At 44.2% G+C, this 71,903-nt stretch overlaps 2 protein-coding genes and 2 long non-coding RNA genes across 7 annotated transcripts; 1 reads left to right on the forward strand and 3 right to left on the reverse strand.

Annotated features, from left to right (window-relative positions):
- Positions 1-15,962: 15,962 nt before the first annotated feature.
- LOC139055808 (RNA/RNP complex-1-interacting phosphatase-like) lies at positions 15,963-16,703 on the reverse strand. The gene is made up of 2 exons (XM_070533357.1): positions 16,505-16,703; positions 15,963-16,460 (listed from the first exon to the last, which is right to left on the reverse strand). The coding sequence occupies exons 1-2, from the start codon at positions 16,636-16,638 to the stop codon at positions 16,070-16,072; spliced, it is 525 nt and encodes a 174-aa protein (XP_070389458.1). The 5' UTR covers positions 16,639-16,703; the 3' UTR covers positions 15,963-16,069.
- A 1,758-nt stretch (positions 16,704-18,461) lies between these two features.
- On the reverse strand, positions 18,462-21,946 carry LOC139055633 (uncharacterized). The gene is made up of 3 exons (XR_011511897.1): positions 21,397-21,946; positions 20,700-20,762; positions 18,462-18,676 (listed from the first exon to the last, which is right to left on the reverse strand). It is a non-coding gene; the product is annotated as an uncharacterized lncRNA (long non-coding RNA).
- A 2,147-nt stretch (positions 21,947-24,093) lies between these two features.
- Positions 24,094-41,379, reverse strand: LOC139055634 (protein Hook homolog 1-like). Of its 2 annotated transcripts, XR_011511898.1 has the most exons (10): positions 40,984-41,379; positions 40,738-40,906; positions 36,204-36,336; positions 35,761-35,880; positions 35,559-35,670; positions 35,360-35,419; positions 30,354-30,422; positions 28,843-28,938; positions 27,513-27,610; positions 24,094-24,362 (listed from the first exon to the last, which is right to left on the reverse strand). XR_011511898.1 is itself a non-coding variant. In XM_070533163.1 (9 exons), the coding sequence occupies exons 1-9, from the start codon at positions 41,038-41,040 to the stop codon at positions 24,357-24,359; spliced, it is 822 nt and encodes a 273-aa protein (XP_070389264.1). In that variant the 5' UTR covers positions 41,041-41,372; the 3' UTR covers positions 24,094-24,356. The 2 variants fall into 2 exon arrangements, 1 of the variants encoding a protein (XP_070389264.1); XM_070533163.1 differs by lacking the exon at positions 27,513-27,610 and having other exon boundaries at positions 40,984-41,372.
- A 4,737-nt stretch (positions 41,380-46,116) lies between these two features.
- Positions 46,117-51,105, forward strand: LOC139056333 (uncharacterized). Of its 3 annotated transcripts, none has more exons than XR_011512291.1 (4): positions 46,117-46,453; positions 46,515-46,683; positions 48,853-49,069; positions 50,859-51,105. It is a non-coding gene; the product is annotated as an uncharacterized lncRNA (long non-coding RNA). The 3 variants fall into 3 exon arrangements; XR_011512290.1 differs by having other exon boundaries at positions 46,147-46,453; positions 48,962-49,069; positions 50,859-51,095; XR_011512292.1 differs by lacking the exon at positions 48,853-49,069 and having other exon boundaries at positions 46,160-46,453; positions 50,859-51,047.
- The last annotated feature ends 20,798 nt before the right edge of the window (positions 51,106-71,903 follow it).

A 71,903-nucleotide genomic window follows, 5' to 3' on the forward strand; every position in this document is an offset into this window, starting at 1 on the left:
AAAGCAGTGTCTCGATTTTCACGACTTGCAGAAATTATTGGAAGAGCTACAAGCCATACACAAACGTACTTTGGCTCCACTACCTTTCCTGCAAGCTCCTCGAAAAGAGTTGTTACTCTACAAGGAATCGACAACAGAGCTCCGCAACAGCCGAACTCAAAAAGTGGAGTGACACGCTCATCCTTCAATGTTCATCATCCAAGGACATTTTTCTTAAGTGCATCAGCACACAGTTTAAAAAAAAAAGAGCATGCTCTTGCATTGGCCACTGATGAGTGGCCTATATTCCAAAAATGTCACTGCATTGTCGCTTCTCATCCCATCTGTTCTGTATTTAGCATTTCACAGATTCACTCTATGGCATCATGGTTATGATAGAACACCACTGTGTGGTGGAACTGCTCTTTGTAAACATAGGTTCACTATGATGGCTTTACACAAGTGTCACAACATTTTTTGTTTCCATGCTTCACATGTAAATACTCATTTCCAGTCTCATCTTTGTTCACGACCAAGTGTGTCTGCATTTTATCAGTTTTAGAAATAAATATCACTGTAGTACTATAGTAAACTCCATTGTTGTTCTGTAAATATATATACAGATAGACAAACGGACAGACAAACAAATATGCATGCATACAAAGAAAAAGTGGGGAAGAGTAAAAGATTACGAAAGCTTTTACAGTTCAGTACACTTATAACAATGATCACAATATCTACATTATATAGTCCGATTTTACAAACTCAGTATACACCCCGCATATACAGCGAACTTTCACTTGAGTGAGCTTCAAGGGACCCAAGGAAATAGTTCACTTAACTGAAAGTCCACTAAACTGAATATTCACTAGCACATGGAACAGCATAGGACACAGCAGACATCGGGTCAAAGTGTGAAATGCAATTTATGGAGTTATGTACATCAATATATACAAAATGCGTGATAAATATATATATATATAATTTTTGTTTGCGCTAGTGCTCCCAAAGTGCAAGAAGTAACAAGGCTATCCAGAGAGCCTATGTTAAGCATTTCCTCTGGCACAGCTTGTTGTTGAGACACGAAGCTTCACAACTTTCCTAGGCATCCTACAGCCTCGGCTAGTATTGCAGGATTTAAATCTGCCTATGACGTTGCATCTTCCTCGTTGCACTTTTCTTCTTCGGGACAAACTTTGGAAAGAATTTCCAGATCTGATCGTTCAGCACAGGTACCGTATTTACACGATTGTAAGTCGACCCCCCCATATCGCTTGACCGGAAAAAAAAAAATAAGAGCATACCCGAGGGCGCACTCGATAACGAAAATTTATTAGTAGCTGACATGGTCACTCGACTACTCGTCTTCACTAATGCTGCCATCGTCATCGTTGCTGCGGTCCCACAGCACGTCGTGGTCCAGCGAAATTTCAAATTTGGCAAACGACCGCACCAGGGCATCTTGCAGAACAGCAGCCCACGCCAAATGCACCCAACCACACGCAGCCATCACGGAGGCTCTTCTGAGAGGTCCGGTTGGCGTAATTTCGCAGTCTTCTGCCGCCAGCCACTCGTTGTACTCACGGCGGAGCAGAACCTTAAAATTAAGGCGAAGGTCCGGGCTTGTTTCATGACCACGTCGCACTTCAATGGCAGGGACCGATCACGCATTTCAGCGACGTACGCCGCAAGCTTAGCCTACAGCTCCGAAAAGCGTCCAGACTTCGGCACGTGGGAAATTTGTCGCTTGCCGTCACAGGGTGAAAATTTCGCTTCGCTGCAGTCGCCACTCTCGCACCACCCGTTTAGAAACATCGAAATTGCGGCCCGCTGCGCAGTGATTTGTTTCTTCGGCGTAAAGGATGGCAGCCGCCTTGAACGCTGCTGTGAACGAGTGCCGAACGATTAGTGGGCCTGCAGCACTCACGACGACTGGGGAAGCATAGAAGTAGCACGCAGCCGGCAGTCAAGTGGAACGCGTCAAAAAGTTGGTTAATCCAATTCCAATGCCTTTAAACAGAGAAAGAGAAACCCGCGAGCGGCGTCTGCTCTTCCATGAACTACCGATACCCCCCGCAAGCGCCGCCGTTCTGAGGGTGCCGCCGCAAATGGGAACAGCGGCGCTTCCATCAACTATCGACACCCCCCCATGAGTGTCGCATGCACTGTAATAAGCATCGTTCTTAGACATACTACAGTGCCTAGAATATACTGGCTAGTGTGCCGTCCGCGGCCTTTCGGGTGGCACCAAATGCAATGAATGCCGGCGGCTGCCACTAGGGGCGCTGCAGTGCAGGTGGGTGCCGCGGCACCATCCGGTCTTCGTAGCCCGCCGTGTTTCCACAGCATCGGCAAGCGGGCTGCTGCGCTTTTTGTTTTTATTAAGCTGTAGCAGCAGCACAGTTCAAATGTGGGCAGCTGATTTATAAATCAGGGTTTGTTTCGATTACAACAGGCTTCTCTAGCGCTTGTCGCTTGCGTGAAAAGCGTGTGCAGCTGGGCTTCGAGCGGGGAACCTGCTGATGTGTTTCTATGCTGGCGAAGAGAAAACGTAATTTCTAAGGCAAATGCCATGATCTCCATGTTCCAAGGCCGTGTTGCGAGGTACAGAACATATCACACGATCCAAGGAAGGCCAGAAACGAACCAAAGCATGTCCAGCCGTGTAAGGAGATGCTAAATGATTAGCAAATTTAATTATTCATTATAGTGATTGGATTAAGGGGATAAGGCTGAATTAGAGGGATTAAGGTGTATTAATTAAGGAGGATTAGAGTGAATTAGAGTAGGCTTTACAAGGCTTTCGCCTTCGTACGTGTATATCTTCGGCGATAGCTAAGGGCACTTGTTTTTTTATTCTAGCGATGATGGCAGCGTAATTTTTAAAGGGTAAGTTTCAGGTTACATTTTTCATTCTAATAAAGTAAAGGAAGTATATATATAAGGTTACGTTACTGTTCTATTGATGTTATATTAATGCATAACCATTCAAAACCGCTGTAACCGATCATCTTTTGAAATGACTTGAATTTCTGTGTTCTTTCTTTTTATTTTATTTGCTGCTATTTCTGCCTACTATCTTATTGTTGTCCTCATAGGTTTGAATGATTTTGATGGTTTGTAAACCATGTACCCATCTCCTCATAATTCCCTTTGGGCCTCGGGGATAGGATAATAAGCAAAAAAAAAATTGCCTGTAAAATGGACTGCACGTGGTGTTCCCTGGTAAATACGTGCAAATTTCTTTTTATGTCTGATATGCGTGAACAAAAATAGGAAACAGATATTTCATTTAAGCGTAACAAAGATTTTATTCATGCGTAAAAACAGTCAATCGCAGGCATATAAGACAGCCCTAGATGAGATAATGCACACATACATGAATAGATCGCGCAGTGACGCAGTTTCAGGAGCTTCTGCCGTTGCCTTTGCGCTTCCCTCTCTTTGTTGATGCCTTTTACAAAAAAAAAAACGAAACCTCTAGAAAACAAAGAACTTTGCAACTGCTGTCAAAAGCTGGTTTTTCATGCATGCTCTGGGCACCCTGGTTGGAGAAAGGCCAGCTGTCTGCAGCTGACCTGAAAAATCAGCTATACTCGCTACATGTAACTTGTTTTTGCTGAAGAACACAGTAAAAGCATCTTCCCCGGCCTTCACAGCGGTTGACGTCTGGCTAAGATAGACAAGCAAGGCCTCCATTGTCAAAATGGGAAGTGAATGAAGCAGCGTCTGTACTAGCTTCAGCTTTACTTACGCAAAGGAAGCCTGCACAATGTGGTCAAGAATTTTGGGCAGTAATCTATCGTTCAACATAACCTGCAGTATAGCAGATCAAAGCACTACTGCTCGTTTTTTCTTCTTTTTTTTCCCCTGGTAGGAAAAGTAAGCTGAATGCTTAGCAAACTCAGGAAATATCGTGGGTATAGCTTAGGGTTTCAGGCGTGGTCACGATGGAAGAATACTTCCACCGTGGGCGTGTTTTATCGCGGGGAATCTCGTGGACAACGTCATTCACGGTGATAGAGAACGCGCGCTCGACTAAGCTGTTTTCGAACTGTTTTTCACAAACCGCAGCAGTTGGTGCCGGCCTTCTGTTCCTTCTCCTGATCATTCTTGCCCATTCTGCTGCCGCTTCGTATCAGATGGTAGAGTGAACAAGGATACACGCCCTTTGTTCGAGTGGTAACCGCTTCCACACAACGGCACAAAGCAGGTCCTCTCCTTGCACTGTCTCAGCTTCGGCATTTTTTCACCGCCGCCGCATAGTTCTCGCAATGACAGGCACACGAACATAACAGCCACGCACTCACTCTTTGACAACACCAATCACAAACACGCAACGCTGCAATAACACTGAAAACGCAAACACAGAAACCGACGCAACAACTGCGAAACTGATATGCGAAGCAGACGACACGCGCAGTCTGCACCCACCCGTGTGGCAGCGGCCTCTGCCGGCCATCGTGGGCATTCATTGCAAGCGGCGCCACGCTCGTCCATTGAAAAGAGCTGGTGCACGGCACACTAGCCAGTACATTCTAGGCACTATAGACATACTTCAGTTTCACAGCTCCGCTCGGGAGATGGCCGAAGTGGTGGTCACGCGAACTAGCGGCGCTGCGATCGCGTCTTTCGTCACTTTTTGTTTCGTTTCCGATAGAAATTGCTCCATTTCTGGTAGAATTCCGGTTTCAATTTTGAGACGTTATTTCACAGTTCTTAATTTTGAGCCTCTTTATGAAAATTTGTCATATCTGACTAGGCATTGTAAATGCGTTTCTGGTAATGAACTTGAAACATGACTTCTGCTTTCACTTCTGGTTTCATGTTGGTTGCGCTGCATCGTCTGCCGTTATCCTTCTCCGTTTTGTAGGTGTTGTGTGATGTGTCGTGATTTTCTCTCTTGAAAAGCTTCTTGAAGAAGCGTTTCCGCGTCTCATGACAGCAAGAAGTTCCCTATGCCGTGCTGTTTTGCCCCCGGCTGCACCAGCGGCCTAAGACACGATGCCGCTGGTCACGTTTTTTTCGCACCGCTAGAGACGCTGGAGAGTTTTAAAGTTGGTAACGCATGTTACACGGAAAAGACAAACGCCTCACAAACAAATCAAAAGTGTGTGAACTCCACTTTGAGGACGACGACATATACTGAAACACTACATGCATGTTGTGGGTAACAAAGAAATATTGATTCCTCGCGCGAAATGGATGCTTCTTCCCGGCCCACTTCTTCGGCTCTTTACTGAACTGCCTGAGCACATCTCAAAGCCAAAAAATGTGAAGCGAAAGCGACGTCCACCAAAAAAACGAGCGCAAGTGCCGGCAAGTACATCGGGCGAAGCTATAGTGACAGCGCTCAACTTAATTCAAACCTGCTGTTGGGCTTGGAATAAGGAATTTGAGAAATATGCGCTACACACTTGGTGCTCAACGAGCTCACGAATGTGACACTGCCTTCTGCGCTCTGGAAGTTCGAAATTGTTGAGGACGACGCAACACAGAAGCGATGCGGAATATTTTATATGGGGCAACTGGTAGCCAGGCATCTGCGAGTAATGAAAACTGTTGTGCTTGAAGAGGATGGTACTTGCTGCATAAACGGCTACAGCAAAATTCACAGGAGGCTATTTCGAGCTGCGACTAGCATTGCAAGTGTGGGAAGAATCCCGAGAGAAGCAGACAGCTTGAACATGTGTGCGGGCGTGAAAGCAGGCCAGCGTGACACGGTGACATCAGATAATTTATGCACCACAAGCAGTGCAATGTACTTACAAAGCAACTAGTCTGCGCGCGTTGTCTCAGGAAACTTCGACTGAGCATTAATGCTCCGTGCGCAACGCTCAATTAAGCGATATCAGAAACTACGCCTTGCGAAGAAGAGGCTGCTTAGGCCGGCTGCTGCGCATCAAAAGCAAAAGAATGAAATCTTGGCTCTGAAGAAGGCTTTCTGAAATGACCGATAACAGAATCGAGAAAGCGTTGGCCGAACTTCCTTGCATTTATGACATCGTTTAAACAGTTGAATTAAAGCAAAGTCTCCGTGTGGCGCGCGGTACAATGCGGACTGGCTTCTTAATTGTTTAATGCTGAGGATAGCGAGCCCTCGAGCATATAAGCTTCTATCTGACATGAATATGCTGCCCTTGCCCTCCATGAGCCGTCTCAGACAAATTCTGAAAGGAATACCATGCAAGTATGGTTTCAATCCTCTCTGTATGGAAGCTATTGGAAAACAGCTGGGCAACAGAGCAGATGGGAAGAAATTCGGCACACTGATTTGGGATGAAATTAAGTCACGCCAGGCGTACAATTTCAACAAGTCAACCTTCAAACGGTGGTATTTCAAATGAAGGAACTGACCAACTTGCAGATCATGCGTTCGTGCTGACGTTCGTACCACTTCTGGAGAGCTGAGTGCAACCGATTGCCACCTATATAGCTTTACTACGAAAGGTGCTGCGCCTGGCAGGATTTTAGCAGAGCTGGTGTTGCAAGAAATAATGCAATTGCATAAACATGCATGACGTGCGCTATATGGTGATCGCCGTAGTCAGTGACGGAGCTGCGAACAATCGCTCGATGTGGCAGCAGATCCATGGGTATCAGCGGCAGCGTAACCTCACCTTCTCACAAGATTCCACATACATGCCTGCCTGAGCGAGCGTACCTTTATTTCCTGTGTGATGTGCCACATGCCCTGAAGTGTGTACGCAACCATTTGCTCAAGCACAAATATGGACAGGTGAGCTGTAGGTTATTTCATATATAACCTGTGCTGATTGGCGTCGATAACTCGCTGACATAGCAGGTGCAAGCAGCCAGAAAGAGGGCAAAATTGTTTTGAGCAAAAGTAGCTCAAAATTACTTTTTTGTGCACAAAGTAAATACAAAGTGTCACTGTGTTTGTTAAAGTTAGTTTTGTTCGTCAAAAAGAAAATGAATTAAGGTTTGACATAAATATGTTCATAGTATTTAACTTCGTCCTTGTCACTGCTCACAGATCACTTCCAACTCATTTGCACGTCCCATAATATCCGCGGACAACTATAAAAATACATGTGTCAATTAAATTTATTAGGCGAAGAAGCGTTGACGGGGGTGGATCAATTCACCACAGCGTTGTCTCAAGCGACTGCTGGGCGTGATGCGTTATTGTTTCTACGTCTGCACAGGCGCTCGCCGTCTTTAATGAATACACATATTAAGAATAAGCAGCAAAAAACAAAGCCCCCGCTGAAGGGAGCACCATGGCGCTTTTATAGGGCAAAAGTTGGTTGAAAACCGGAATCGCAGTGCACGACCTCTCATTTGCGGTGTAGTTGCAGCTTCTAAAGACTAGCTAGACATGTCATTCAAAGGTCCTTGACATAAAATACTCTTCGGGCAGCCAAAACGCAGTCGTCAAAGAGCGAACGGCACAGGCCAGTTGGGGAAAACGACCCAACGCAGAGATGACATCGTAGGAGTAGACGATGCGCGCTGCGGGAGAGATATGTCACTGCAGCGCCGATAGTGCACAGACACCGTGAAGCCCCCGTTACTTACACCCGGCAGGTTTGTCACAAAACTCAGACTGCGTATCTAAACTACATTTACCGTCGGATAAGCGCATACAGGCCTGTTGGTGCAAACGACGCGTCGTAGCAGGAGCAGACGACGCGCGGCGCATGACGAAAGACGCGACTGCAGCGCCGGTAGTTTCAGTGACACCCGTTTCGGCCACGTCGGCCAATGGGCTCGCATAGGGAGGTGCGAAACTGAAGTATGTCCAAGAACGTTGGTAATAAGACTCTCAAAAATGTTGAAAAACCCTTCCGAAAAGCGAACAAACACGCGGGATAGCAAAAAGATACGGGTAGGGCCATAGAGCAAACATAAAATTGTAACTACGTTGTAGCTCTTGTATGTATCGCTTTTTTGGGCGGGGCCATGTTTTGGTTTCTATTGTAAGTCGACCCCCCAACTTCAGACTTTCAAATTTAAAAAAAGGGGTCGACTTACAATCGTGTAAATACGGTAACAAGCTCACTGTCACACTGTTCATAGCTGCTGCTGGAAAGGTGATTTTGGGGGCGGCGGGCATTGGCTAAGCCAACGCTGCAGAGTGCAAAACTTTGTTGAACTGATTTCAAAAATGAGCCCAGGTCCATTGATCAAGTTCATTCAACTGAAATATTCGTTATTCAGAAATTCGTTTGACTGAAGGAGTTTTGCATAGAATGCATAGGAAACCCACTAGAAATATTCTAAAAGTTTGTTATTCTGAAATATTTGTTAAACCGATGTTTGTAAAACTGAGAGTTTACTGTATGATGTAGTTGTATAACTGGACAACACAATATAGTAGTAAATTTCATGACCCTTATTTATTAATTAATTCAAATGTTACAAGTGGTTTGTAAGAAAAGCACGCGAAAATGACAAACGGCTCCTACAAAGTTTTGCGAGTCGGCTCTGTTCTGGACGGTACTGTGCTCAGGACATGTGACAATATATATAGTGTGTTTTTTCCAGCCAGTGATAAAAGAAGGAATAACATGAGGGAACCGCTTTTTTACTTACAGCTAGCTCTTTTTCTAAGTTCTTTGCAAAGGCCTTGTGCAACTCTTTATAATTGCTAATCACATACTTAAGCATAATCTTCATGGGGTCCTCATCCTGCACAAAATAAAAGTAAAAGTAAGTTAGCAAGATGACTGCCACTGCTTTCTTTCAAAACCAATGGCTTCATGAGCACAGAAAAACACTGAGCAACAAAATATCCCATAATTCGCTTGTATGCCTGCAGCTGTAGGTTAGTTCATCCTCGTTAAGCAGTTGCAACAATAGAAGAAAATGGGAATTAGTGTGAACCAGAAATTCAGCTTCCGAGAAAGCTATAAATATCACAGGCATCCTCATTGCATGTAGGCTGCAGTCTTTTGACAAGTGTTTCTTCAAGTGGTCAGTTTCGGTTTTGCTTTGGGACAAAGAAACACACAAATCAAATGATTCAAAACAGCAAAGTAGTATTGCATCCTAATCTGTGAAGGAGCCAATTTCAGCACTGGATGCCACAGCCGAACACAACATATTGCAGACCTGTTGTGGCCTAGCTTCCTGGAACAGAAGCAGTAAGTCAAACTATGTTTTGCATGAATACAAGGAACTGCTAATTTAGCATGTCATTTTAAAACATTTTTGTGTGTTCTTTTGCCCTTGCCACTGCAGCATTAGGTGGCAACATTTATACTATACTTTTCACTGCTGCCTCCGATCTGCTTGCACATTAAAATTTTGCTTCAAAATGCTTAGTGCAGGTTGCACTGATGTTCACAGAATACTACTCTCTGTGCAATACAGTTTAACAGTAAGTCATGATCTATTGATCGCTTCTTGGTGCGAAAAATGGCACATGCCTCTTAACCTCACTAAATGCAAGGTAATATCCTTCACGCGCAAACACACCACCGTACACCACACTTATCGCATTAACTCTGTTCCTATTGATCACACGTGTACTTACAAATATCTAGGAGTTCATATGACGCCATCACTTTCATGGGTGAAACATATCCAAACAATTCGCTGCGAAGCTTCACGCACACTAGGGTATTTACGACGTAACCTAAAATCTGCATCGTCTGAAATAAAAAAACTAGCATATTTAACGTATGTGCGACCCAAACTTGAGTACGCATCATCTATCTGGCATCCCTCACAAGCTTATCTCGCCGATGACTTAGAAGCCATACAAAACCGCGCTGCTCGCTTCATTACGTCACAATATTCTAGACATATCAGCGTAACCACCTTAAAACAAACTTTGTCTCTCCCATTGCTTGCTTCACGGCGCGTAACTTCTCGTCTTTGCCTTCTTCACACTTTCTTTTATTTCACCCATTCAGGACACGCCCTCTTAAAACGCCCGTTTAGAACATCATCCCGTTTATCTCATAGTCGCCCCTTGGCGGCGATAAAGTGCCGGACGACGGCGATGAGCAGCTCATTCTTCCCCCATGCCATAACACTTTGGAACGCACTCCCGGATCACATTGTTTCGTGCAGTGATCGCAAAATATTCCGCGAAAAACTACACGATTTTGATAATGCCAACATAACTACATGAATACCACATCTATTTATTTATCGCCTTGTTGTTATTGTATATATGTTCCGCCTTCTTCTTTTTTGAAATTTTCTTTTTATGTACCTATTACAACTAATGTGCACTTTATTATGTAACTTTCTTATGAAGCTGTTTTACTTGATGCACGCCCCCCCTTATGTAATGCCTTCGGGCCCTTAAGGTTGAATAAATGAAATGAAATGAAATGAATGTCTGGCATCAGTAAGCACCCATGGTTTTCAGAGGATAATGGTAGTGCATGTAGATGTGAAAGAAGGCCCATCCCTTCAATGCAGATCAAATTTCATGAAACTTAAAAGTGGCATTTGTCTGAAGGTAAAGCAAAGCGACAAATGGCCGCATGAATACCTCATAACGAAAGTGCAACTTAAGAAATTGCTGTGTTTCCTTGATTCTAATCTACCCTAGATTATAATTAATGTGCATCTGATTTTCGCAGCCAGAGAGAGAAACAGATGTGCTCTTGTTTCTAAAAAAAAGGAAAGTTAAAGTAATAGTGGACTGGGCATCATTCGTCGGGAGATTTGTACCCCACCTATTGTAATTTTGGTTTTGGACCCTATTCTAATATGCATGCCATATTTTAGTGAGTTATTCTGGAAAAGGATATATAGTGCACATTACAATAGAGCAAAAACCATGTGCCACCACCTTTCCAAGAGTGTCACTCTACCAAATAAGCTAATCAAAATGCTAGTGTAGATGGGTTGTTGGGCGATGGTGAATTATTTAAATCTGAAATCTGTGAAACAGTAACGAAATGAAATACTTAGGACTAACCACCAGCAGGTCAAGTGTGGGCAGCATGTTTTCAACTTCCTTTATCAATAGCATGAGTCTGTGTAGTTGCTGCAGAAAAAATCTAAGCAATGCAATGAGAAATATACTTTAGAACCAAGTGTTGGGCTAATTGGTCTTGCATAACTGTTGAGGGGACACCGCTCTTGCTGTGTGTGCATAATAAATTAGCACCAGTTCTTATCAACAGTAATGCAATGAGAATTCAAGGGCAACAAGAAAAGTAGGTACCTGAATGATACTGCAGCTAGAGCTACTGTAACTTGCTGCCTTCTTTTCCGCTCTTCCTTGGCTTCATGCTGATACATGCAGGTTGTCCTCCATATAGCATACAGCCTGCATTCAGGGCTGCTATAATGTAGCGATGCCTTTCGATGCTAATGCCATTTTGCACTTTTGGCATTTGTGCGTGATAAGAATGACGCTCCGCCTTCCGCGTCGACCGCAACCACTCACCATTACAAGAAGCGCAAAAAGGCATTAGCATCGAAAAGGCATTGCTGCATTATAGAAGCCCAGCTTGATGTCTGTCGCAAGTATGTCTGAATGTCATTCAAACCATTTACTGCAATCATTACAAGGCCTCAGCACGGTTTTCCTCCTATTTAGGTATGTTATTTACATTATTTCTTTACTCATGTAACCCGCCGTGGTGGCTCAGGTGCTCTAGTGTTGGGCTGCTGAGCACGAGGTCGTGGGATCGAATCCCGGCCATGGCGGCCGCATTTCAGTGGGGGCGAAATGCGAAAACACCCGTGTGCTTAGATTTAGGTGCACGTCAAAGAACCCAGGTGGTCAAAATTTCCGGAGTCCTCCACTACGGCGTGCCTCATAATCAGAAAGTGGTTTTGGCATGTAAAACCCCATAATTTAATTCTTTTTTTACTCATGTAGTTCTGCAGGGAAACTAAAGGGAAACGTTAAGGCTGGCTAGCCCAGAAATTCGCTGAAGAGTTTTTTTTTTTTTTGTAACTAATGCAGTCAAACCCTCTATTTCAAGAGGCACTAAAGAGGAACACTAAATCAGTTTAGACGTATATTGTTTATTTTGCAGTAACAAGGTTATTGGAGAAGAAAATGAAGGCCAAAGTAAAATTTTTAGAATTTTTGCACTGAAACCCCAGAGCCAGTATATCAATGGAACGTCCCCCCTCCTTTTTTTCTTTTTTTTTTCTTGTTTCAGAGTCGTCGTGGCTTACTTCGATTTCTTGAAACTTGCTAAATGCAGTCTATCTTAGCTGATAAAAAAAAATTGACTAGGCTTTATTAAACCTGTTCAAAATTTGCGATCTCACTGCAGGCTGGCATGGCAGCTTCAATACGCCATCACCACCCGTCTTTCACTGTGGCATCTTTTTGGCTTACCAAGTCTTTTCTCACGGTAAGGATGGCTTCCTTGGCACTGTAGTAGGGTAATAACACAGCTCAAGTCATTTTTCTCTTCAGTGTTGCCCAATTTTATTAAATTTCCAATTAAACAAAACAATTTCAATCCTCTGACATGAATTCATGGAACCCAATGTGTTGAAAACCTTGTAACAACATGGTGGACTCAATGTCTCGTCCAATTTAGTGAAGTTTCGGGGAGAAATACGGGTAAAATATAGGTGTCCCTGGGTTTCAATTCAAATGACAGACGCCCACTGACCCTTTAACATAGTTTGACAAACCCATGAAGAAACACAAGACTCACTCGACATATTCACTGTCCACTATAAGTGCATGCACCGGCAAAAATTGTATCCCCCCCCCCCACCCCGCTTTTTTTCCTTCTAATAAATGTGCTATTCACAATGGTGTTACGAGTTTTCCAATGCAACAACGTTTTTGTTTTAACAAAGTAGTTATCGGGCCCCGCCGGCTTTGTTAAAGCAAAGTCTGACTGGGTAAATTAGCCACACACGCACACAAAAAAAAGTTCACAGCCAATTATGGCATTCCCTAATGCGAAATTTGAGTGCAGCTCTATATGTGTTTTTATTTTGTTGGCTGGTGTGGACACCCGGTCTCGTGCAGCACGTTGCAAATAGCGGCAAAGTGTGCTGCCACTGCCTCGCTAACCTGGAGATCGCGAGAGCCAGCGCGTGGGCGACATGTGGGCGCAATTCACAGAAGCCGCCACTGACAAAGCTCCCAGACGACGCGTGCTACTCTGCCGCCTTCTCGTATAGCCACCATTGCCGCACTATGCTATTCTTCTCGCGCTTTTGGCATACCTTCCTCTGCTTTCCGCCTCATGTTTCCGCTGCACTTTCCTCTTCGCTTTCCTCCTTGCACCTCCTCTCCCCACATTTCTCATCCCCAGCTACATGCTGCATTTGCTCTCATTTTTCCCTGTCCTCGTTCACTCTGTCACGCCTACGCTCATGACAGGAACGGCTGCCTAAAAGCTGTGCTCTAAAAAGGAATTGTTCAAGACAGCAATTCACCCAATTCTCTCTCATTCAAATGCACTGTCTTCTGTTATGAGTAGAGTTTCTGTATGCAGTTACTTAATTTATATTACTTAACATATAATGTAGTTGCTGCATATGAAAGCCAAATAACGAACGCAATCTCGATTCGGACGACGTCCTCTGAAATCGCAGAGCAGGCTGCAATAGCGATGGCCTTATTGGACAACAAGAGGACATCAATCTACAGTGACTCCATATCAGCTGTTAGGGCATTTGCCAAAGGAACCATATCCGAGCTGGCCCTAGGGATATTAGGAAGCAATGAGATCAAGCCACACACATTGATCTGGTTTCCAGCTCACATGGGACAGATCGAGGGTGCCCCGCCCAACCTCAACGAGTCGGCACACGGAGCTGCGCGAGGGATCATCAACTGCGTAGCTACCGGGCAGCGTGACGCCGGGGCCAATGACAATCGGGACTCTCCTTCCTCGTACACCGAAATTACCAAGCACTTTTACTTGGCTCGGAGGATCTACCCCCTCTTACATTGCAAACTCAATAGACCTCAGGCTTTGACACTAAGGCTTCTACAGACGGGGGCATACCCAAACCCCCTACTTCTTCATAAGGTGTACCCCGAAATTCAGACGACAAATGCATGTGCACTATGCAATGACTTAGCGAACTTACCTCACATGCTCTGGCGATGCCCCGCGTTACGCGGCGATGAAAGTAACACTTCTTCACGCTGGGATGCTGTCCTACACAGCCCCAACCTCGAAGAACAGTTACGGGCTGTCCAACGGGCCCGCGACGCAGCGGAGAGGCTCGGCCTCTCTGTCCCGATGTGGGAGCGGCCCGCTGCGCGCTAGGGCGCGCCCTAAAGGACCCTCATAAAGTTTTTCATCCATCCATCCATCCATGTGCTCGAATTGGGGAGCATACACAATAACTATATTCCTAAGGGGGGCAAGTTGATGGCTATGTATCAATTAGAAACAGCATGAAAAGAAAGGACGCTGGATGCATGTTTCTACAGTGCTGGTGCAAATACCATCCAACGTTTGTGTCAGCTTCGTGCTTATAAAAGTTCTGTCCTCAGTAAAAGAGACTCTTCCAGACATGTTAGCCATTAATCTACCACTTCAGCTTCATTTAATGTCTGCTTTTAATGCCCTTTTGAATGTGTGGCCTGCGTTTCAAAGAGCAACTGAAAGCTAGGCCAGATGTACTTGTGTCAAATGAAAACATCAAATGCCAAGGAGCCAACAAAGTTGACAGTCAAACATGAGATGTGTGTACCTTGGAGAAATGTGGGCTACATGTCAAGTAATTCTTCGCTGCCGACTGGATGTTCCTGAAAGAGTCAACAATGCACAAGTCACTGAGAATGTTGAATGGTACAATTTCACATTGCACATGCGACTTGTCCATACAAAGGCAGCTTTGAAGGATGCATAATCAGGACTGGATCACTTTCAATTGCAAGACGTACGTCTTACCTTCAGCTAGGTCATCTTTTTACTTGTACCTCTTTTCTAGTCTTTTCCACTTTCCAAGTTTCCATTCATCACCTGATACTGTCGTATGCTGTCTTTGTTGGCCCCATCCAACCTTTGCAGCATGGATGAATGACAAGAAGTGAAACTTTTATTGATGTTCTAGCCAATGCCTAAATGCAAGCAAGTTCTTAGTGCTTACAAGTGCTGCTTCATTGTATGGGTCAGCTGTTCAAGATTTTCAACAATGGCTTGCACCTCTGCGTTGCTGGGCCTGCAGTTCTTCACATTGCTGGCAAAGCCTTGCGAGCTTTTCTTCAAATCTGTGGTTTAGAAAATGAGGGATTGGCATTTAGACAAGGCATTGCCAGTATAGATAGTGCTGAATACCTTCTCTGTACACGTGATGCTAACTATTAATTAGATGCACTTTACTTTCATGTTGCTTGTATGCCACTTGTACTCCCCAGTTCCCCAGGCGAGTTTTCTCTCTCCCCTTGACCCAAATATTTTGCAACTGATATTTATGGCAGTCAACTACTACGTAGAAAAAGACTAGCTGTTCAGGTTCAACATTCTAAAGCTTCACAGTGGGCTGCAAAGGACACCTAAATGGAGGACTCCAGGTTTATTTTAGCCAACTGCAGTCATTAAAGGGGACAATGGAACATATTTTGAACACAGCATCCCTTATCTGCAGACAATGTTGCTATATCTATATACGGTATATACATATATGTGTGTGGTGTGTGTACGTGCAAGCCAAATATTCAGTGCATGCAGCAGGTAGCTAACAATCTCGCACAACAGACTGCTTGGTCTATATAGTCTATAGAGACTGCTGTAAGTACACCATGGAAATAAGAAATGAGCAGTGGGCAGAGCATTGCTATCATTGCAGAAATTGCAAAAGTTGTTTAACCTTCACTAAAATTCCCAGTATTTGGCTAAAAGATCCAAATCAACAAGCCACACTCGGCTTGCTTAACAGTAAAGGAATTCTCGTAGGAGTCATCTCTTTGAACCACCAGTATAAGAATTACCACAAGAGAGTCAAACAAGAGCTCTGCAACATTTCAGGAACGCATCACAATTAACACAACAAAGGCGAGGTTTAATGCAGCTGGGCGAATTTATGGACATGCTAGAGGAAACATCCCTTTTTTTTCATCTCCAAAGCGTTTAGCAACAGGAAGCAATTTAAACAGCCAGTTTCTGAAAAACATCGCTGACACTGCGATCCGTTGGCACAACTGGTTGTTCGCGCGCTACTTCGGCGATTGCAGACTTCTCGCTCGTAGGTTGCTGACGTACTCTTGCCTGTCGAAATTGTGTCCCCGGGCCTTCTGGAAACCTTCAATGGCCGTTGCGGGTGCTATGCCAAGCTTGTCTACCATGTACCTGCACACCACGTATCCGGTCCTGTTGACGCCGTGCGTGCAATGAACCCCTACGAGCTTGTCATCGTTGTCTGGCTTCGCCACGAATTCGCCGACGGCTGCGAAGAACGACTTCACGACTCGCTCGTTGGGTACACAAGCACGGGGGCACCTGATCTTGATGTGGGCGACGCCACGGGAGACCACGCAGTTGTGATCATAGTAGCGGTCCGTGTTCGTCAGATCGATGCCTAGGCCCTGTATCCATAGAGAAAGAAAGCTTTATCTGCTGAAGCAAGCGTTCCGGCGTGAACCGCCTGTTACTTAATTGGAAGGCTCGAGCATACTGCTTCGCGAAGCGGCACCTTGAACGTTATGAATCGCGTCCCAGGAACGTTGCTGCCATGGTCTGCGTAGTCAAGCCACCTGTTGGGGATGGCGTTCCTGGACGGGGCCATATGTATTTGCCCGGCACACACAAGCTATTTCTGGTAGGTATTTATCTTCACACGGCCTTACAGCCTTCCTTCATCGCAGCTGAAAATTAATGAGCCCACCGTGTGTACAAGACAACGGCGTGCCTCAAGGCGCATGGTGGAACGAGCGGGAAAGCAGAAACAGAAGATGGCGCATGGCTTCGTATTCGGAGGGCTAATGACCGTTCTGGAATAAAAACAGGTATAACGTAAAACTATTCCGATCTGTTTTTATTCCAAATCCGCCATTACCCTCCGTGATAAGTCAGAATGGTTCGAGTCCAGCCAATATATGGGCGAGTGCCACGCCCAAATGGGCAGAGCTCACTGGCCGACCAAGCGGGTCATTGCGCCAGTACGCCAAAGACAGCTAGTCTAGTACACTTTCACTTTTTAGTTTTACAGATTTTTTAAAGATAACGAGCACGAGACAAAGACACAAAGCTGCACACGAGCTGCAGACACGATAGGTTCGGATTGTAATTGGAAGATGCGAGAGAACTTGCTAATTCTGTTACGAGGAAACGCAATGGCAAAGCCAAGTCTTGAAGGACAAATATTCATGTGCATGCCGAAAAAGGACCATGTGGAATAACCTTGGGATATCCGTGGTAGGATATCCCAAGAAGGTCCACATACGATATCCTTGGGACATCTGTGGTAGAATATTGAAAACTGGATGACTAGTGGATGTCCTATGTGTATCCAAAACCGTGCATGGACATTGGGACGAGACTTGGACACCCTACCCACGAAACACGCAAGCAGCTATTTGATGTCTAAAAGATGTCTTCAACGGCTAATTCAAAAGCCTAGTAGCTGTCTTGATCAAGACATTTTGTAGCCATGGACGTCTAGAAGTACTTCAGTTAGCCCTGCTAACGTTACGCTAAAAGTTGGCTAATGGACAGCTTGACAAGAACAACTGAAGACTTTTATTAGACATTCCCTCAAATTTTTGCGGCAGCTCTTACAGTAACACGACGTTTCCCCACAGTTACAATTTATTTTAAACGAGGCATGGACATCAGAAAAAAAAAAGTTTATATTGTCGGATAGAGTGATGCAGAGGTAGTTTTTCCAGATGTGAAACATGGGAATAGTGTAGTACAGCCTCATTGGTCAATTTGTGCTTTTTAATTAGACCAATCAATTGAATGCCACCTGTCAGAATTATTTTGCAAATCAAACAAGATCTGTATTGTATGCTGATATACTTCCAATGTTCACTCATTGACCTAAACAAGAACATCTCTGCGTAAAACACACCATTATTGACAAAACTTCGCCCTGCTGGGTCTCCACCAAATTGAAATAGTTTCTAGCAAAGAAAAATTTTGTCAGTGATGCTGCAGTTCAGGCAAAAATTATATCCTGGTTTCAGCTACAGGGGGCACAATAGCCTTACACCAGTATACGAAACAGAACACTGTGCTGCAATGAGTTAAGAAATAAAGGATAGTACACATCTGGAAAAACACCCTGCGAACCACTCTAACTAGCAATATAAATATATTTTTTCTGATGTCCATGCTTCATTTAAAAGTAAATTGTAACTTACTTTCCGGGTGCCTCTTGTAAGGTAACGCCAAATGCTTGCACAGCATCACGCAGAAATAATGGCCAGTTCTTCGGCATACCATCCATTAGTGAATTCCTTGTATGTTGGCATGTTACAAGATACTGAAAGATAAATCATAATATGCTGTTATTTTTTTTCATAAATTGTATGATGAGCTTTTCATGCATAAAAGGTGATTGCAAGCTAAAATGCAGCAAGGCATCAACTTTACACCATGTCACATACTCATACTTTATTACCTAATAGATTAGAAAAGATGCAGAAAGTGTAATTAAGAAGAGTGACAAATAGCAGCAAAGGTGATCATGGATAAATCTTGAAGATGATTGCCGCCGCTGCCAGAGTAGGCCAGCCTTCGTAGGAGAGCACTTGCTGCCCACAAAAGCTTGCTGTCACAGGCCACCCGTGACGGTTCTTGTAGACATAGGAAAGCAATACCTGCACAGAACAGGAAAAAAAGGGCAAGGGAGGAAATGGGAATGTTGAAATTGGAACTTCAATTAGCAATATGTGCTACGTAAGAAGTTTGGCTCACATTAAAAATAAATTTAAGCATTCCTTTCTCTTAAATTACGGTTATCTTAAGGTATGTATGCGATGATGTTTAAAATGACTAGTATATTTCCTATCATGAGAAGCCAACAAACACTGACACCAAGAACAACATAGGGGAAATTACTTGTCCTTAATAAATTAAATAAACGATAAATTAATGGAAATTAAAGTGGATGAAAAAACACCTTGCCGCAGGTGGGAACTGAACCCACAACCTTCGCATTTCGCGTGCTATGCTCTACCAATTGAGCTACAGCGGCGTCGTTTTCCCATCCACTTTCTTGGGTATTTATGTGTCCTAGTAGAACACTGGGAGTGTTAGCCAGCACCCCAACACAGAGGCCTTGTTCCTGGCATATAGTCATTAAGTTGCATAGCAGAGTCAAGGTCAGCCTTTAAATTATTGTATGGTGTTTTGTGGCTAAAAAGCCACTTATCAACCTGTCAAACAAGTCTGAGAAGCTTCCTGCAAAATATAATCAGTTTAAAACAGTAATTCACTCTGCAGGTAAATGACGCACTAACTTAATTAAAAAGTTAAATAGTGTTTTATATTGTTGAACTAAAAGCAAGTTTGGCATTTTGCGCTGCCTAGCTGTTGCCTTTCTTTCAAACTTAAACATGACACAGTACAGAGTAAGCAGGTAGCATGCAAAGGAGGACTGGTGATAAAGTAGTGTTCCAAAGTAACACTCCTAGCTGGATCAATCACTTTTGTTGATATATTTTCAAGTGACCATAATTGGCTTCGGGCAATACCTCACACAAATGATGTAACACCTTGGATGATGCTTCATACAAAGTTGAAAGTATCTCATGATGTGATCAAACGATAACATTGCCCGCTGACTTGGAAGTGTTAACATGCTGTTTGTGTGAGAAAGTGCGAAGTGGTGGCAAATTATCAGTGTATCTATACTCTCAGGTAATTCTGAGTATCTATGCTGACTTGCAACTGAGAAGCTACTGCACACAAAAAGGTGTATTCAAGTAATGGTCCATGCAGAATAATTGCCCACCTAGTGAAGAGGCAAATGTGGCAGGCTAATGGGCCAGGGCAAATAGATTGATAAATTCTGATAACACATCCAATGATATTATTGAAATAGGTGATAAAAAACAGCACAGGTAAAATTGCAGTCATGACAAAATTTTAAAAGCACCTCTGCAAACTGCTGGAACCCTCAGCATCATGCCTGTTCTACACGCACATATGTTGCAGCGCAATCTATATCTCAGACGCAGGCGCATCCACAGATCACTTTGTGATCTCCTCACAATAAGGTTCAAAAACAGTCTGGCACAAGCTACTTGATGCGATTCATTTTGCAAGCACCAGCCAAGTGCTCATGGTGGTAGAACAAAATTGAAGTTTGTCCTTGTATGGAAGCCTTGGCCCATGTTTTATCAATTCTAGCGGCAAAGCACACCTTTTACAGCACACATAAATCTTAAATAAGACTGCTTGCTGATGCTGTACAGTAAGTTCCTGTAAAGAAACTAAATCACACAGAAAACATTTAGAATACCAAACTAATCAAATACTGGCTTGAATACATTTGTGCATTAGGGAAGCAAGGTGTAATGTACACTGTTGTAGAAAATTTTTAATCATGTATGGAATACTTCTATGACACAGCAGAGTTAATTTGTGAGTTCTTACATAGCAATGGCTACCTACAGGTAAATTTTGTAAGGCTTAGGGGGAAACTAATTATTAGTAGAACTGTGTATGTACACTGGCACTGAGAAATTGGTTATAATAGTGGCAGCTTATAATGGACCAGAGCTAAAAGATGGCCGTTGGTGAGACACCAAATAGCTATTTTACCACGAAGCGCCCCCTGGCCTTAACCCACATAAAAAGCACTGGAAGGACCAGAGCGGGTACAGTACATTGGCTTACACTGATCATGATGAGGTCCCGTCATCCAGCTAGCGCCAAGGTACAAGAAGGATGTCCAGCCGTCTATAGAGTGAAAGGGACAAAATAAGATAGCATCAAGTCAGTTGAAAGGCAGATTTGCAATTACACATAAGGTGACCCAGTCACAGTCATTCATTAATAAATGCCAAGCTGTCGTGATTTCACTCCCAGATGAAGCACCTACTAGGTTAAAGGTTTTGCTGCTTATTTAGAACAAAACAAGTGAAATTTGTACATCAGCAGACGATTTAATTTGGAATTGTATAGATGAAGTAAACATTGCAGTTATATTTTTTGTTTTGCTATAAAGTGGGATAGCTACAAACTGCATAGTCACTGACACACGCGCGCACACGTAAGTACAAAAGGACACAAAATAAGGCGAGTTCAGTCTGGTTCAGCATTACAGCCAGCGCGTCATCTTCGAATGCACTCCTTTCGGTTGGCTCGTGCTACGTTAACCACAGGCTAACAAGCAGGGAAAAGTTCTGACTGTTGTTGCGGAAGTCGTGGGGCGCGGTAGTGCTGAACGGCTGAACACAAGCAGAACCCTCGTATAAAAGTAATGACGAAAACTCGCAGGGCAGAAGAGCCCATATATCAAGAATTGCCGCGGGTAACACCTAAATATATTCACATTGTTGACGAAAAACGAAGCGCAATGTATTTCACTTACCGGAAAAAGTGTTATTCGAACGTGCGACGTACAAAGACGCACCGAGACACGAAGGCGGCGAACGCAGATCCCGCCATTGTGGTAGTAAGCCGTCGGCGAAAACACGCAATACAGCCGATGTCACGAAGCACTGATGCAAAACACACGGCAAACAGCATTATCACAGCTAAATGACTCTAGTTAATATCCAGTATAAATGTACAGAACGGCTTGAACAATTGGCATAACGAACCCACGACCGAGACATTGCGGGCGGGAGTGGCCGTTTTTTCAAACTTCCTGCCTCCCAGTGTATCCAGCACAGAATGAGATGTCTGACAAATTTGGATTGTGCCGCCGAAGTGGTCGCAGCGTGGTGGCTCTGTGACACCGCTGTGCAACACCGGCATTTCGCTCCTGCTGCTGCGCGAGCATAGAATGGTTTCCAGGCGTCGTGTGCGCGCCCTGTATGGAAAACAATAACACGCCCTTGATTGTTGAAGTTCTGGTGTGAAATTATTTAATATTAAAGCCAATTAACTTATGTTGCTTCGAACGAGTTCGATTTGTCTGAGGCGTCTTTTATTGGCTAACGTCGACGGCCAACACGTCGTTTGGCATTTTATGCACTTTTAGACAAAAAGATCTAGAAAAGTTCTTGAGTTAGACATTCTAAATGCGTTTACCAAAACAGACTCTAGTGACACCCGTAGTGGGTTTTGCCGCAGATAGAATATATGCTAGCATATTCCAAGTGCTGAGGTTATGTTTAGAAGAAATTCTATTTTCAGTCTTATCATAGACCAAGACGTCTATAGCCGTTTGTAGCCATTTCAAGAAGTTTTTAAGAGGTTTTGTGTTTCGTGGGTACAGACGAAGTGTTTTCACTGGGCTTTTGCTAGAGTTACTAGAGCTTGCATCTTTTCTGGCTCGCATTAAGAATGGCTTTCTTCAGTATTGTTGAAGCACCATTCACGTTTTACTTTTAATTTTCTTTTTATAGCAGGAGAGTAGGTCCTTGAAACGTTACTCTTACCAAGTACCCTTTTGTATTCTTATGTAAATGCCTGTACTACAATGTCTACAGACCCTTTTAACCCACTCCTGTAAAAATCCCTGATGGGATTGACAGCATCACAAAATAAAAATAAAAAATATCAGCAGTAGGCACTTCCAGAGGCTGATAGGCCTACACCAATGCTGCAATGAAAAAATGTTTCGTCACCTAAATTATGTACACACAAGGCTTCCCAGTGTTGGAACAAATCCGGCTTCAGGATCAGCGGCACAATGCCACGAATACTCGTTTGCCGAGTGATCAGGCCTAAACTCTGCCTTAAATGCCTCTGCGTCATGATGCATTGTATCATGTAGTTTTATTGTCTTGGAGCCAGCGCATGAAGCCTCTTTAACCTGCTCCAACCTGTCTGCTAGCTGCCTGGGCTGCTGATTTCCAGAAAGAGGTATCCAAGCAGCGTTCCGTCACAGCACTGAACGTGTCCAGTATTCCAGTGAACACAGGAGAGCCGGTCGTTTTGACGCATGGGCAGAGGCATAAACTAAAGCCCCTCCATACTACAACCACTGTGGTGAAGGGGCTTTAGCGCAAGTGTGAACTGCCAGCATGATGTAGCCACCTGGTGGCACAGACCTTAAGCAGCCAAACATGGAGCTAACATTACTGTAACCAAGCTGTTATTGTTACATTAGCTCAATGTTTGTCTGGTTGAGCTCTGCGACATCAGGTGGCTGCATACTGCAGGCTGTTCACGTTTGCGCCTCTGCCTATCTGGCAAAATCCCCAGTCTGCCTGCTTTTACCGGGATACCGGACACATTAAAACTCTATTGTGGTAGTAATCCTCCAGCATGAAGCGACAGTGATCAATGCGCAGATCCTGGTGCCGAGTGGGTACCGACAGCCTGACGCAGATCTTGCCTTGCAGAGGGACATTATGTTGCAGCTTGAAATGTTCCCAATCGCTAGATTTGCAGCCGACAACACAGGGGCGATTCACAGTCCTTGTGAAAAGAAACGTTGAGACACATTGACCACACAGCTCGCGTAAACACGGAGCAAGTTGTAACACAAGCAGCGGACAATTGCTGTGTGCCGGAAGTGTTTAAGTGTAGTGATAAATTGACATGTATTCTCTTTCTGTGACTTTTTAATTTGTAAAAACAAGTTTACAAACACTCAAACTACAACAAACAACATTTGTTAACCACAAGGTTAACAAAAATTAGTGATGCAACGTGAGCAGCCAATTTCAAAGCTCATCTGACTTGAGTCATGCATGCCCGCTACGGAGATGGTATCGGGGGGGAGCTGAAAACTCAGGGGAGCAGTTCCGCTGCGATCGGTAGTGATGCACATATTAAAAATTTAATAATAAATTACACGCTTTATGCAGACCGCTTAAACGTGTCGCTTAATGATCAGAAGGATATACCCTAACAACTCCGTATGCTTTTACAATATTGTCAGAATCATTTCACGGTCTTTTTAACTGGTAAGAAAGACGTGTAACTGTTTGGTCACTTTTGTGTTTTTGATCGCGAACGTTAGCGACCAGACCAGGTATGTGAAATGGGATTGTATCAACAAGGTTCTACTGTGCCTGTACACATATATGTACACATATGCTTAACATGCATAATTGATACATACTTGATACATACAAATCTACAAAGAGGAACTGACATGTTTACTATGCAGAAAGATTCTTTAATAGTTTATTTGATGCACGACACGTTACAAGCACTCTTGAGGTGCAATTAAGTAAAAGAACAATTTGAGGGAATATAAGAATTGCTGACAGCGGAGCAAACTGCAAATTTTCAAGTGCTGGCCCTTGCTGCACGTAATAGGTGGTTTTCTTGAACCTGGTGTACTGAGCAGCAGACAAGCTCCAGTTGTGGTCTTGTAGAAGACAGATTCTTGTACTAGTTTGTTGACGACGCTGTCGTCTTTTCTTCTGACTATTTCTGCAGTGGAAAAATGGCAAGAAAGGGCCCAATAATGAGTGACTTCTTCATATAACACCGAACTTAGCATAGAGCTCTGCTTTAGGTAACATCTTTTTTTAACTTTAGACTTGCTGAAATTAAACAGTCGCTGGAAAATTGCAAAACACATATTCTGCAAATAGAATTACAGCCACATCCCTGTGAAAGCTTTTTATTTGTTTATTTACCCACTCTGTGGCCATGGACAAGCTCAGCTTGGCAATGGTACTTTCTGGTTTTCTTGCAGCTTTCATTTTCTCACACAATACTGTCAAGCTCCACCCATGCAGAAATGGTTAAGATCTTGCACACAAACATTTAAAATATTCTCAACATTTTTTTTTAGAGTTCTGTAATAAAAAGAAAATGGAACTACTTTTGGTCTTAAAGTATTAGCAAGATGAAAAAAACAAGTGTGTACATGCAGCACATACACACAAAATATGCTCACGTTACACATGGGAATATTGACTGTCACAATGGCTCAGAAAGGAACTTGAACATCACAATGCAACCAGCACCAGATTCGCAATCATTTTCAGACACATGTTTGGTGCAGAAAAATAAAATTGTTAAAAGGTTTGCCATTGCTTGGGAAATCCTATGAGTGCTTAATAGTAGTTAGAAAGCCACTTCCATTGCTCCAAACAGAAAAGAAAACAAGTTAAAGAAACATTTAATGTCTGTCATTATCTTTAAACCTTGTTATCAAAGTATCAGCCTTCTTGTGTGTGTGTTTGTGTGTGTGCTATTCGTTCACTAAAAAAACTACTACACCACGGTTTCTTAGGAAGCAACATCATGGTAATATTTCAATACTTAAGCAGCTTTTGAAAGATCACTATGATGTTGCTTAAGAAACCGTGGTGTATTCATTACTTATAGGGCACCTCACCAGGCCACACAGCAAACTTCGGTTATACGCTGGCAGTTGTTACATGTCCTCTAGGGAGCATTCTGCAGCAAAAATGTATCAAATCAGCCTATTAATAGCCGATGGAAATATTTCAGTGCCACAAACCCATGATTTCAGGATGCGAGCTTCACTGCAAACATAGACGCTCTCTCCACTTGCCCCGTCTAGCCTCCGCAAGCGAAATTCCTTTCTTGCATTCTCCCATACCGGAGCTCGAGGATCACGTGACGCATATGTCACAGGCCCTGCCTTCATTTTTTTTTTCTCCTCATTTTATTGTGGTGCGGCGCACTTCCACTGAAGCCGTTGTGCAAGAGCTGTTGTGATTGTCTTGTTTCGCACAGCGCACAATTTTGCATGTTGTCCATGAGGACGTCTGACTAGCGGTATAAGTCAGAGCTACACCAATACCGAGGCAGACACAAGCGGATCACAGCATGATCACGCGCTGGAGCACGGTAGAAAATGACAGTTTTGGTGTCTGCACGCGCGACTGCATGACATGGGAACAAGCAGACGAAACGGAAGTACATCTCTTGCTGCGATGTAAAGTAAAACAAATACACTCTGACATTTAGTTTGTGTATTTCATTATTTCTTTAAGCTTTAATTCGTCTATTCAAGCAACATATTACACAAATAACATATTGCCTTGAATAATTCTCAAAGTTATGTGTCACCACAAGCGATGTCACAGCACAAACACGTGTACGTAGGCACACTAGCACCTGTATGTCACCCTACGGCTTGGAGCGCGGCGGCAGCAAAGAGAATGGCAAACAGCCTACGGTTTGAAGTTTCATATATTTCCGCAGCGCGTAGTGATGCAATACTTTGCACACACAATAGGTATCACACACTGTATGCTCTGCGCTTGTCAGCTCAATATGGCCAGACCTGGTGAGGGGCCGTGTAAGCAGCTTTTAACCACCATGGTTGCTTAGTGAATATGGTGTTGGGCTGTTAAGCACGAGGTTGTGGGATCGAATGCCGGCCTCGGCGGCCACATTTTGACGGGGGCACAATGCAAAAACACCTGTATACTTACATTTAGGTGCACGTTAAAGAACCCTAGGTGGTTCAAATTTCCGGAGTCCCCCACTACGGCATGCCTCATAATCAGGTCGTGATTTTGGCACGTAAAACCCCATAATTTAATTTTTTTCTTAATTAAACAGCTTTTTTTTTTTGTCTGCTTGTTCTGCAAGATATTTCATGCTGTTCTCTTGGCAAGGCTCCCATGTTCTCAAACTTTTCATTCCTCTATATGAAGGTGGAGCAGTCATATATACTGATGTGTCCCCTGAGGATGAGCTTTGAAGGTGTTGGCGGCTACCAGCTTGACATCTACAGGTGCATGAAGGAGCACTATCAGTGAATCCATCACTTTGTCTAGCTAGTGATCATGTAAGACATTACCACGGGCTGCACAAATTATAGAAGTGACCAATTAATTATTTACATCACACAACAGGGGTGGACGCACTATAAAGTCTCAGAAATTACAAAACACTGCAAACTCAAATCCTGTTTGCACAGTAAAATCTTACCGATACTTATGTATCATACCTTTGTTTTCTTGCAACTACTTGGTGAGCGATGTTCTGCTTGTAAACCACTGTGTATTCTGCTATAACAGTCGAGCCAATTAAACAGGCCTGCCCCATTTAATGAGCTAACATGTTTGCACACCACTCGGTATGCGCTCATGGTCTCAGGCAGTACTGTTGTCACAATAACAATACTACCTATATGCATTGCCTACTTTCCAAAGCTATTGGCGTTATTGCACTTCGGGTGTGGAAAATTATGTGGAAAGGTGCGTTTTATTTTTCAAATACGTTTGCTTCACACCTTGGTTGTAGTATGCATCTCTAGAGGCTCATATCTCTGCTAAATCAAATATACTTTACATACTATTTGCCATGCATATGTACCGACTTGATGTGTTTTGCCAAAATATTGATGCACCAAACGTCAAGTGCATGAGAAAGAATCGCATCCGCCCATGACTACAATCTAAGTGCAATGAAAATCTAAGTGCAATGAAATTTGGACTGCACCAAAAGCCTAGTTTAACATAGTGTAAATGTAGCAAATGTAAATCTGTGCAAAATTTAACATCTGAAATATGAACGTAAGAGTCACAAAAAGCTAGTAAAAATAACTGTTCTTGATGGTGAAACCGATGGAAAGAAAAAAGCCACCATTACCACTTGCCGGAATTGAAGCACAGCCTCTGAGATTAGGCAGCACCCGCAGTGCCCTAAGACTTGCATCACAGACGGTAATCACCAGGTGCATGTATTGCCTGTACATATAGGTGCAGTTTGCAGAAATTGATTCAGTGCTACATAATGGTTATTTATAATCAATTTAGCAAAATATAGATGCAGATTTTTTTTACTTTTGATATTGTGACAACTGTCACTGTTATCAACTTTTAGCTTTCTTTGGTTTCATTGGCACAGATCTGGACAATAAATGTATATAATTGTCGAATAGACAACAGATAAGCAGTGTACACTAGAATATAATCTCTTAGCGAATGGCTTGTTAGTATTAAGACTAGGTTTCAAAGCAGTCCCTCAAGTTTCCAGACCTGGAGAAATGACTGCAAGGGCTTCAAGCCATACGCGAATGCACTTTTGCTTCACTACCTGTTCTGCAAACTCCGTGAAAAAGGTTGTTACTCTGCCAGGAGTTAGCAGCACAGCTCTGTAGCTGCCAAACTCAGAAAAGTAGAGCGGCAAGCTCGTCCTTCAATGCTCATCATCCAAGGACATTTTTCTGAAATGCTCTTGCCTCAGCCAAAAATGAGTGACCTAGTCCCCGAAAAATGCCACTGCATTGTCACTTCTCATCCCATGTGTTGTGTATTTAGCATTTCACAGATTTACTGTTATGGCATTATGGCTGTGCTTCAACACCACAGTGCAGTGGCACTGCTCTTTGTGAGCATAGCTTTACTATGATGGCTCTATGCAAGTGTAAAACCATTTTTTGTTTCCATGCTTTACATGTAAGCACTCATTTCCAGTCTCATCATTGTTCACAACAAAGTGCCTCCGCATTTTATCAGTTTTATAAACAAATATCATTGTAGCATTGCAAGCTATTGTTCTAAGAAAAAAAAAAAGAAAAGAGAGGGCAGAGAGGGAAGAGTAGAATGTTACCAGAGCTTTTACAGTTTATTACACTTATAACAATGCTGACAATTTACATTATAAAGGCCAATTTCACAAGCTCTTAATATATACCCTGCAGTCTTAAGCATATGTGATATATAACCAGAGTACACAATAGTAGTAAACTTCTTGGCCTTTACTCTTGAGTAATTTCATGTTACCATTGGTTTGTAAGAACAGGAACCAGACAATGACAAACAATTCCTACAAACAAAAAAGGTTGGCGCGGTCAGCTCTGTCATGGACCAAACAGTTCTATCAATGCGCTTAGGTCACGTGACAAAAATGTTGGTTTTTCCCAGCCAGCGACACAAGAAGAAATAACATGAGGCAACCACTTTTTTTTTTTACTTACACCTCGCTTTTTTTCTATCTTGTTTCCGAAGGCCTTGTCCAACTCTTCACAACGGTCAGTCACATAATCAAGCGCGATCTTGATCGCGTCCTCATCCTGCACAAAGTAAAACGAAAGGTAAGTTCAGCAAGATGACTGCCACTTCTTTCTTTCAAAGCCAATGGCTTTATGAGCATACAAAAACAAAGCCATCCCACAATTCGTGTCTACGTTTTGCAGCTATAGGTTAGTTTGATTTATGCAAATCTCTGCTAGTACCCTGGCTATGCAGCTGCAACAACAATAACAGAAAGTCAAGATTAGGGTGAAAAAGCTGTAAAAAACTTCATGCCCCCTCGTTGTACGGAGGCTACAGACTTTGGACCAATGCTATTTAAGTGGCCAGTTTCGGTTTAGCTTTGGGACAATAACACAGCTCACACAAACAATTGAAAACTGCGAAGTAGTCTTTCATCCTGATCTGTGAAGAATGCATGATACATATTGCTGATCTGCTATGGCCTAGCTTCCTAGAGCAGAAGCAGCAAGTCAAACGATGGTTTGCATGAATATATGGAAGAATAAACGAAAGCGAAATGACATTAAACTGGCTAATTTAACATACCATTTTAAATCGTTTTGGTCTGCTGTTGTGCCCTCACCATTGAGCTTCAGGTGCCAACATTTTAACTTTTCTCTCCTGCCTCTGACCTAATGTTTACAGAATGGTACTCCCTATGCAATACAGTTTAACAGTAGCACACAAATGTCTGGCATCAATAAATGCCCATTATTTCCAGTGTATAATTGTTGTGCATGGAGACGAGAAAGAATGTAGCTCAAATTTTATAAAACTTAAATGTGGCATTTATCCAAAGGTAAAATTAATGAAATTACGTTTTTTTTTGTGCCAGAACCACTTTCTGATTATGAGGCACGCCGTAGTGGAGGACTACGGAAATTTCACACCTGGGGTTCTTTAACGTGCACCTAAATCTAAGTACACGGGTGTGTTCGCATTTCGCCTCCATCGAAATGCGGCCACCGTGGCTGGGATTCGATCCCGCGACCTCGTGCTCAGCAGCCCACCACCATAGCCACTGAGCAACCATGGCAGGTGTTATCCAAAGGTAATGCAAAGCAACAAAGGCCCACAGAAGTTACTGAAAATGAAAGTGCAATTTAAATTAGTGTATTTACTCAAGTGTAATTTACCCTTGATTGTATTTTACAGTTTGGGAGAGAAACAGCAATTTGTTATCGCTAAAGGAAGGGAAGATTTAGACTCCACCTATTGCTGTTTTGGTTTTGGAATTGATTCCAATGTGCATGTCATAGTGTAATGAATTTTCCGAAAGAAATGACTGTACATTAGCATAGAGCAAGCACCGTGCGACACCTTTTTTCCCAGGGTGTCACCCTGCCAAATGAGCTAATCAGGAGGCTAGCACAGATGGATTGCTGGGTGAAGGCAAATTAATTGACATCTCAAATCAGTGAAACAATAACGTAATGAAAGACTTTGGACTAACCGGTGGTAGGTCAAGTGTGGGCAGCTCGTTTTCAACGTCCTTTATCCGTAGTTCAAGTGTGTGGAGCTTCTGAAGAGAAAAAGCAATGTAATGCAATGAGAAATATACTTGAAAATAGCTGTTACACGACTAAATGGCCTTGAACAACTGTTGAGTGGAATTAGTACACACTGTTCTTCTTGTGTGTGCATAATTTTTTTGCGCAAATTCTTCTCCAAAGTAAAGCAGTGAGAATTCAACAAAAAAGCAGGCACCTGAATGGTACTGCAGCTAGAGTTTGCTGCCTCCTTTTTGATTCTTCCTAGGCTTCACTCTCATACATGCAGGTTGTCCTCTACATAATATAAAGCTTGCATTCAGCAGCTTCATGTAGGTCACAAGTACGTCAGAATGTAATAGAAACATCTACTGCTACCTTTACAGGGCCTCGGCAGGGTTTTCCTCCTGGTAAGGTAAGTTGATTACTTTAGTTCATCACTCGTGTAGCTTTACAGGGAAAGTAAAGGGAAACGTTAAGGCTAGCTAGCCCTGAAATTATCTCAAAAGCTTGTTGTGTAACCAATACAGTCACACCTCAGTCAAATTTTGCAGTAATACCTCAGTCAAATTTTGTAGTAATAACTTGATTATTAGAACAGAAAATGAAGGCCTAATTTGAATTTTTATATTTTGCACCGAAACCCCAGTGACATCAATGTGACGTCACAAATCTTATTGCTTTTCTTTAGCCATTTTTGGCTTAGTAAGAGTTCTTGAAACTTGCTGAATTCAGCCTTCGGCTCTTCTATAATACAATGCGGACTATAACCCATACAACGTTAACTACGCTCTATTAGACCTAGTCGAAATCTGTGATGTCACGGTGGTCTGGCAAGAGAACTTCAATATGGCATCACCATTTGTTGTTGCGTAATTTCTGGCTTACCAAGCCTTTTCTCATGGTAAGGGTGGTTTCTTTGGCGCTGTACTAGGGTACTAATACAGCACAAGTAATTTTCTATTTAGTGTCCCTTTAATGATACCCAATTTTATGAAATTTCCAATTAAGTGAAAAAATTTCAATCATCTGACGCATTCACAGGGCCCCCCAATGGGCTGAAAATCTTGTAACAACATAGTGGACTCAACGTCTTGCCTGATTTAGTGATGTGTCGGGGAGAAATAGGGGCGTACCGGGTTTTAGTTGAAATGACACCACACTGACCTGTTAAAATAGTTTGCTGTACCTATGCAGGAACCCAAGACACTCTCAACATGCCCACTGTCCTCGATAAGTGTACACACAGGCAAAAAATTATAGCTCGTGCCACCTTTTTTACCCCTTCTAATATGTTATTCATAGTAGTACAAGTTCAAAAGCACTGTCTGGTATTATAAGTAGAGTTGCTGTATATAGTTAACTTAGTATATAATTGATATAGGTACGGTAGGTGCTCGCTTTACGGAGCATATGCAGTAACTCTAATTGTCAGTGGTTGATTGCCATGCATCAATTAGAAACAACACCAAGACAAAGGAGGCTGGATCCACATTTCTAAGGTGCTGGTGCAAATAATATCCAACGTTCGTGTGACCTTCGTGTTTACCAAAAGTTCTGCCCTTTGTAAAAGTTAATCTTCCGGAGACTCAGGGGCCATTGAACCACCACTTCAGCTTGATTTAGTATCTGCCTTTAATCCCCTTTTAAACAATGTGTGACAGTGGGTGCAGCGGTGGCATAGAGGAAGAACACCCGCCTCGCGTGCGAGAGGTCCGTGGTTCGAATCCCGGTGCAGGCAATAAAAAACATCCGCGTGTTGATAAAATTGCATAAACAGGCCTGATCCCGGTGACCAGAACCGGTAAGGCACTCCCTCACCAGAGCAGGATGGGCCACCCTGGTGCAGTACTTGGCTACAACCTCCTATATGAACACAGCAATCAAACCCCAGCCCTCAGTCTCCAGCAGCTGCGAAGCAACTGACCACAGCGGCGGTCAGACCTGCGACACAGCAGAGGGTGCTAAGAATCCCTGGCTCCGGACAGGCCGCCATTAGAATACGAACCTGGCAATGTTTAACGCTAGAACGATATCTAGTGTGGCGAATCTAGTAGTGCTACTGGAGGAATTAAGGGCAGTAAATGGGATATAATAGGGCTCAGTGAAGTTAGGAGGCCAAAAGAAGCATATATAGTGCTAAAAAGCGGGCACGTCCTGTGCTACTGGGGCTTAGCAGAGAGACGACAACTAGGAGTCGGATTCCTGATTAATAAGAATATAGCTGGTAACATACAGGAATTCTATAGCATTAACGAGAGGGTGGCTGGTCTTGTTGTGACACTTAATAAGAGGTACAAAATGAAGGTTGTACAGGTCTACGCCCCTACATCCAGTCATGATGACCAGGAAGTCGAAAGCTTCTATGAAGACGTGGAATCGGCGATGGGTAGAATGAAAACAAAATACACTATACTAATGGGCGACGTTAATGCCAAAGTAGGGAAGAAGCAGGCTGGAGACAAGGCAGTGGGGGAATATGGCATAGGCACTAGGAATAGCAGGGGAGAGTTATTAGTAGAGTTTGCAGAACAGAATAATATGCGGATAACGAATACCTTCTTCCGCAAGCGGGATAGCCGAAAGTGGACGTGGAGGAGCCCGAACGGCGAGACTAGAAATGAAATAGACTTCATACTCTGCGCTAACCCTGGCATCATACAAGGTGTGGACATGCTCAGCAAGGTGCGCTGCAGTAACCACAGGATGGTAAGAACTCGAATTAACCTAGACCTGAGGAGGGAACGGAAGAAACTGGTACATAAGAAGCCGATCACTGAGTTAGCGGTAAGAGGGAAAATAGAGGAATTCCAGATCAAGCTACAGAACAGGTATTCGGCTTTAACGCAGGAAGAGGACCTTAGTGTTGAAGCAATGAACGACAATCTTGTGGGCGTCATTAAGTAGTGTGCAATGGAAGTCAGTAACTCCGTTAGGCAGGATACCAATAAACTATCGCAGGATACGCAAGATCCTGCGATAGGATATGCGAGGATATGTAAGATCTGATCAAGAAACGCCAATGTATGAAAGCCTCTAACCCTACAGCTAGAATAGAACTGGCAGAACTTTCGAAGTTAATCAACAAGCGTAAGACAGCTGACATAAGGAAGTATAATATGGATAGAATTGAACATGCTCTCAGGAACGGAGGAGGCCTAAAAACAGTGAAGAAGAAACTAGGAATTGGCATGAATCAGATTTATGCGTTAAGAGACAAAGCCGGCAATATTATAACTAATATGGATGAGATAGTTCAAGTGGCTGAGGAGTTCTATAGAGATTTATCCAGTACCAGTGGCACCCATGACGATAATGGAAGAGAAAATAGTGTAGAGGAATACGAAATCCCACAGGTAACGCCGGACAAAGTAAAGAAAGCCTTGGGAGATATGCAAAGGGGGAAGGCAGCTGGGGAGGATCAGGTAACAGCAGATTTGTTGAAGGATGGTGGACAGATTGTTCTAGAGAAACTGGCCACCCTGTATACGCAATGCCTCATGACCTCGAGCGTACCGGAATCTTGGAAGAACGCTAGCATAATCCTAATCCATAAGAAAGGGGACGCCAAAGACTTGAAAAATTATAGACCAATCAGCTTACTGTCAGTTGCCTACAAACTATTTACTAAGGAAATCGCAAATAGAATCAGGAACACCTTAGACTTCTGTCAAGCAAAGGACCAGGCAGGATTCCGTAAAGGCTACTCAACAACAGACCATATTCACACTATCAATCAGGTGATAGAGAAATGTGCAGAATATAAGCAACCCTTATATATAGGTTTCATTGATTACGAGAAAGCGTTTGATTCTGTCGAAACCTCAGCAGTCATGGAGGCATTACAGAACCAGGGTGTAGACGAGCCGTATGTAAAAATACTGAAAGATATCTATAGCGGCTCCACAGCCACCGTAGTCCTCCATAAAGAAAGCAACAAAATCCCAATAAAGAAAGGCGTCAGGCAGGGAGATACGATCTCTCCAATGCTATTCACAGCGTGTTTACAGGAGGTATTCAGAGACCTGGATTGGGAAGAATTGGGGATAAAAGTTAATGGAGAATACCTTAGTAACTCAGGGGACCAATTGCAATGCATGCTCACTGACCTGGAGAGGCAAAGCAGAAGAGTGGGTATAAAAATTAATCTGCAAAAAACTAAAGTAATGTTTAACAGTCTCGGAAGAGAACAGCAATTTACAATAGGTAGCGAGGCACTGGAAGTGGTAAGGGAATACATCTACTTAGGGCAGGTAGTGACGGCAGATCCGGATCATGAGACGGAAATAATCAGAAGAATAAGAATAGGCTGGGATGCGTTTGGCAGGCATTTTCAGATCACGAACAGCAGGTTGCCGTTATCCCTCAAGAGAAAAGTGTATAATAGCTGTGTCTTACCAGTACTCGCCTACGGGGCAGAAACCTAGAGGCTTACGAAAAGGGTTCTACTCAAATTGAGGACAATGCAACGAGCTATGGAAAGAAGAATGATAGGTGTAACGTTAAGGGATAAGAAAAGAGCAGATTGGGTGAGGGAACAAACGCGAGTTAATCACATTTTAGTTGAAATCAAGAAAAATAAATGGGCATGGGCAGGTCATGTGATGAGGAGGGAAGGTAACCGATGGTCATTAAGGGTTACGGACTGGATTCCAAGGGAAGTGTAGCAGGGGGCGGCAGAAAGTTAGGTGGGCGGATGAGATTAAGAAGTTTGCAGGGACGACATGGCCACAATTAGTACATGAGCGGGGTTGTCGGAGAAGTATGGGCGAGGCCTTTGCCCTGCAGTGGGCATAACCAGGCTGATGATGATGATGATGAAACAATGCGCGGCTTGCATTTCAAAAAAGGTTTCAAAGAACTTTTGGAATTTTGGAAGTCTAGGCCTGTTGTATTTGTGTCAAGTGAAAACATCAACTCCCAAGAAGCCAACAACAGAGTTGACAGTGAAACATGTGACAATGTGTACCTTGGAGATAGAAATGATGCGGTCTAGGTCTGGCATTCTTTTGCTGCTGACTGGATGTTTCTGAAAGAGTCAACAATGAATAAATCAGTGAGCATGTGCAATCGCAAGATTTCGCACTGTGCATGCAACTTGTACAAGCAAAGGCAGCTTATGCATAATCAGGACTGGATTATTTTCACTTGCATAAAGCATGTCTTACCTCCAGCTTGGTCACTTTTGACCTGTATTTCATCTCGTGTCTTTTCCACCTTGCAAGTTCGCATTCCTGATCTGCTGCTGTAGTATGCATGTCTTTGTTGGCCACATCCAACCTTTGTAGCATGGATGAGCAACAAGAAGGAACTTTTATTGAAATGATGTTCTAGCCACTGCCTAAATTAAAGCAAGTTTTTAGCACTTACAGGTGTTGCTCCATCCTATGGGTGAGCTGTTCGATATTTGCAACATCGTCTTGCAGCTCAGATTGCTGGGCCTGCAGTTTTTTACGTTGTTGGCAAAGCTCTTCAGGCTTTTTTTCAAAGCTGTGATACAGAAAGTTAGAGATTGGCATTTAGATAAGACAATGCCAATGTAAAAGTTGAACAGCTTGTGTGTTCACTTGTGATAGCAACTTTTGATTAGGTGTGCTTTACTTTCATGTTTCTTTCCTTCTTATCAAGCTTTATATGGCTACAACTTCTTTACAGCAATGCAGTTGGATCAATAAAGTGCTGCCCCTTGTTGGCTGGCAGTCTAAGTCGGCCAAGTGTACATTAGTGAAAATTTACCTGAAAAAAAAAAAAAGCCCTAACTATGATAACTCATTGCAGCCCGATTACCACAGGCAATAGCGTGAATTTCTAACCTTTCAGAGTCCACATCATGACAGTCTAGAAGGGTTCCTGCATGTGCCAGATCTTCAAGGGTGCCACGTGCCTCTTTAGGCAATTGTTCTGGTGCAATGTTTCCAGCTCGGAGACCAGCTTCTAGGTTTTCAGCTGTAGCATAAACATCATCCATCATAATAAGTCAGAGAGCACTTTTGTGGAAATCCACAATCAAATTAAGTCCATTGTAAGGCCTTCTCTCTCTAGCTTAAAGTAGTAGGCCCTCGTTAAAATGAAATTTGTGTCATTCAAAATGTTGCTTTATTCGAAGTTTGTGATACTGATCAGATTGCATGCAATTTTAGATTATTATTATAAGTGGAGCGGCACTGGACAATGGTTAATGCGAAATGGGAAATCTGCACAAGATTGCTTGATGCAAAAAACTTTATGAGCTTGTGTGTTTCGTTATGCGGTCACCTGATAAACAAGTACACATGTCAGTATGAACCTGGAGGTGCAAAGAGAGCTGCGAAGGCCCTTCCACCATGTGGTGGCAGATCTTTGAGACTAACCATATCAAGTGATGATAACCGACATACAACACAGCTGCATACGTGTGTTGGAAGATGTTCGCCATTGTGATGTCGCCACTATTGACTGGCTTTGTTCCAATATAACGGGTTATGCTTATGCGCTATTGGAACGCAAGTCCCACCCTACTTTAGGTCATTTAAAGCCCCTTCACTTTTAACAAAATAGTGCTCATAACCAAGTACATTTCCTGTCCTGATGAATTTGTTAATGTAAGGGTCAACTGTAGCACTAGTTTATTCTGTAAAAAACGTTAAGTTCTTGGCTCACCAATAGGAACTGATTGGCTTGATTGCATCAGAATCTTACTTATTTTGTCACCAAGACATGGCTATCATGGCTGTTGACTTACTGATTCATGATATTTTTTTTCCTGGAATCCTGTCTAGCACAGACACTGTAGTGAAAGACTTCAGATTAATTTTGACCATCTGGGGTTCTTTAAGCATGCACCTAAGTCTAAGTAAAGTTGCAGGAAATAGGAACACTGAATTTGTTTGAATGCTATTAGCAGTGTTAGGATATGCCACACACTTTCCGGTATCCATCTCTGCCCGGATCTAAGTCTTCCTTCCTTGCATACTGACTTGGGCCATTGGCTACGTGCCACTGAGCCTCTTCAATTGGTCGTGCTGGACTGTGCAGGACTGTCCGAGATGCTGCATATGCAACACTCACTGGCTGAAAGCACTGCCTCAGGCAGTTCAAGACTGTCAGGGACGGATAATCAATGAAGTCCAATGGGTATGTGCAGCTCTACAATGAACCTGTTTGATGCCAACTTGTGTCACTACATATGTACCACTCTTCATGAAACTTAGGCCGCCAGGTACATGACACTCTTCATAATATTCATCATAATATATAAAGTGTATCATCACCGATTACACACCAGTCATAACATAGATTGCTAATTGCATCAATATGCATAACAACTCCAGACTGTAGATACGGCGATGTTTTTAAAATTTTATATTATAAAACGATTAATCGTGATGTGTGGATTCGAATCTAACGCATTAGTATGTCATTAGTAGCTTGTGTCTTGAACGTGTAACCTGATTGAACGCTTTTATGGGGCGCATGCATCTTCAGCTGTTACAGCCTCTTGAAAGCAGGACTGTCGCAAGGCTTTGGGAGGTAAACGAGCATTTTTGCAATTCGCCCACAATGAAATGTGGTCATCGTGACCAGGCATCGAATTCGAGCCATTGTGTCTCAGCAGCAGCAAATGCACCGGCTTAACTCATGATGTTTTATTGCAATAGCAATTATATGGACACTGCGCGCATTTCTGCTGTCGCCGTGAGGTTCCGTATGAGTGAAAGCGTGTGAGGGTGAGCTGGTGAACATGGTTCAATCTTGTGTGTGCAAGCGAGGAACGCTGCCCAGATGCGTCTCCTCTCCTGTGGCATGCGAGGCAGGGGGCCATGTGAATCGCGGGCGCTGTAGTAGACACCTTTGGAAGACGCTGTATGGACGCGCTACCGGCGCCCTCATGTTCAAAGTGATCTGGAATGTTTGCAAAGTGCGCATAGTGCCGGTAGCTTGGTATGCACTATGCTTTCAATGTTGCGTTAGCATTGAAGCGACAGATGCACGGAGGTCAACTGGCTTGCGGCTGCTGCCGCGATTCCTAACTCCAGCGTTTTCACAGACAGTTTCCACTGTCATCGAGCGAGATCTGTTCATGTTTACCTGTGCTCACACGACACCGTGCTGGTTAACTTTGTTAAAACATGTTGATGGTTGGGTTGGTTTGAATCCATGATAAAATGTGTAAGCGCGCCTGAATAAGGACGTAGAAAGAAGCAGACACACAGAGACAGTGCTGTCTCTGTGTGTCTGTTTCTTTCTACATCCTCATTGAGTCACAATTACAATTTCTATCATTGTTAATTTAGTTAGTAAGCGAATGTTTAGAAGTTTATATGGCCGATAAAACTACTATCCTTAATTCGTACAGCTGCCTACTAATTCACTGTCACCTAGCAAATAGAAACATGTTTTAAAAAATTGGCAGTATACAAACATGCACGATGAACACTGGAGCTGGTAAACAGTACTCTCGGTCAATCACCTTTCGGTGACACAGGCATTTATCCAGGATTCTGGTATGGGGGGGGGGGGGGGAGTTGCTGCGAAATTGTAGGGAGATGTAGATTCTCTCTCTATATATATATATATATATATATATATCACAGGGGACCCTAATCATGGGAAGGCAATTTACAGAATAATAAAAATTGGTTGAAGTGCATATGGTAGGCATTACCAAATCCTGACTGGCAGCTTACTACTATCATTAAAAAGAAAAGTGTACAATTACTGCATTCTACTGGTGCTAACATATGAGGCAGAAACTTGGAGTTTAGCTAATAAGCTCGAGAACACATTAAGGACCACGCAAAGAGCGATGGAACGAAAGATAATAGGTGACACATTAAGAGACAGGAAGAGAATGGTGTGGATCAGAGAGCGAATTATTTTAAAAAATTAATCAAGTTATGAAGTTTTACATACCAAACCCATGTTCTGATTATGAGGCATGCCGTAGTGGAGTACTCCATAAATTTGGACCGCCTGGGGTTCTTTAATGTGCACCTAAATCTAAGTGCACGGGTGTTTTTGCATTTTGCCCCGATCGAAATGCTGCTGCCGTAGCCGGGAAGAGAGCAAATGGGAATAGCCGATATTCTAGTTAACATTAAGAGAAGAAATGGAGCTGGGTAGGTCATGTAATGCATAGGGTAGATAACGGGTGCAGCATTAGATTTACAGACTGGGTGACATGGGAAGCGCAGTTGAGGATGGCAGAAAACTAGGTGGGGTGATGCAATTCGGAAATTTGCAGGTGCAAGTTGAAATTGACTACCTCAAGACAGGGGTAATTGGAGATCGCAGGGAGCAGTCTTCGTCCTGCAGTGGATGTAAAAATAGGCTGATGATGATATATATGTGTACGTAGATAGAGAGAGAGATTATTCTAAACTTCTTCCTTATCTGTACATTGTCATCAGCTGTATGTCTTTCCTTTTATGTGCCTGTGTGTGATTATCATCATCGTGGACTGCTTTGTCTTCAGTGAGCCTTTTGGTTTGAGTAAACGGCTGTATGTACCACTGCTCCAAATATATATTGCAATATAAATGGCTATGCGGGGTTCATTTGAAAGCATCGGCATGAACACTGCTGAAGGCACATGGAAAATGACATGTGCTGTCTATCAGCTGATTTATTATAGCGACAAACAATCATTTAAATATCCTAAAGTGAGTCATCAAAAGCATGAAAAAAGAGGCAGGGGTTGACCATCCGTACCCAATGGTGTAGGTGCATGGCATGTGTGCAGTAAATGCGTCTGGTCCTAGGTTTGCAGATAAATATGCAATTTCCTTGTTGATAGCAAACCAGATGGCTCACTGATACATTTCTCATTCAATATTGCTGTTGTATGGGCTTCAGATATTTTCTTCATCATTTAGTTGCTGTTTCTTTGCTAACACTTCATTTACTTTTTTTTCAAAATTAAGCCAACCATACTTCCTACAATGTACACCCAGATGGCCACTGAGTGCTTTATCACGTTATAATGTCACATGGTATATGCCATTACATTCTGTTACTTATCATAAATATAAACACTACAGCATATAATCTTTACTTAGCCTTTCACTTCACATTACGTAGATATCAAGTACTGATTCTGCCAAATCTTTTCCTTGTCTTTTCCCGCCCATCTGGCATTTAGCAATGAGAAAGGGGGTAGGGCGTCTCGTTCGGGATATATATATTTGGTGGAGGAGTGTCTGGCTCCTCCTAAGGGAGTGGGGTGTTAGGTGTGTGATCACTGAGGTGATCTCGCTTTCAGCAGGCACTGTTTGACGTTCGTTAGTGAGGCGTCGGACCAGACGCGTTCGCAGAAAAGTCCAGAACTGCTGGCAGTTGTAAACTAGAACATTCAAAGTCATGCGCTACCTTTTTTGACGAAAAACTTGGACCTTTCCTCCAGAACTTTAATTTGGTCACGTGCGTCCGCTTCTGCACCTTCTTGAAGAGTCATTAGCTTGCGCAAAGCGATGAACGTTTTTTCGTCCATTCTGAATTTGACGTCTTTGTTGAGCATTTTGCGAAGCCAGGCTCTCACCTGAAAGCAGAACCGGAGAGTCAACATACAACACGTAGCAAGTTTATCGTTGCAAGTACGTCAAGTAAATACAAAACCTGTTTCTCTTGCTCCCCTCGAGTAGCGTCCTCGGCTAGTTGGGAACTACTGTCCATATTTTGGAGCAGATATTACTTTTCTCTTACTCTACAGCAATCATATATTTACGTTTTTGCTGAAACAGCGCAGACACCCGTCGCCTGCTACGATAGAACAACCCGCCTGTCGACTTCTTCTTCTTCGTGATTCGAACCGATGACCATAGAGCAGACAGAACTGTTGCGAGTGTGACGGTTCTGACGATGATGATAGCTGTATCTATGAACTGAATAAAAACCATTGTGATAAAAACATGTAAAGTCTTAAATTACTTTTACGCATGAAATATTTCAATAGTTGCGCAGTATAGTTGTTTTTATTTTTAACATTTAATGACGCTCGATTGATGCCAAGGCGCTGCACATTCTTTTGCTTCAAGCAGTTTCCAGTTACATTATTTATCCATCATTACAATATACACTCTTAGGCAAAGTTACACCCTTTGGCTTGCCCCTTCTGCCACACAACAATAATCGTTATCTGCCTTGATGCGTTTCCTTTCTTTAACGCTGCGAGCCCGGAACTTTCCAGTAACGAACGGCACGCGCGTTATCAGAAGGGGCACTCCAAAGGGTGTAAACTGTTCTATGCTGATAACGCGCGTGCCGTTCGTTACGGGAAAGTACCGGGCTCGCAGCGTTAAAGAAAGGAAACGCATCAAGGCAGATAACGATCATTGTTGTGTGGCAGAAGGGGCAAGCCAAGGGGTGTAACTTTGCCTAAGAGTGTATGACACGCAACCAGTTTCACAGCTCCGCTTGGGCAACGCCTCCTTTAAAAAGATGCCTGCCGCGTGCGCCGAAAACCTGCTGCCCTTACCTTTCCCTCCTTCCTCCGTTCCGCGTGAGGCGGTAGCGAGCGATCCTTGCGGTGGTCGCTTGCAACACATGCGCGCATGCGCACATCACCCCATGGAAGCGCGGCCGGCGCGGCTGTGAGCGCGCGCCGTAGCAGACGACGTGTCTACGGCAGACGACGCCTTCCACATGTTTTCAACAATTTACGCAGACGAAAACAAAAGCGCACAATGCTTAAAGTAAAAAGTCCCAAATAAAGTGATTTGAGTCTCTCATAAGTACTTATCTAATGAAGTTTAACTATTTTATTAAAATTGTGTTGGCAGATCTACTAGCAGAAGAACTGCTTATAACGTATATCTGCATGACTGCCGCCGCTCGCTGCTTGCAAATTGCAATCGCTCCGTTCTTTTCGCACTTCAGCACTAGTTTTATTTGTTCTGTGTGTTTCGTAAAGCGCGATGCGCTATTGCTGCGTCCCACGCTGCACCTCAAGCGAACGACGAAAGGAGCCCGGAGTGTCCTTCCATGAGCTACCATCCGACAGCGCTACGCGGAGGCGATGGATGACTGCAATAGCGCGAGAGGTTTCGGCACCTAACACAACATCTTATTACACTGTTGTGTGCAGCCTGCACTTCAAACCATCTGATTTCCGAGACGACTGCAAACGACGACGTCTACTAAAGCCAGGCGCAGTGCCCAGTGTGTTCAGTGCCCGGACGCCGCGCACGGAGAAATGCGGCGCTCCGGCGAAACCCGAAGATCGAGGAACCGGAAAACGCAAGCGCGAGCCTTCGCCAAGTGTGCCTTGCGTGTCAGTGAGTGGAGATGAGCAACACGAAGATGTGGTCGCAGAAAGCAAGGGAGCACCTTCAACTGAACAACCTGCCGAGCCGGCGACATCACGAAGTGCTGCTGGACAAACCAGCGGGCAATTCCCAGATGGTAGAAGCAGCACACTCGGCTTTGAACATGGCGCGATTGCACCGATCGGCGCATCGCATGAGCCTGCAGAAAATAGCGAACAGGTCACAATTGTTGCCACAGCTTTGAGGAACAAGAAACGAAAAACCAAAGTCATTGTTAAACGGTCATTCGCCACACAGACAGCGACCATCGCAAGGTTCTCCTGCAGCTCATCACTAAGAAGTTTATGAAGCCGCTGTTCACCAACTATGCCGGCAGCGCTAGCGACAGGAATGTGGTTGTTAAGTTCCTTGACCGCAAACCTCTGTCCCGCAAGGTGCTTAAACTGTAATTAAGGGAATGTGACCGCGGCGGCCTCATTTCAATGGAGACGATATGTAAAAAGGCACGTGTGCTTGCGTTGTAGTGCACGTTAAAGAACCCTAGGTGGTCAAAACTAATCCGGAGCCCTCCGTGCCTCATAATCAGAACTGGTTTTGGCACGTAAAACCCCAGAAAGAAGATGGACCCTTCATTACGCACACACCAAGTTCAAGTGAATAGCTTTCATGTTGTCGTTGAACCTGCTTTGAGTACACCACAATTTTCAGCAGAATTACGCGCTACTAGTAATGCTGCGCGAAGTGACATGCAAGAATGAGAGCGTGTACGTGTAAAACAAACTGCTTCGGCCTTCTTGTTACGTTACTCGTGAACGCTACTTAGACTTAGTGAACCAATTGCCATCACTGCAAGAAACTACAATTTCGTCGAAAGTCGCCAGAGCACAACCAGTTTATTCAAGTACAAGTGAACAGATGTGTTGCGATGTCTAGCTCACTGTGTCGCGGCGCTTTCCAAGCAGCCGCCGCCGCTACCGCCGCGCGCCGCGACACCACACCAACCCAGCTCCCTTGGCGGACGTCAAAGGACTCCCGTGCGGGCGTCAAAGCAGGCCAGCGTGACACGGTGACATCAGATAATATGCACCACAAGCAGTGCAATGTACTTACAAAGCAACTAGTCTGCGCGCGTTGTCTCTGTCTACAGAGGAAACTTCGACTGAGTATTAAGGCTCCGAGCGCAACGCTCAAGCGATATCAGAAACTACGCCTTGCGAAGAAGAGGCTGCTTTGGCCGGCTGCTGCGCATCAAAAGCAAAAGAATGAAATCTTGGCTCTGAAGAAGGCTTTCAGAAATGCCCGATAACAGAATCGAGGAGCGTTGGCCGAACTTCCTTGCATTTATGACATCGTTTAAACAGTTGAAAGCAAAGTCTCCGTGTGGCGCGCGGTACATTGCGGACTGGCTTCTTAATTGCTTAATGCTGAGGATAGCGAGCCCTCGAGCATATAAGCTTCTATCTGACATGAACATGCTGCCCTTGCCCTCCCTGAGCCGCCTCACAAAAATTCTGAAAGGAATACCATATGCAAGTATGGGGTCAATCCTCTGTATGGAAGCTATTGGGAAACAGCTGGGCAACATAGCAGATGGGAAGAAATTCGGCACACTGATTTTGGATGAAATTAAGTTACGCCAGGCGCACAATTTCAACAAGTCAACCTTCAAACTTGATGGTTTTGTGGACTACGGTGGTATTTCAAATGAAGGAACTGACCAACTTGCAGATCATGCGCTCGTGCTGATGTTCGTACCACTTCTGGCGAGCTGGCTGCAACCGATTGCCACCTTTGCCAAGAAAGGTGCTGCGCCTGGCAAGACTTTAGTAGAGCTGGTGTGGCAAGCAGTAATGCAATTGCATAAACATGGTGCTATGGTGATCGCCGTAGTCGGTGACGGAGCTGCGAACAATCGCTCGATGTGGCAGCAGATGGGAATCAGCGGCAGCGCAACCTCACCTTCTCACAAGATTCCACATACATGCCTGCCTGAGCGCGCGTACCTTTATTTCCTGTGTGATGTGCCACATGCCCTGAAGTGTGTACGCAACCATTTGCTCAAGCACAAATATGGACAGGTGAGCTGGTAGGTTATTTCGTGCTGATTGGCGTCGATAACTCGCTGACATAGCAGGTGCAAGCAGCCAGAAAGAGGGCAAAATTGCTTTGAGCAAAAGTAGCTCAAAATTACTTTTTTGTGCACAAACTGTGTTTGTTAGTTTTGTTCGTCAAAAAGAAAATGAATTAAGCTTTGACATAAATATCTTCATAGTATCTAACTTCGTCCTTGTCACTGCTCACAGATCACTTCCAACTCATATGCACGTCCCATAATATCCGCGGACAACTATAAAAAAATATATGTGTCAATTAAATTTATTAGGGGAAGAAGCGTTGACGGGGGCCGGTGGATCAATTCACCACAGCGTTGTCTCAAGCGACTGCTGGGCGTGATGCGTTAATGTCCCTACGTCTGCACAGGCGCTCGCCGTCTTTAATGAGTACAGATCTTAAGAATAAGCAGCAAAAAATAAAACCCCCGCTGAATGGAGCACCGTGGCGCTTTTATAGGGAAAAAGTTGGTTGAAAAGCGGAATCGCAGTGCACGACCTCTCATTTGCGGTGTAGTTGCAGCTTCTAAAGACTAGCTAGACATGTCATTCAAAGGTCCTTGGCACAAAATATTGTTCGGGCAGCCAAAACACAGTCGTCAAAGAGCGAACGGCACAGGCCAGTTGGGGAAAACGACCCACCGCAGAGATGACATCGCAGGAGTTAGACGATGCGCGCTGCGTGAGAGATATGTCACTGCAGCGCCGATAGTGCACAGACACCGTGAAGTACCCGTTACTTACGCGCGGCAGGTTTGTCACAAAACTTATACTGCGTATCTAAACTACATTTACCAACGGATAAAGGCCTGTTGGTGCACAAACGACGCGTCGCAGCAGTAGCAGACGACGCGCGGCGCATGACGAAAGACGCGACTGCAGCGCTGGTAGTTTCAGTGACACCCGTTTCGGGCACGACGGTCAATGGGCTCGCATACTCTAAGAACAGTTTACACCCTTTGGCTTGCCCCTTCTGCCACACAAAAATAATCGTCATCTGCCTTGATGCGTTTCCTTTCTTTATCGCTGTGAGCCCGGAACTTTCCAGTAACGAACGGCACGCGCGTTATCAGCATAGAACAGCTTACACCCTTTGGAGTGCCTCTTCTGATAACGCGCGTGCCATTCGTCACTGGAAAGTTCCGGGCTTGCAGCGATAAAGAAAGGAAACGCATCAAGGCAGATGACGATTATTTTTGTGTGGCAGAAGGGGCAAGCCAAAGGGTGTAAACTGTTCTTAGAGTGATATAGGGAGCTGCGAAACTGAAGTATGTCTAAGAGAAGCGTATCCCCGCAGGCCGGCTGTACCCGGTTTAGAGGAAAACCGGATGTGACGTGAGCCAGTGCCGTACTCCCTGCCCCCAGATAGGTACTTGTACGCCTAGGGAAAGACGCTGTTAGGTGCTGCTGCAAAATCCCTGTGGTTTCTGCCGGTTACAGGGCTACACCTCGCTGGATTGTGTTGAGTCATGCCGTCCTTGCGCGGCGTCATTGTCGGCGAGTCAGGTTAAATTCTTTAATAGGTCGCGCCTGCGCCTAATTGAGTCTATTAAAGACTGCACATTCAGTTTTGCTGGCTACAATTCAGTGTGGCTGGCGTGGGCTGTCTCCACGATGCGCTTCGAGCGCGTCGATTTCGCCGTTCTTTATGTTGGCGGAAATGACCGTAAAAGCAACATGGATCTACAAGAAATATGCAGCAACATCAAGGTACTGAAATCACAAAATTTGAAACAATAAGCGCTAATAGTTGTTTTCTTTTAAATTTTAGGCCTTGATTGTTCAGCGAGACGGCGCCCGTCGTGCTGGTTTTCAAGGTGCTCTCTCGCTGGCTAGAAGATGCTGATGCGGAACAGAAAATGCAAAAACGTCGCTTGCTCAACCGCAAATTGACGGCTACGCTGAAGCGCATGCCGTGTCTGCGGAATTTGAACCCCGAGGTATGGACCCCTTTTTTCCAGCGGCATGCCGTTACATACCGTCAGGAACACGCTTGGCTTATTTCTGACTCGGTAAAAAAATGTTTCACTTTTTCTCGCTGCTGAAGAAATGCGGACCGTTTGTCGTAGTTGTCTCCATTACAGGGTGGCATTACTGCGGTGAACAAAGCAAGTGTTGCCGTACATACTGTGCGCACTTCACCCTTTGTTGGGCGGTCGGAAAATATTGGTCCCACTATTCAGGGCAACTTCGCTACTCTGTAGCGGTGAAGTGTAATTTCTACCATTGAACGTTCCTGTGTAGACATGTTTCTGAATCACGTTAAGCACATTTTTTCGTCAAGTTCTTTGTCAAACACGCGATAGGGCGGTTGCGCAGATTGTTAACTTCCCTTTCTACAATGTTTGGTTTATTCTGTCGCCGTCCTTCAAACCACCACAGCGGCAAATGGATTCTTTTGATCGAAATTCCGCGTTTTCATAATAGCTGAATTGGTGCGGTTAGGTGTCTAAATTTCTCGTGCCCACAGCTACCAAAACAGGTGATCAAATTATTAGCATCGCGAATAAATCGCATTCCCATATGCAAGCTGCTACATATTTTTGATTGATTGATTGAATAACTTTAATGAGCGGTTCTTAAAACGAAACCCTCTTTGCCTCTTCCTTGCTCAGGGGGTGGTGGCTGCTGCAGTCCTGCCAATATTGGTCACTGTGTATGGCACTGGATATGTGCTGCTTGGCATGTGTCCAAATGGCAACTTGGATTACCTGTTAAGTGCAGCTCAACATGTACCACTGGGTAGACACGTAGAACAAGAGGCAAGAAATTAAGTATACAACAGGAAATTTAAGAAGTCAGCCACAGAGAAGTCGGAAAGTCAGCATCGAAAGCAACCGAGTATGGACAAAAATGAACTAAACGAGACCAGGACATGCATTGTGTGCAGAGTTATAGAAGTGAACGAGTGGTTGCATTTTACTGAATATTACAAAGGCTTCACTTATAACCGATTTTCACATATGCATGGAATCTGCTAACTTTTCTGTGCAAAACTCTACCGGAAAGGATATATTGCATCCATCGGTGTTAATATATTTCCTAGCATATTTTCTCTTTTTCAGCTAACATACACATCCCCGTTAAATCAAATAGATCACTGTAGATGGCTGCCACAAGCATATTACAAGAACTGTGAATTGGAAGCTGTTGGCTACCTGTGGCACGAAGTCATGCAAGGGTACATGTAGTCTTTGTGTGCACATTGACTTCATGTTTTACTCATTTGACTGGCTCCTATTGCACTCCGGCTGAATAGCAATAACACACAGGCCACTTTACGCTCGAGCTACTCGAAAGCCTGCGAAAGCTGCAGGTACATTCATAAAAGTTCATAAGTACATGGCATTAGTGAAAAAAATTAAAACCTTTTCTGGTACAGCCATGCGTTGTCGGAAGTGTCTCAATGCATTGCAGTGATTAAACAGGCACATATTGGCTGTACCACTTGGATTTCAGCGTGCACGCGTTGGCTGGATAAAAAATTCTACCATATTTTAACTCCAAACATTAGCTCACGGGTGGAAAGCGGTTTCTGTTGTAAATAGATGTGGCTTGCACACAAGGTATGCTGCATGAACAGAAGGTGCTGCAGCCACATAACCTGACCTTTGATCTTCATTATGCTCACAGATTGAAGGGATGGAACTAAGAGTGTGTCTTTTAAATGCTTGATTTCAGCCAGTTAAATTTGCCAACACGGGGTATTCAAACCACTGGTGTCCATCTGCTGTTGGGCTGGATTCTCAATTTAGTGAGAATACTAACTACTGCGTTCATTGGTGCTGACAGATATCAAGTCAGTTGTAGCTCGGCATTTACTGTATTCCGTTTGTCACCAAAATGCTAGAGAACCACTCGAGATCCTTTGATGTCAGCATCCTCATAATCAGTGGGCACCCCATAAGAAAAATAGGTCAATTTTGGATGGTATCCTTGCAAGTGTGAGAAGGCTAGGCCACAGAAACTCTCGTTTCTGATTTGTGCACTATTCAGCCACGTTAAAATGTGAGGAGCCTAGACATCTAAAAGACGAGGAGCAAGCAAATTGAATGTAGCTACCAAGCAAAAAATGTGGAAGCGCAAGCTGTTGATTTTTTACTCTAAAGGCACGTTCACACTGAAGAGGGAGCGGCTAAACCGGGCAAAGCTCTTGGCCAGGCGGATAAAAGCAGGCGTTAAACGAGGCAGCAAGCCACTTTTTTTCCTGCCCGCCAGAGCTGTCCGCTTTGCTGCAGCCAATTGGAACACCAGACGACGCTGGCGTGTGCGCGACAAGGATGGACGACCGGTGCCACGAGACGGCGACAAGTGCACCACAAAAACGTAAGATACTCCGCCTCAGCGGTGCGGGCAGCCAGGCAAGCTGTCCAGTATACACGGTGTTTCAGCTAACTTGTGCCGAGGCTTTAAAAGAGAAAGACCGAAAGAAACTAGGCCTGCAGTACTCAGATGCAATCAATTCAATAAACTACCCTTTTGAGCAACATTAGTACTTACGGCTCATTGAGAGACATCTGCTTTATTTTTTCAAGACAAAGGAAAGTGCACAAAATCGAAAAAAAGTACCATGCAACTATGCACTTTTTAGCAGTGATGAACAATGCGGCATGCAGACAGGATGTAAAAAATATGCAGTTCCGACACACTGTGAAAATTATGTAAGCAGCTTTCTTTGATGCTTCTGTTCGTTGATGGCATTTGGCAGTGATGTGTTAAATGTTACCTTGCATGCACCACTTGTGTTTGTAGTACACAGAGCTCACAGACAGACGTGCGCTCCGATGCTCAAGGTGGTGTTGTGCACCATCCATATCCTGTGAGAGTAGTGGCACTGTCATTCCCTCACATGGCGCATCGCATGGCGGGTGAGGTAGAGAAATCCGTTTATTGAATCCTTAGGAGAAATAGTTGCTGCCACGTCCTGTGCCCGACAGAGCAGTGCCTGCTGGCCACCCAGGCTTCTGTCACGCAGCGTGGCCTCCCAGTGTTGCAGTGTAGGGACATTGAAGTTTTGATGCTGGACCACCACTTGCATACTGTTGTTTTGACGGCGTGGTGCTGTATTGCAGTTTTGCATCTGCACATCCTGTGTCAGTTGTTGGCATGGACACACTTGCCGTGTTTATTTTTTCAGAAATAGCATAAACATGCCATACCACACCTTGAACTATCATTATATTTTTAGTTTGCCCACAACTGTCACCATGTCTAGTTGTAGTGTTTTTCTTTTAAAGAGACTCCATACGAAAGATGCTTTCTGATGGCATCTTTACCTTCTCGTGTGATCATTCAGCGAGCACAAAGTACTGCAGCTTCTGCAATGCTTTTGTCTATTCCTTCCAGGCACACTACTCTCAATGTATCATTAGCGCTGAAATAGAATACCACCTGTTGCTCAAAGCAGCTTCAATATAGATTCTAATCGGAATAGGCAGACTTGTGGCAGTATACAACTTTCTATAGCCATAAAAGGCAAGCTAGCATAGTGGGGCATCTCAATGCTCGTAAAAGCATTCAACTGCATGTATCTCCAAATAACTAAGCTCAAGCAGCCACTGTCAAAATCTTTGCTTGTCACGGTGAGTTGGTGCGGGAACTTGAAGGTGTCGCTTTTCCTTCATTTTTGTGTCTCTTATGTTTTTCCTAAGGCTCTTGCCACAGCAAAGTTGCTCTTGTGGTATTTTAGAAGGGTAATTTACTAATCACCTAGGCGATGTCATTTCCTACATTTGGTTGCACCGTGTGCATCAGTGCAATAAAATGGGTCAAACGGCTTAATACGAGATGTTGCCAGGCCTTTTTGGCACGACACTTGTGGATAACATTTTGGTGTGGCTTGGGCGAGACCGAAAGAGAGAAATTTACACATACGAGCACAAAGGCCAGGCACTGTTCCCTTGTGGCCTGCACAACCACTAGAATAGCAGCTAGTCTTATCAATTCATACTGAGTATCACAAAGTGGAACATTGCAAGAACTGTAGCTTGGTTGAGACAAGGCACTTACAGCTGCAGCTGAAACATGTGGTGTGATCAACATGTACAAGGTTACAATACTCTTCACACTTTTTGTATTTAAGACTTTTTAAACTTTGCCCACAATTTGATTACAGCTTTCCAGAGTTCCTTGGAAAATCCTCCCATGCACCTGCCATGTACATTGCCCCCCCCCCCCCCCCTCCTCCTCGATGTGGCATGCAAGATGGCAGCAGCAGCTGTGGAACAGTTGAAGAGGCGAAGAAAGGTCCACATTATAATAGGTTGTATGTAAATAAAACTGATCGAACACAACCGATTCGGCTTCCACTTTTGTCAAGACAATTGTCAGCAAACAAATGGAGTAATTTCAGTAGGGCGATACTAATAGTGCATAGAAATTCTTGGAATCCTCGTCAGCTTTCTTGCTGTTAACAGGCTGTGTTGGTGAGGTGGTTTAGGCAGGGAATGCCAATTCATGAGGGATGGTCATGGCCACCATGTTCAATGTATGTGCAGCATCAATCAGTTCTCTAGACCGAGTGCACTAATGTCATGGCAGGCCAGCACTTCGTCGCATGATATATTTTCAAACCTCGCATGCTTTCTTTGGGGCTCTGAGAAAATTAATGAAGCATGAAACTAAAATCGGCATGTTGCAGTTTTCAATACAACCATCACTGCATTTGTCCATTCTTGAAACAAATTTTATTGTACCGAATGCATACAGAATTGTGGAATATCCGAAGTACATTTTGCTTGTTTTGGTCAAGCAGCTGGCAGAACAAAACCACAAAGTTCCAAAGCAGGAAGGTAACACTTCTTTTGAAGTACACAACGAGTGCAAAACTTGCCGCCAATTAAAAAAAGAAGGGAGCTGCTACACACCATTTCTTGGTTCTTTGACCATTTATTTTTTCTTTTGTGGCTGATGTTTAAAATCCTTGCTATAGCAAATGCAAAGACATCAAAAATCAACGCACGACAGATATTGGTACTATGGTGTAAAGTAATGAAGATATAATTTTGCATGCACATTATTTCGTCTGAAATAGAGGGATATAGCACAAACGTTGCTCTTCAATCCCAATAAAATATAAGGAACTCGTGGGCTAGAAGAGGGCTACGGATGATTGTTGAGGGCCTCGGATTCTGTAATGTGCAGCTATACTTAAGTACACAAGCATTTTTGGAATCTGCCTCTACCTGGGTGCAGCTTTGTGACCTGGAATGAAAAGCCACAGCCATCGAGCTGCTGCAGTGGCGACATCACAGTAAAAGGTAATAGCGAAAAATTAAAACAATAATATGGCCATGCAACTTGCAACAAATCAGATAGGTCACCTGAAGCTTCTATTTCCAATTTTTCTGGTGTTGCATAGAAGGGCAAAAATCTTGAAAAGTGATAGTGTACGACTTTCATGCATAAACAATTGTGCATATCTACTTTTTTTTAACCATGCAGATATTTAGCAAAAAGTTTTGAGCACGGAGAGCCCGGCGTTTTTGCAAAGGAGTTTCTAGGTGAGGTGGACACACTATGCTGCTAATAATGCGAGTTTCAGAAAATTTTGAAAAATTCAGTCACTTTTTTATTAGTAACTTGGCGGCAGCCTTCTAAATGGCATATTTGGAGGCAGTCGCATGTGAACGCACACCCTTTCTTTTTCTAAATCTCGAAAATTGCACTTATTTTGAGATATTCATTACCGCGCTCAATTGAGTACAATCAAAACTTGGTGCATCCTCCTCCACATCAGGCGGCAGTGCCCTGTGAAGAAGTGTGGGACAAAGCTTAAATGATAGCCTGATATGGCACACTGACGCACATGCTTGCCAGGCAAAGTGTGTCGTATCAGCAGCTACAATGACTGGCCAAGATGTTTCCATCTGATGAGATAGCGGGACCTTCTTTTCTGCACTCCCAGCACACTCAGTTCCAATATTGCCTCGATTTACCAGTGAAATTCAATGATGAATATCTTGAATTAGGTGCAACTTTCAAGATTTGTGAGAAATGAGAGTGCATTAGAGGAATTCCTCTGCAAGAATGCCACATTTTCCACGCTCATAACTTGAAAACAAGAAAATCTGTATGGTAATAAAAGACGCCCTATACGTATACAGTGTGCATTGGAGCATTTCATGCAACCAATATTCAAGCACCTTCTGTCTACAAATAATTCATAAAGCAAATTTATGCATTAAGACTTGAATCAGTTACGAGCACTGGAAATGCAAACACAGTTACGAACCCTTGTCACATGCCAGGCATTGTGTTGCTGCTCTCTGCGTAGGGCCTATGAATAAAAACCACCTTCAACATCGCACAGTAAGCTACTAATTGCTATGTGTAGGAAGACTTACAGTTCTTCAAATGCAATTATGACCTATACATTCTAAAGCTTTTCTAATAATGTACTTTTAGTGAACAAGTCCCCAAAACTTGGAACAACTCTGAAGCTATAATGCCATTATTATCTGAAAGATGCACTACACATTTTTTTAACGCAGTAAGGAAACATTCATAATCGACAATGCCACCATAGACATGAGAGTAATAATATTGCACTGCTTGCAGCAAGGATAGCACAATCTCGCACAAAAGATTAGTCTCTCCCGCAGCCTTTGAGGCCCCCTTTATTATGTCTCGCTTATGATGCCATAACATAGTACGAAACCATGATGACGTAACTTATGATCGTGAGTTACTCTTGAAAGAAAGCTTGTGCACACATGCATATTCCGGCATTGTAACTCTGGAGTGCACTTACAGTAAGGACACTGTGAAAAGAAGAAAAATAAGGCCAACAGCAAGAACCAGGCAGCCCTGTGCTATTTGCACCTTCTCGGCTGTTGTCGGTTTAAGTCACCTTTGCTGCAGCAGAGTCGTGTTATGCGGCGAAGCATATTTATCATCATGCAGTGAAGCATATCTGAAGTTAAAGGAGACACTGTCACGGGGCCCCTGCGGGTGCTTATGGGTACCCGACACTAGCTTAAGTACCTATACTGTGACCTCTTCATGCATTTGGACAACACCAATCGCCATGTGAAAACCTCTGTGTTCACTGCTAATCTCACCAAGAGCCTAAATTGTTCCAAAATACAAATTTCACCAAGTTGCAAACTTGGCAATGCTTCTGGAACCTCATTCTAAAGTACTTTAATACTACCAGGATGCTTCAATGTTAAACTGGATTAACAACCTGGGATGAAATTGCGCCAGCTTCTAACTTTCTGAATGTTTGCTTCACCTCCTACATCAGTGAGTAGGCAGTGTTCAATTGGGGCTCCCGCTTCACCAAGCAGACGACCGCTGACGAAAGCACAGTGAAGGCGAATAATGAGAGCGCAAGCAAACATTCAGAATGCGAGATCTCGCCCTTGGATTTAGAGAAAGGAAGGGTAATTTCATCACCAAGGAACCGAAGTATGCATTCAACAACAAAAGCTTCTGAACGGGCCACTTCCACATCAGCACTGCGGAAAGACTCTGATGAGCTTATCAACCAGCAGAAATTTTCACTCGTGCCAGAAATTTTCACTACCACAATCGCAGGTTCAAAGATATTTGCATGATGACATTTTGGTCCAAAAAGAAGATCCGTTTGAGCGATGGTGTAAGCGTGGTGCCCACTGTTGGCTCGGCTTGCGAAGAGCGACCTGCTGATACCAGACACTTAAGCAGCTCTTTTTGATGTCTGAATCGATGGCGACATGCACTAGGTGTCACTGCTCTTCGAACATGTTGAGCTCTTGTCCTTGCTTCATGAAACATTAAGTAACTACAATTATGACATTGTCAAAGTGTTGTATTAGAGAATTTTGTTAACCACGAAGCATAATATCCCTGTACATTATTTGCTATGCAGTCTATGTAGTATAACTATTTTGCACCTCTGGTTGGTGAAAAGAAATGGATTTTTGCAATACCAATAGTATTCATATTCGAAAAATATTCGCTTCGCACTTAGGTTTCATTATTCGAATTAGCTTTGAAATTAAAAAATTGATATTTCCACACCCATAGTTTTTACTCAAATACCTGGAGCATAAGTCATTTGAGGACGTAACTTCAGGAATAGCAACAGTATGCCACCAAAGAGTCAACACAGTTCAAGTTTTTTTTACATTCTTTTACAATTGTTTCCTACTGTACATTCATTAAAACCATCTTAAGCCTCAATAATTGACTAAACTAAGCTTTGATAACAGCTGCATGCTTGGAACGAACGGTGCATGTTCCAGCCACTCTAGGGTAGCAGTTTAGGGTAAAAAATATCTGTTACTTGGGAATGCCACTTGGTGACCTTGTGCAGAGAAACCCCAGCTGGACTTTGCCATCTGAAGCTGCTGCGCACAATGGCTAATCACTGGCTTCTTTGGTCTTCTCGATGGCATCTACTTGCTTGAGAAGCTCGACCTCAATGACGTCTGACCACTGGCAGCACATATTTCTGTTTATCACAGATAAAAATTGCCTATGAGCTCTTATTTCGCCCAAAACACAGACTTTTGCCACATTTAAGAAAGTGGCACTCTCCGAGGTCAGTGTGGTCAGCATGTCTGGCATGCACTTTCATCTCCTGCGTCAGAGTGGAGTTACTAACCTAAATTAATGTGCTACAGAGATGACAGAGAGGTTGGCAAAGAAGTTATGTGCCCAGACAGAAAGAATGATAATATTTATGTCTACTGCAATTCAAAGCCATCTATTTGAGCACCTTGCACCACCAGAGAAATCCTAATGGCTTCCTTTTCTTGCATCTCATAATGTGGGCGGTAACACCCCATTAAATGGTCCCTAAGATGGTTTTTGTCAACCCTGAGGAAATCTCTCACAGAAAACTTGTAGACAGTCTTGATAAGTGTTGTCAGATTACCTTTAAATGTGTCCTTTATCATCACTGTGGTGATCGTGATTTCAATTCATGTGCAGCACTCACACAGTGTGCACTCCTTGCAGACATCTGTAACTAGTGGCAGTTTACCAGCATACTCGAAGGGAGGAAAAAAGAGCATGGCCACACCAACCACATCACAGCATGTGCATACATCAGATGACATTGTGGAACCTAATTCTATGTCAGCAGGAAATGCATGGCTGCTGTCGCTATTTCGAGTGCAAATATTTGTCCCACGGGTACAGAGAAGTCATTATGGCAACCACATAATCCAGGCAGCTTAGTGCTGGGCAACTGCAATATTTATGAAGCAGCCCACTGCATTCAAAGCCAGGCACTGTCACACTTGTCTGGGAAAATCGGTGCTTGTATACACAGGGGCTGGACCATTCCAAACCACAGTCACATTGGAACTCTGTCCACTCTCGTAGGGTGCATTTTCTGTGTAGTCACTGCCACTGCAGGAATAATTTTCTTCGAACTACACAAACAGAAAATTGTAGCACTGTGCTCTGCAGTGCTTGGTGCAAAGGCAGAACAGCCATGAGCCTTCTCCCATCCACAATTCAGAAATCCGCCAATACATAGATGGCTTACAGTGGCATCTCTACAGGCAGCACACACCACCTATATGCTGCCACTTAGATTGCAACACACAGAGGGTCTCCATGCCTTTATGTAAATGCTCAAATATACTACAGGACAGGATCTTTAGGGAATAAAGGTTGTTTCACGGTCCTCATATCTATGCTATGACAAAGCCAACTCCAACTGCACAGGTAGAAATTGCTGTGGAAAATTAAATTTTACAGTTCCATGTACCATATTTTCGATACAGTACTATAGTCTGCAGGATCTAATTTGGGCTGAAAAGCCCCTCTCATTAAGCACCATGGCAAATTTTAGTTATAGGTACATTGGAAGTTGTAAGATGCCGTCAAGGGAGCATTTCGTCAAACAAATATTTCTAATTAGTTCATTATTAAAGGAAATGGAAGAAATTGAAATGTTGCATTTTCACGCTGCCAGGAGGCAAGTGCTAAAAGTGACGGCACTCAACCCCTTTGCCTCCAAGTGATCTTCCTTCTTCATCTTCCCCCATGACGGAGCCAAGGGTTCACGTCACACTCGCATGACGAGCCGTCTTTTCTTTCCTTTTTTTCTTCTCTTCCTTTTTTGCTGTGGGGCACACATTCAGGGATGGCATTTAACATTGGTTGGCTTACGAAAGTCACGTGCCATGGTTGGTGATATTGCAGGCAGCACGTTTTACATAGAGACATTTGTGCATGTAACCTTGACTCTGGCTGAAGCAGGGCTTCGTTGGGACCATAATGGCTTTTGTTTAAAATTTCAGTTGTTTTCCCACTGTGCATTATTTTGATAATTTGGAGACAGGATTGTTAGTGTGTGATCTATGCACTGCACTTGTCGGTTTGCAACTTCCAATCTTGGTGAGACGCCTTTTCATATAACAAAGTGCAACTGAACTTCCTGAAGGCATTTGCCTCCTATGTTCAAGGGAAGCAGCCCACATCCGCATACCTTATTCACAGATGTCAATTCTTTTTTTGCTGCTGCTCCGTATTAAATATGGGAACCCAAGACTGTGGAAGTAGCGTGGGCTTGGTGGTCTGGAGCTTACCATTGGTTGTCGGATCGTGCCGCTGACTGCATTTTGCAGCGGCTCATGAGTGCCGAGGGGGCCAGGCAGGAGATACGGCAACAATTCAACGAGTAGCAATGAATGTTTACTTCACATTGTTACGGAGTGGTCAACTCTGCAAGTTTCCCGATGGTGAGTGACAGACATGCTAGTTTGCTCAAAAACTGAAGGCTGAAGTCCATTAGCGAAGACGTCCTTTATAGTGTTTGGAATACCCTCGCTCAAGAAAAGGAGAGAGAAAACAATCTCCACGCTGGCGGCTGCCGCTCGATACATGGAAGTGTTCAACGAATTTTCTAACCCCCACTGGCTCAGTAGAAGGAAAGGCACTGACATGCGCATACACACACACACACCCACACAACGCTGGCATCTTCCCTGCCGAGGACGAAGAGAAAGAACGAATGCACACACGAAGCTTAATCGTCCCACTTGCTGAAGGGAGACAACACTGTGGAGACTAAGCAGACATCAGGGTGTTGTGCAAGCCGTGGGTAAGAAGGCGAAAATGCCTGCACAAATGATAAGGTCTTATTGCTATTGGGGCCTCCTAGGCGTTTTCCAACGGTTGCAGGCAGCTCGGCATATCTAAAGGGTCCAGCCTTTCGCTGTTGCTTTGGTGGCGCGACACAAATCGTTGACCACACAGGCCAGTCATAACATCAGTTAGACTAGTTCTTGTGCACGCTCAAGGACGCTGAGCTTGAACGACGCCGTGAATGCTCTGTCTTTTCAGTGCTATTAGAACTGTTCTTGTATTTTCTGTGTATACGAAGTCGATTATAAATCTCTTGTGCATTTTGCAACGTGGCCTTAAATATCCAAGCACTGAAACGCAGCCACATGATCAGAGTAAGCAGCATTCACTTGCATATCGTGAGTTGCCAGAATAAATTGAAAATACTGTGCTGCGACTATCATTACTGCGTCGTGAAGCAACCAGAAATGACAGTACCATGCTTCACAATGCGACTTTCATTTCTCCCCTGGTGCGCTTGTACTTCTCTGGTCCCCTTTCCACTGTGTAGAGCTCCCAGAAAAGCTTTTCTCAGGACAGGGGACCATACTGTGCGCTCAACCAGGTGGCACCCATCACCACAACATTGCCCCAATCAGTCTCACCTTGTCATCTCTCGTCCTGTCCAGTGACATTCTTCACATTTCAAGGATGAAGGTTTAGCACTGTGCTTCCGATGACTCTTTAGAGCTCTGGGACAGTGCTTCCGCTGCCAGGGATAATGCTACAGAACAGCGAGTCCACTGACGCAGGTACGCAATGTTTGAAGAGACAAAGATAAAACCTTGTGCAGGCTGTCCGACATGCATATACATCTTTTTCTGCGCCTCTTTCTAAGCAACAATGCTTTCACTGGTGAACAGGAAGGCAGCCTTTGTTTCTTTTTTTCATTATCGTTTCTCAGTTTTACAAGGCCATAAAAAAAAATAAGGAAAACAGAAAAGATTGCGAACCAGCCCTGCAATTTTCTTGAATTATTGGAAACGAATATGTGCGAACAGAGGATGCCAAATGAAATGAACAGCCAGGTGCAACAACAAGTGACATCATTCAGGTGGTGCAGGCGGTTTGGGAGGCCCATAAAATGCCTTAATAATGGGATTTATTTGAGCGTAAACATGGTGAGAAGGCTGCTTCTGCCTTGCAGTGGTGTAAAGACTGCTGCATGCCTGGAGGTTAAATGCTCATCATTCTATCATACATGGAAGTATTCCGACTATTTAGTGGAGGCATGGAAAAGCCACTCAAGCCTACATTAGCAAAATGTGTGGTACTGATTACAGCGAACGCACTCCCTCCATGTTCATGCAACCGAATGTAAACATACTGAAAGCTGCGGTGTACCTGACGAGTGTAGCATTGTGATGCTTGCCAACAGCCCATAGGACAGGAAAGGCAAATCCCTGTGCACGCATAGTGAATTCGTCACTACTGTGCATGCTCATTTCGGCAAACTGGCATAACAGATGTATTGCGAGTGCAATATGTGACTGTAAAGCATGTGGCGCGTCTTTGTCACCATAGCTTGAGCTTGGTGAGAATCAAGTGGTTTGATAAATGTACAACAGAGTCAGCAATGGTGGGACAGTTCTTAGAAACTTCACAGCATGCCCGTCTGCCTCTACAATGTAAAAAAAAAATTGGCTTTGATCCAAGAGCCAGATCTTTCTGACTGGGCAACATTCATGCACCAGCTTTGTAAGTTTTTTTATGCTCCCACTACTTGTGCTGAGGTTGTGAGAAAGGCCTGGAGAGAGTATACAATTAGAGAATCATGCACCTCTTACATTGTGGATGTCCTGGAATTGTGCTAACGCATGAACACCACCACGTCTCAAAATGATCGAATGCGACATATTAAAGGCACAAGCACTGTTACCTTATACGCCCTTGGTATGCAGAACCCCAGCACCTTCAGCACTTCTAAGGAACCGCTTTATTCTTGCCGAGCTAGAGCTATGGCGAGGAAGAAGCGACACACTACGTACGGATGAGGAAGATGAAGGAAAGCCACATTGCGCTCACAATATCGCTAACGTGGTAGTTTCCCAAAGAAAGCAGTCACACCACTGCGTATAAAGTGTATGCACAGGGATACTCATGTCTTCCCTGTCCAAGGGATTGGTGGCAAGCACCACAGAGCAGCACTGGTCAGGTGCATTCCAGTTAAATTCTTAAGAATTGAGAAAAGGCCGATTCCACACAAAGCAACGACCTGATACCCTTGCCAACAAATATGTTGAACTGGCATTGAGTTTCAGGTATTTGCGGCCACACATAGGTAAACCAATGGGCAAGGTTCTGACTGGTGTTGTAGAAGTCGCGGGGCGCTTTTTTCGTTGCGACGATAGATCGGATTCATTTACAAGTACTGCTCCAGGAGGGCACATGTAACCGGCAAACAGAGGCCTCAGGAGAGCATTAGATTATAATCAAGGAGGCGGCAGGGTACCCAAGGGGTAGCGGAGGGATCAAAACTGGAAGCAGGGCGGTCCCAAACTGGAAGCAGGTTATGTTGCCCCAACCCACGGACCACCCTGACTCCTGCTTTTTTGTCCGCGAAAGCGGACAGCTGATCTTAAAATGCGTCAGAAAATTCGGGAAGTACAACTTACACACAGCCTACGGGCATCATAGATATACTACTAGCACGCGCAGGCCTCGGTGAGCCCCAACCCATGGACCAGTCCGGGTTCTAGCTCTGGTGTCCCCGTTACCGATTTGGTGTCCTGGAGACGCCGCCAATAATATGAAGTAGTGACACGTTGTTACTAGTAAAAAAACACGATTTAAGCCGCTAACGCTACGTTCAGCACTGCCGCGCCCAACAACTTCTGCAACGCCTGTGAGAACTTCGCCAATCAATGGTTGTTCTTGGCAATACTTAGAACTTGTGAATTTTGTGTACCGTTCATGCTTAACTTTGTAGTGCACTGTGGCTTAATGAAGCACTACGCTTGCGTGTAGCATACGTACACATCTTACCTGATAGACGGTGAACGGGGTCTTCTGCTGGGAAAGATGCTCCAATGGTTGGGGTGGCACGGTAGTTGAGGAGAACCAAAGACAGATCTTTGCCATCGCTGTGCGACTTGATCAGCATGGACTTAACAGTCTGTATTGTTCTCTCGACCTGCCCATTGGACCTCGGGTAGTGGGGTGATGATGGTTCATGAGCAATATCCCATTCTTGCAGGAATGCTCTGAATGCCTGCGAGTCAAACGGTGGTCCCTGATCAGAGATAAGCACATTGGGGAGTCCAAACCGTGAAAAGATGTCCTTCAGGACTAAAATAACTGAAGTTGCCGTAGTGGTTTCCATACGTTTCACTTCAACGTACTTTGAAAAGTAGTCAACAACAAGGATATATGCATTGCCTTGACAGTGAAAGAAATCAACGGCCAACTTTTCCCATGGTCGTGCTGGCAGATCTCTGTCAAGCAATGGTTGCTGAGGGTTTGCCTTCTGGTTGGATTGGCAGGTGTCGCAGCTTGAGACAAGGGTGGCAATGTCCTTGTTGAGTGTGGGCCAATAAACACTCTGGCTTGCTAGTCTTTTACAAGCCACTATGCCACGATGTGCCTGATGGAGTTTCTCAAGAACATCAGCCTGGAGAACTGCTGGAATGACAAGCCGTTGACCACAGCAAATGAAGCCATCTGTGATATACAGTTCACTTCTTATGTGAAAGTATGGTCTTGCCATCGGATGAACATCACTAGGGCGATCAGGCCATCCTTGTTGAATGTACTTGGTTAGTTGTTGCAATACTGGATCCCGACTTGTTGCTTCCTGGATCTGGTTGAGCTTGGTGGGCGATGCTTGTACCAGACTGGACACCAACAGTCCTGGATCACTGTCTGCAGTTTCCATCTTTGATTCGGGGTTTGGGGATCTTGACAAGGCATCAGCCACAGTTAGCTGTTTCCCCGGTACATACACTAGTTCAGTGCTATAGCACTGTAGCCGGAGCAAAAGTCTTTGCAGTCTAGGTGACATTTTTGTTAGATCCTTTGTCTGCAGTCCAACAAGAGGTTTGTGGTCTGTTTCCACTGTTACAGAGCGTCCATAAGTGTAATAGTGGAACCGCTCGCTTGCGAACACCACAGCTAGAAGTTCTTTTTCTATTTGCGCATAACGTTGTTGGGGAGGTGTAAGGGCTGCAGAAGCATATGCGAGTGGCCTGCCTTCTTGCAAGAGAACCGATCCCAGGCCATATGAGCTGGCATCTGTTGAAATTGTGATCGGCTTGGACGGGTCAAAATAACGCAACACAGGCGCTGTTGTGAGCTTCTGTTTGATGAGCTTGAAAGTCTCTGTGTGCTGGCTTGTCCAGTGCCACGCTACATCTGCCTTGAGAAGCTCACGCAGAGGACTGGTAGTTGCCGAAAAATTAGGGATGAACTTCGTGAGATATGTCACCATTCCTAAGAATCTTTGAAGTGCTGACTTGTTTGATGGAAGTGACATGGCCTCAATTGATCTGACCTTGTCAGGGTCTGGGGATAGCCCATCTGAGGAGAGCTGGTGACCCAGATATTTTATGGCTGAAAGTCCTAACTTCAGTTTTGATTTGTTAAGCTTCAGGTTGTTTTGCCTAGCTATGGTCAGAACAGTTCTGAGATGGGCTTTGTGTTCTTCTGGAGTCCTTGAGGCAACCAGTATGTCATCAAAATATGGCTTCACAATGGCCTGCCCTTCAAATACCTTGTCAATGGCCTTCTGGAACAGCTCGGGGGCTGTCGCAAGCCCAAATGGTACTCGAAGAAAACGGTAACGGCCCCATGGTGTTGCGAATGTGCAAAGCCGAGAACTTGGTTGATCCAAAGTCAGTTGCCAGAAAGCACTCTTGGCATCAAGGACAGAGAAGACTGTTGAGCCATTCAGGCTTGCAAAAAGCTCTTCTGGTACTGGTATGCGGTAGTGTTGCCTTTTTAATGCTGCATTGAGGTTCCGTGGATCCAGGCACAAACGAACAGTTCCGTCTTTTTTGGTTATCACCACAATGGGATGGACCCATTCACTATGTTCCGACTCTCGCGTGATTATGCCATTCTTCTCCATGCGCTTCAGCTCTGCTTTGACCTTATCCTCGAGTGCACTAGGTACTCTGCGAGGAGCACAAACTGTCGGCACTGCACCTTCACGCAGCTGGATGCTATAACGTCCCGGAAGCTGGCCGATTCCTTCAAATATGTCAGGGAAATCATTCAGTACTTTCTGAAACTGTTCTTGCAACACTGTGTCAGTGGACTTTGACGTTGCTTGAAGGGTCTTCACACGGGAAAGCAAGTGCAGAGTTGAGCATGCAGCGGCCCCTAGTATCGGCTTGAGGGGCTCCTTCACCAGCAGAAATCTCAGAGGGCACTCCCTGTTGTTTACCGCACAAGACAGTTCACATTCACTGTCTATTGGAAGCTGGTGGCCACTGTACGTAGTCACATTAGCTGTGGTTGGTTTGGTTGCTGGTCTGCATGGCCACTGCTTGAACATATTTTCTGGAATTATGTTGACGTCCGAACCGGTGTCTAACTTGAATGTCACCTCGTGTCCATTAACACTGACACGTTCGCTCCAGTCTGTTGCGTCGACATTGACACTGCACGTAGTCAAACAGCCCAAGTATAATTCCTCCTGTGAGTCTTGTTGTGGTTGCTCATGAAGCAGTCCGACTCGCGGTCGATGCGCTGGTGTCTGCCGACGTGACTGCTTGCACAGGTGCGCGAAATGGCCAAATTTGTCGCAGTTGTAACAGTTTTTGCCAAAAGCTGGGCACTGTTGTGGGGGATGCGAGGTTCCGCAGCGAGAACATTTACGATTAGACCTTTGGGACGAGCGATGAGGCTGCTGAGGCTTGTTGATACCTAGCGGACGACCAGTTGTCTTCGTGGGTTTCCGATTATACGTGTGAACGGCATTCACTTCTGGCTGCTGATCACTGGTTCCGATCTCTTGCACATGTTTCTTTGATATTTCCGCTGCCTTGCACGCTGAGACGATTTTTTCCAGAGTGAGGTCGCGCTCCCGAAAGAGCCGTTCGCGGAGAGCTCCATCGCGGATTCCAACCACCACGCGATCGCCGATGAGTCTGTCGCACTTGTCACCGAAGTCGCATTTCTGCGCCTGTCGTCGAAGGTCAGTAACAAAATCGTCAATGGACTGACCTGGCTTTTGTACCATTGAGTTGAACACCACCGCTGCTTGTATGACGTTCTTGTACGGGCGATACAACTCGTCAAACTTGTCAAGTATATATTCCACTGGGTCTGCGTCTTCGTTTCCGGCGGCAGGGTCTGGAGGGAACGTCTGCGCGATGCGACGAGCATGCGGGCCAAGTACATGAAGCAACAATGCCTTCCGCGCTGATTTAGGCTTAGTGTTGTACTCACAAGCCAGTTCATATATGGTGAATGCTTCCCGCCATTCTTCCCACGCGGTCTGAGGAGTGTCACCAGGTTCGAAGTGAGCCGGGGGCTGGATGAAAACGTTGGCCATTTTGTTGATTTCAGGCGTTGCGGGGACGATCTGCTTGCACTTCTGACACCATGTTATGTTGTTTGGGTTAGTTGCGTAGGGTTTCAAAGATGCGACGGCACGAAGCCGCGAGTGACAGACTCCATTTCTTGAGAACAACTGTGGCGGCCACGACTGGCCTAGCCTTTATTAAAAATGTCGGATTTGTAGGGGGCGCCAGGAGATACATAACAAACATAACTGTTCTTTTTGCGGGAAAGCCTCAGTCCCATGCCGACATTATCCCATATGGTGGTCATCACTGGCAATGTTTGAAAGATTTTCATAAATTAGAGACTGAATGTCTGGAGTATTTATCATAATGGAAGTAGAAACTCACACGTCTTCTAAACAGCACTTTGCAGTGCTAAATGTATGCTGGCTATTGATAGTAATAAATAGTATGACTGTTACAACTGTTAAACAAGACAAAAGCTCACAGGAATATGAAGGCTTGAAGTGATAAACAGTGTTTGGAGGGGGAATGTAGCTGTAATGAACCTTTTGACAAAGATTTGTCTTCGTCAGTGCTGCAATTAAGTTCTGCACAGCAATCTTTATGCACGCTTAGCTCACTTTCCCACACCATCAATGTAGGATGAAGAGGAGAATAAGATAGTGCGTAGAATGAAGTTGAAGTGTAGAAAAGAAATGGGGAGACAGTGAAAGAGAAGGTAGGAGCATTGTTGTAGATTATTCTTCCAAGGTTGCTCTTCCAAAAAAAAAAGAAAAATATTAAATGTGTAAGGAAGCATTGCCAATTATTATTCTGCCACCATAAGCACCATAAAGGATGCAATATAAAACTGATCTGATATGTAGAGTGGCCTAAAGCTTTCTGCATAGTCTTTACTATAATTATGACACTGTCTGCTACAGCCAAATATGCAGAAGTTTTCATTGAGTGCTCATGACCAGAGCAACTTATCCAGACTGCACACAACACCACTGCATATACCCTCTATTTTGGTAATCTGAAAAATAAAAGTTTATTCAAATGGGCAATAAAGAACATCACATGGAACACAACATCTAGATCGAATTATGAGGCATGCCACAGTGCGGGACTCAGTATTATTTTGACCACCTTGGGTTCTGTGATGTGCACTTGAATTCAACTACACGTTTTTTTTGTTTTTTTTTCATTTCACCACCACTGAAATGCAGCCACCTTTGCTGGGATTGAACCCGCAGTTTGAAGTAGTAGCTTAGCGCAAATAAAACCACGAACACAAGGAAGACAGACAAGGACAAGTGCTACTCACAACTGTTGTTCTTTATCAAGAAGAATAGAGATAGATGTGTGAGTGAGCCTTCTATCACATTACTGGATGCCGAATTTAACTTCTTGCGCGATCGCCTTTGATGTGCATGTTCCGGCTTCACTTCTGCTTGGTAGGCGCATGCGTGACAAGAGGATATATATATATGCACCATCCTTGCTTTCCAATAAACAGTTGTGAGTAGCGCTTGTCCTCGTCTGTCTTCCTTGTGTTCGTGGTTTTATTTGCGCTAAGCTACTACTTCAAATATGGACGACCAACTAGCCCAACAGTCAACTCTACCTGAACCCGCAGGCTTGAGCTCAGCAGTGCAACATCATGACTACTGCACTACTGAGTGTTTACACAAATTTATAAGTAGCAAAACACATTGGAGGCTTTTGCACACTGAAACACTACACACCGTCCAATGCGCTTCCTATGTACAGACATACTTACCAGCGGCTCATATGACAAGCATGGAGGCGTGCTCTAACACACTACTATCCAACAGCTGCCACATACCAGAGATAACCACTGGGTCTGTACCTATTTTCACAGAACACTTACCAGCAGCTCATACAACAAGCATGGAGGCATCTCTCGTGCTCTAACACACATACCATCCAGCTGTGACATATGGCTGCACACCACAGACAAAAACAGACGGGCTAATCATCAGAGACCACATGTCATGATTTGTTTATATGCGAGCCCTCAACCTGCTTCTATAAGGCATGACAGCACAGCACTACTGCACCACTTCTCTCTTCCTAACTGCACTGGAGGCTTGTTACCAGTAATCGTGCCCTGCTGACGTGGTTATCTCTTCAGTTTCTATGTTGCTGTCTCTAAGCTGTTATTTAAGGACTTCCTTTTGAGCTTCAGTGGGCCTTGAAAGGCTAGATAATGGCTGCGACAATCTAGCGTTTTTTGTAGAGTGAAATCTTAACAGGTGCACAACTTTTTTGTTGGCTGGTTCATTTGAATGGTCTGGCATCTTTCTTTTTGGGTCACTTTCACTTTCCACAAGCATGAAAACTGGCACAAACAAATTGTTTGCCTTCTCAGCCACACCCTCAGAGACTTCACCATCTGATATTGCCTGTCTGACTGAGTCCATTTTTGCTCTTAAGAGTGCTGAGCTTGACACTGCTTTGGCTGCTTCCAGGTTTGTTATACTCTGTACAATGTGCAATGCCCGACTTGCCTCACATGCTTCTTTGGGTGAGCTCTCATGGGCCTTGTTGCTGCTAGTTGGATTAGCGATGACCACACAGTGACTGTGCTTGCACACACACTGCGCATTCCTTGCACCTCAAAGGACAGCAAGCACCATCTTTCACTTTTGACACTTTATATGAGAGCCCTTTAATAGACTGAAATGGCACAGTCCATATGCCATCTTCATTTATTTTGGCACAAGTTGCCATTTCACTGCCAGACCTGTGGTTCTTCTGAATTGTTCTCAGCTCCTTACCCTTTGCCCCTTTCATCATCTGGCTAGCCCTTTTCATTAAAAAATGATTTGTCAAGTCCATGAGGGCAGAAATTAGTTTGTCACCATGCTTATTCTGTTTTCTCTCCAGCATAGTATGCTTTAACGTCCTGTGCTTGCTCTCAAGGTGCATGTTAGTGTTGACAGCTGCTCTAGTCCTAAAGCGATAGGCCCACTCTTGCGGCCTAACTGCATAGTGGTCTTTGAAGTACTTGAGGAAGTCCCTCAGTTTTTCTTCCTCACTAGAAAGGAATTGCTTAATTAATCTTCAAATGCCTTTTCCGCGAGGAACTCTAAGAGTAGCCACACACTATGGTAAACATGTGGCCTTAGCTGTCTCTCTACACACTCGAGTGTCTTCTTACGCCAATTGTTATCCACATGCCAGGCACAGAGAAGTTTCTGTTTTGCGGCACCCATGACCCTGGACCATGCTTTGTAGAATTGCGAGGCATCATCAGATATCAATGTCTTAGCGGCCACTTTTTTGGCCATGGCCGACTCCAGATATTTGAAGAATGCTGTCAAAGTTTGCTCGTTCATCTGGTTGCAGATGAAATAAGCTATAGCTACAACTGATGCTACTTTATCTAGCACCAGAAGCGTGGACAGCTCAAACAGGTACTCTATAGTTCCATGTGTGGAGTCAAGACATACAGTCCCTGCAGGGCCCAATTTTTCTAGTAGCTCCTTCTGAGGCTCTGTCATCAGAACAAGAGCAAAGTCTGCTGAAGAAAATGTACCACTTGGGTCCACTGCACCTTGTGCCTTGTACAGGCGGACAAGTGTTTCACCTTTTTCTTTCATTACAAGCACCCACATGTCTTCACTGACAGCGTCATTAGTGTGACAACGTTCAGGAGCAGCAATGTTAAACTGCCGTTTGATGCTATGCAGGGTTGAGCACTCTGCCAAGTGCACTGGCCTCAGCTTGGATGCCACAGATGTTCTTATTCGCTTTAGAATGGTTTTCATGGGCACACCCCTTTCTAGGTTCTCTGCTACGCTGGCCTTTTCCTTGTCACTCATTCCCAAGTGCTGAATTTCTGGTTTATGACCATAATTGTTTCTTTGATACCTGACTTTTATGGTGGTGCTTTCAGGTGTCGGACTCTGAGTGTTGTCCATTGTGATGGTAATAAATGAAAGACATATCTTACCAGACCTACAGCTCCCCTGACTTTTCTCCCGATGGTCACTATGACCTTCCTTTTTCCTTGCCTCGCCTGATCTATTACAGTAATAGTGGATCCTTGTCTCTCCACTGGCCAGCTTTTTGGGGTCCCTGGGCAAAATGAACCAGCAGTTTTGGCTACCCTCTTCTTCTGCTTTCCATTCATGAAATTCTGTAATAAAAGCACAAAATAGCATTAGATGGTGACAAGTACTTTGGGGAGAGAGATGCAAACAAAAATAATCACTTTGAAGGCTTTGGACACGGGCTAACGTAGCATTTATTTTACTCCCTCACCTTCAACTCGACTGTGTCATGAGGTCACCCTTGATATTGCTCAAATTTCTGTTAAAATTGAATTTCAAATATGCAATGCGCCATAACTTCAAAACATTTATCATATTAGTTTTGTTTTAATAAGAAACAAGTATGAAACTTAAGCATGATCTATGCTCACTCCTTCCTCAATATTGAATCAGACTGTACATTCACAGCAATGCTGTTACGATAAGACAAAGACGAACTGAGAGCACGTGGTGCAAGCTACGCCCCAGAACAGTGTGAATCCCTTCCCTCAGTTTCTTCTTGAAAAGCTCCTTCTTTTCAAGAAGAGCTTGAATTTTTACTGTAGATAGGGGCTTGGCGAGGGAGTGTTCCATGGTCACGCGGTTATGATCTGGCTTGGGCATGCGCCTGGTTCGAAGAGGCAGCATTATGTGTGATTTCAATAAACCAGTTGCTAGTCTGCGTTCGTCCTGTCTTCTTCTACGTTGGTGTCTTTTCCCAAGCGCAGTTTAAGTTCACAAAAAGATGTCTTACCAAGTAACCTCCTAACACACTCTTCTTAAAGAAAAAAGGATTGCGCGTGCGTAGAATTTGGCTCTATTTTATGAAATCTACAACCAGAGTCCTTCAATTGAAGGACTGTGGTACTACTAAAGAATTTTCCCAAAGTACGCCGGGAGACCAAGCCGCTGACAGCCGCAATTGCAAGTGTATTGCGGTCGGCACTGAGGCGAAGACTGTACCACGCACGCAAGTAGCGCAAAGCAACGTGAGAACGCAGAGCAAATCCCTCCTCTCGTTTAAGGAAAAAAAAGAAGGGGGGGGGGAGGGGGCGCGAGCGTCACATTTCGCTCTATTCTATGAAATGTACTACTAAAGAGTTTGCCAACAATACGCTAGGAAACCATCACGGCGACATCCGCAAATTCAAGCATGGTCCCGGTTCTGCGTCTCTGCCGTATTGCAACGTGCATTGAGGCGAAGACTAGGCCACGCACGCATGTGGCACAGAGCAACGTCAGAACGCAGAACAGCTTACTCCTGTCGCTTAAAAAAAGAACAAAAGATGTGCAAACGTCAAATTTCACTCCACTTGCTGTGCAGGAAAGCAGACCATGCCAAACGTATGTCATGTAGCGCATCGCTGGGAGCGCGCACACATGACTATGCTATATATAGATGGGTAAACAAACAAATTATATTTAGCGAGGATACAAACTTCAACATACCCCAAGGAAATAAATTAGGCACGTGCGCAAAAGATACTCTTCGCGAAACAGATGGAGAAAGAAAAAACAAAGGCCCGCAAGGTATAAACAACTGCTTTTGGAGGCACACTGCGCAACAAGAAATTTAAAAAAGTCCGACATATAATATTGCGTTTAAACGTCATTTGCTTACGATGACTGAGAATAAACTTAATAAAACTGTTCCTCACCCTTATTGTTCCGGAACACAGGTGCACGTAGTCAGCCTCGAAGTTGTGCGCAGCGATCTGGTGCACCGAATACTTCTCCATTGTAGGCAGGGAAGTGCCACATACGTCGCATTTCATCAATTTCTTGAGATCCACGGCCATTCTGTGAACGTTCCTGATGTGTTGCAGCATGTTCTTCCTCTGCATGAATAGTTGGCTGCAAAATTCGCAGCGACGATCGTCATCGCCGATGGCAGCTCGATCACAGACGTGCGCCATTCCGAAGCGGAGAGACGGCGTTTAGAACAGTGTTGCCACGACACATTAAAAAATAGTAGTAGATTTTTTCGCGAAAAATCAGTAGAAATCAGTAGATTTTTTAATTTCAATTTTTGCACTCAGTTTATGAGCCCACGAATTCAGCGCTTATATTAGTACTCTGTTGAAGTATTGTAGCTTCCAGGAAATAGTACAAAAATTGACCCCGAGATTCTTAGCGATACGTTTGAAAAACCCGGGGATCCAGAGAGCCATTGTCAAGCTCGAATTTAAAAACAGTGAAGCCCTCCGATGGCCTATTCAAAGGCGTCAGATGGTAGTTAGTACCTGAAAGCTTTAGAGCATAGTATCTTCCAGACAGGGGTAATTATAGATCGCTGGGAGAGGCCTCCGTGCTGCAGTGCACATAAAAATAGGTTGGTCATGATGATGATGATGATAATGGTGGTTTCATAGTTGTGGGGTTCGGTATGCACCCACTTTCACAAATTCACCGCCTCACCTTTTCCCATAGAGCATAGGAACTCTATGCCTTTTCCCCACTTTGGTCAAAGACAGAGTTAGCGCCACGTTTGAGAGTCTGGAAACGCAAGAATGTATGTTAACCTCGGAGCCAACCACGTTTTTTTTTTCTCTCGCTAGGTAGCATCACATTAATGTAACCTCTGTAACCTCTATAACCATCCATCCATCCATCCTCTGTACTGAAAACGTTGCAGATTCCGCTTCCGTTTCAGTAGAAAAGCAAGAAAATCAGCAGATTCAAGCGCTTTATCACTGAATCAGCAGAAAATTTTAAAAATCAGTAGATCTACTGATAAATCAGCAGCTGTGGCATCACTGGTTTAGAAGCACGTGGTTTTGCGTCATTGCACGCGCTAGGATTGTTGTATATTCCGGCAGTAATACAAGGAAGAAACCTCCCCAATCACGTGACACACTAGGTATTCAGTGGCCTCATAGAGACAGTTGGAAACCAACTTAGGGAACCAACATCCGGGAACGCAGGGTCACGTGGATGCTGCCTTCTATTGTTCACCGGCCTCAGCCGGCCTGCGGGGAAACGCTTGTTGTCTAAGGACGTTGGGTAGCTTGCTTGTCCTCTAGAGTCAGTATAGTAACTCTATGGGAGCAGCTCGCGCCCACTTTCGTTCAACCGACGGCCGTAGGTGGCGCTTTTATAATCTGTTCGTCTGCTACGCGGTGGGCGGCTGTGCGGCGTTGTAATTAGTACGGCAGCTGTTGTGTTGTGACGAACTGCTTGTCTAGTTGATGATTTTTGCTAACACAGTGACAGTGATGTCACAAGGCTTTGATTGGTCACTTGGCTCCAAAAGTTGATTGCCCGAACCTCAAAAAATGTCGGAGCGTGTAGTCCGCTGCTCTCTAAAATAGCTTTAAATAACCGCTCCTATTGCCTTCTTCAAGCAGATTATTATAAATCACATTGTGTATAGAGTTCGCAACGTACACAACAGTTTCATTGTACACGTTGTAAAATTCGCTTCTGCTATCTTTAGAAACTTGAAACCACCGTAATGTTCGACGACAGAACGATTACCACTCATTTTAACTCTTAAAAGTTGTCCGTGAGTGCGTCGTGAGTTCAAATTAAAAGTGAATTACGCACACAGCTTCACTGCGTACGTATCTTAAGCACCAC

The sequence above is a fragment of the Dermacentor albipictus genome, chromosome 2 (genome assembly GCF_038994185.2).
Source record: "Dermacentor albipictus isolate Rhodes 1998 colony chromosome 2, USDA_Dalb.pri_finalv2, whole genome shotgun sequence".
Lineage (NCBI taxonomy): Eukaryota > Metazoa > Arthropoda > Arachnida > Ixodida > Ixodidae > Dermacentor > Dermacentor albipictus.

Bases quoted from the DNA above. Each gene is read 5' to 3' on its own strand.
- LOC139055634 (XM_070533163.1), bottom strand. From the start codon at position 41,040: ATGGACAGTAGTTCCCAACTAGCCGAGGACGCTACTCGAGGGGAGCAA. The intron at 36,337-40,737 runs GTAGCGCATGAC...TTTATGCTACAG, and splicing joins CAAGTTTTTCGTCAAAAAAG to CTGAAAACCTAGAAGCTGGT. The intron at 28,939-30,353 runs GTTAGTCCAAAG...TACTTTGTGCAG, and splicing joins CCACACTTGACCTACCACCG to GATGAGGACGCGATCAAGAT.
- LOC139055808 (XM_070533357.1), bottom strand. From the start codon at position 16,638: ATGGCCCCGTCCAGGAACGCCATCCCCAACAGGTGGCTTGACTACGCA. The intron at 16,461-16,504 runs GTAACAGGCGGT...CAGCAGATAAAG, and splicing joins TGCTCGAGCCTTCCAATTAA to CTTTCTTTCTCTATGGATAC.